This window comes from Anastrepha obliqua, chromosome 5 (assembly GCF_027943255.1).
Source record: "Anastrepha obliqua isolate idAnaObli1 chromosome 5, idAnaObli1_1.0, whole genome shotgun sequence".
In the NCBI taxonomy this organism is placed as follows: domain Eukaryota; kingdom Metazoa; phylum Arthropoda; class Insecta; order Diptera; family Tephritidae; genus Anastrepha; species Anastrepha obliqua.
In genome coordinates this window covers 37101827-37173915 of record NC_072896.1, presented here as the reverse complement: position 1 = coordinate 37173915, position 72089 = coordinate 37101827, and the positions used below count along the sequence as shown (strand labels likewise).

The following is a 72089-nucleotide window of genomic DNA, read 5'->3' as shown; positions in this document are numbered from 1 at the left end:
AAATAAGAGGGAGAAAAACTGGAACAAATTCAACGCGCCACAGTTAGCCTATCTCCAAAAACACTCTTCTCTCGATACGAGCAGCTTACGTACGTTAAAAACTGATAACGTACACTCTTTTGGGACAAAGACTGTTTTTCTCGGTAATCTTGACTTATCGTATGAAATAGATGAGAAAGTCAACTTTTGTTGCCAAACTTTTGTACTTAAATCCGTCCTAAGGGCAAGAGAACACTCTGGTGGAGTCCGGATATTGGTGCTTTCAAGAGATATACCAGAAAGATGTTCAATTTACCAAAAAGCACCGATAAGTATTCCCTCAAAATCTTCAAAAAATCCGTCAAAAGGGATTAATGATAATCGTGGAAAGACTTCTATGAAATCGATTACGGAAAATAAAAAAATGTCCGGCTTTCTCAAATTGCATCCGAAAGCCAACGGCGACTGGACCTCTTGATGCTGCGAAATACTAGACGTCCTAATGAGTGCCCATTTTCCCGGAAGGCTCAAACACTCTTAACTTAAGGACCCGAAATGTCTCGGGACATTATAAGGAATGAAAGGTTGAATGAGCAATAACATTCTTCCTAAAATGCAAATCTTGAGGACTAGATGGTAACTTTCTCGCTGAATTTGAAGCGATCTGTGAACATCTAATCCCCCTTCTCAAAAACATCAAGATTCAACCTTTGCCACATGCTGAAAAGATGGCCCATGGCAAGAGTACTTTTCTTCACCAAAAGAGGCAGGGCCTCGTATGTGAAGCAAATGATTTTACACCAATAAGCCTCACCTCCTTTCTCCTCAAAATCTTGGAGACGTTTTTAAATGTCCATATCAGTGACCATTTATAAATACGCAGTGAGGGGCGCTCCTCACTGACAGCTAAAGACTAAATAATAGTGTCATGAGTGGCATCCGCTCAGAAGTGCTGCAGCTGAACTTAAGCATAAACTCTAAAGGTTCTTGGAAACGGAGATATTCATGCAAATAGCAGCGCGAATGAGCTGACTAGGAGGGTAACTAATCTTAAATCAATCACTTCTTCCCAATATGTGGGCATCTCATTATTCTCAAACATGATCTTCATCAAGTCGGCCAACATTGCGGAACCCACGGGCCACGGAACCCCCCTGTGAGATAACTAGACAGGTTTGGCTAGAAGGAATGCGCACAGAACTAGGTCCCTCATTTTTCTAGACCAGCCTCCCTTTTGTAAGGTGGTTGGTCTCATTATCGGGTGCGGCCTAATGGAAACACATGTGAAACGAATGGAGTTTTCCTCAAATAACTTCTGTCGCAGATGTAGCAATGAGGAGAAGGTAGAGAGCGTTTAACACTTATTCTCCCACTACCCGGCTCTTGCTAGAACGCGATATCGCTCTCTAAACTCTTACTTCTTTGATCATCTAACAAACTTAGAATCGGCAACCATCCACAGTATTTAATTGTTTATCCGAAAGACGAAGTGGTTTCTCCGCATTGGTAATCAGACGCGGAATTTGAGTCGAAATTAGGGCTGTCACAATAGATCTCCAGTTCAAGTCCATAACCATACCTACCCTTTACCCGCGCACTTGTGCCCAGGCTATTGTAATATTGTTCACTTAACGGTTGTATGTAACAGCATAAGGGAATCAAGATAAATATAGACATATGTATTTATATATACCAAAATACTCAGAATGATGAGAGAAGTCAATCCGTCGACAACCACGCCCATCTGCCATATAGCGGTAATTTTCAAAACGGCTTTAAACGTTACACAGCATATAGGTATATCTGCTAAAAAAGCAGCAAAATTAGTCGAATGGGGTACGAATGATGAACTCAAGGAAATAAACTCGACGGTATTGTTGAAAATGCATGCCGTTCAAAAATGGAGTAGGGTTTTCGGTCGACAATAAAGTGCATGTAGCACACAAATTATCTAATTACTTCCAAGGAATTCTTGAAAGCACCATTGTATATCGAAGCTTTGCCTCGTAATATTGGTGCACATACTGCAATACTTAAACTTTGAGACCCATCAATAGACATATTATCACAAAAAAGAATCAGTCCTCTAGACGTTGTTTGAACCACAAATATCCCCTTATAGTCGCTCCTGCTTTTTTATACATGTTACGTTACGTACATATGCATATACCATACATGGTCATTTCACTATATGAGCATTCATACGTGTGTACGAGTATATATACTTGAATATGCATACATATGTATATAGGAACAATAAGAGGCAAAATAACTTCAATAGCACGAACAACACCAACCTGATTTAAAAACTCTATCGGTTATACGCTGCTCTGTAAATTTAACTTCATTGAAATCAGTAAAAAATTAAAAGAACAAAACGATGGACGGTTGAGAAGCAAGCATATTCACGAGGGTGACTAAAGCATTTATTTTGCAGCAATGAGCAGGTGTTGCTCCCCGTCCTTACACTCGTATATTGGCCTTCAATTACTGGTGATATTTGGCAAGGGCGACATTGGTGGTGGTAACAGCATGGGGCTGCTGAACTTCCTAACTGCTGAGTGGTACTGCTCCTTTTCGTACCCAGCCGTGAATGAGCATTCTGCGGTGAAGTGATTTAAATGCGTCCTTAATGGGATAAAATGTTGTCTGATTTGTGGTTTCGTAAACGTTTTAATATCTGATTCTGCCGCTATTCCTTTGTGTGACAAAGTGTATTCATTTGCACCAAATCTGTTACGTAAAGTTAGACGGAAGCGCGTGTGCTCTGCATTGAATTGTGCATTCACAAGGGTGGAGCATACGAAAATGAGTTTATCTACAAATTTGAAGAATATGTATTGCAGATGTGAAAAGTGATTTTAAATTTATTAAGTGTTGCCCTCACGTTCGATTTGCTGAATGAAGTGGCGGAAATACTTTTTGCACGTGTATGTATACATACATATTAACATTTCGTTGACCACTCTGTGAAACTCAGTAGAAGTACTTCCTTCCTTTTCCAATTAGTTATTCATATCTCAATATAGTAAATGTAATTTCAAAAAGACTGTAAATGTGATTTATTTGGTTTTATTTAGTATGATATAATAATAGTAGTGTGATATAACTTCCAATAAAGACAAATAATAATTCATTCCCATGGCAGCCGGTCCTACGTTACCGAAATGGCTCGGGTTTATCCCGACCAAGGGCTGCCACCCCAGTAAACCAGCCCTGTCTAGTGTACCGTTACTTGTGGGATAATAATTGCGCAAAATGTACTGATCAGGCTAAATACACCTATTCGGAAATGCATCCGGACATATTTGTATGTATAGTACTCTTCTTCTTCATAGGAATTGCAACCGCCTAGGTGATATTGGCCGAGATCAGCAAAACGTACGGTTATTTCTTCTAGCTACCAGCTAGACGTCAAACAGGCAATATAAAAGCTATTACGCTATTCAAAAAAGTGCCCAAAACTTTGACGCGATGCTGCTGACTTCCGCTATGTTGTTGGTGAATACCGGCGTCTGTGGGATGTAGTGGAATTGGAATATTGTAGTGAATATCCAGGAGCAAAGCTTGCCGTTTTGGCAATAATTGCATGAGAGAGTTATGATTTGCAATTATGTGGAAAAATTCCGGATAACATATTTTTTCTATAAACTTTGTTCGATGTCGAGTTAAGAGTTTCTTCCACTTTGTACAACTTAAGAAGTAAAAAAATGTCCTTTAGAAACTGGTTCTCTATAGATAGTGAGGAAATCGTCTCTCCCTGATAGTGAGGAAATCGTCTATTTGAGACCAAGAGGAAGTCCCCGTTTGTCGATTGCAGAGCAAACGTACCTCATAAGGGGATCCAAAGCATCTTTTAAAACATTTAAGAAGTTTAAAATTGAGAAGTAGTTATTTACTTAACTGTTATAATAAGACGGCGTTTAACTGGTTATTATTCAATCAATGTGCAAGGAATACGTAAAATGGCACAGAAGTAAGAAATAATGTTAGACCTTTCACTATTTTGGTTTTTGATAGATATGTGGCCCAATACTCAAAATTTGAATGTGAACGCTAAGTACCCAGGGAGTTCTCTCTCGACTGTGACGAGTGATAGATGTTCTACGGTTCACGACAGGATATTGTATTTGTGTTCATTTAAGACGCCACAGAATCAATTAATAAAATTATTACATAAACATTTAAAACACAGTTTATAAGGAAAAAAAACAGTAATTGGTCAAAAGTTACTAATAAGATGAATGAGCATTATGCTTAAAACTCAAGTAACTTAATGGTCACTGACCACATGTTTTCTGTAAAAGTGCAAAATAGAAATAAAAGAAAAAGCAACAGTATGGAAGGACCATCAGCTGCCAAACAAATCAATAAGAATAGCGACGGATGGGCAATAAATTTCAAAAAATATGTTAAAGAAATGCAAAGTAAATGAACTGACTAGCAAAAAAGCTCCAACAACAAAGCCCCACTGATCTAAAATAGAAGTGTAAATGACAAGTGCACAGAAACAAACAAGCCATTGAACAACACCAAAAATGGCAAAAAGTCTAAAAAAACCACCTTTTATAATTTACAATATTAAGCCAGACAAACTAATTGAGGTGTTAACTAAAGGCATAAAAATGAAAAACTTTAAAAGCAAAGAACAAAAACCAACTCTGTACTTAAAGATTTAAGAACCTTTATACTGGTTAAAGATTTCCTCACATAATCTAAAGTTCAATTTTTCACATATTCCCCAAAGTCCTTGAAAAATAAAACATATTTATTAAAGGGGCTAAATGCAAATGTAGGTCCCAAGGAAATTCTAAAAGAATTAGAAGAACACCAAACTGACAATTTAAAATTCATTAGAGTTTGACACAGTTTTCTACAAAAAAAACCAGGCAAAACGCAACTGCATTGCGAGTCTTCATGGTAAAAATAATACCTGAAAGTAGCATAAAGGCACTGAAAACAATAAAAACTATTTTCTGAAGATGCATAAATTGGGAACCCCTGAAAAAAGAAATTATTGCACAATGCCGCAATTGTAAAGGTTTTTTTCATAGCGCAGCCAAAATGTGTTAAATGTGATCAACCTCACAACAGCAAAGATTGCAAAATGGATAAGTGGAAAAATCTAGCGATAACGATCAAACCAAACTATATTGTGTTTTATGTAAAAAGTAGAGCATTCTGCTTCATACAAGGGATGTGAAAACCTTAAATTGAAGCTTATTGAAAAGAAAAAGAACATCACAAAAAAACCTATTAATCAACGGAACTTTATTAACCCAAATATAAAATATACGGATCTCTTTGCTAAGTCTACACCCACTCTAAATATTAATAATAATAAATATAATATACTAGCGAAAACCCGCCCGTTCCGCTGGTCGTCTTTAAAAAAATCTAGATTAATTACAATAATTAAATTAAGCCGAAAAATACTGTGTGTTTTTATAAAAACTCTCTCGCATGAATATTAATGAAAGAAGTTTTGAATAGTAGTAGCAATTAAAAAACGTTTACTTTATTAATTACTTTTTTTATTGTAATGCTCTTTGGTATACAATATTCTTCGTTTTTCCATGCGTTGTTGAATAAATGAACAATACCGATGGCTTACCAACTCTTGAGCATGAAACATAAAGTTGGCCATGAGAAAAACATGATAAAGTTTGGCCTTGTGACTTATTAATAGTAATCGCGAATGCAAGGCGAACAGGAAATTGAAGACGTTTGAATTCAAACGGCATATCCGATGTTATCATTGGTATCATTGGTATTCGCGTTATTAAAACGTATTCACCAGAGTATTTTCCATTCAAAATTGTTGCTTCAATGACGTTATTCATCAATCTCTTAACTGTTAATCGAGTGCCATTACATAGTCGTGGTTGATTTATGTTTCTCAACATAATAATCGGTGCTCCAATTTTCAAGTTTAGCATGTGTGACGGTAATCCAGGTAAATCAAGGGACTTCAAAAGTTCAGTGGGATAATTTACAATATCATCTTGATTTGTAACAGTGTCAACGGATCGATATGTTTGTTCTGCACTTGGTATGTTAGCCAAAATAGCCGCATTCATTTCATTCACATCTTTATTTTTGCCAGCAATGATGGCTCGTTCACTAAGCCAATCATTATTTTTGTAATTTTGAGGCAAATTTGGGAAAATACTTTGAATGAACTGTTTTTTCGTTTGATTTATTTGACAAAATTTTGGTTGTAAAGTTATCAAGCCAGTTAAATTATCGACAGGAACTTTGCCATTTCCAATATCCAATAATTGCTGTGAAAATTCAGCAGCTGATGGATCATTTTGCATTAGAACACGTACATTTGTAGTTAGTCTGACTGTTTGAACATGTCCGTGTGCGAAAAAGCGGAGAAGGAGAAGAGAACTGTTCTATTCCCCCCGCTTTAACCCAGCTATGTGTTCAGGTGCAAATGACTTTTTTGCGTGAAGTCTGATATAAAATAAGTTCTATTTACTCTTCTTAAATTTATATAAACTTTTCCAGGCGAAGTAAAAAAACTGACATATATTTGCTTCAACCGTATATTTGTGAGTACACAGGTAATACGTAAATATATGAATGATATAGGTAATATCTCATATTAGCATAACCTTTCTGCAAAAAATTAAGGAAACGATCACCAATCACGACGGCAATGATACAATGAATTTTTCACTATAACTGACTTCAGATTAACGTTTATATAATAAGCGTATATGTAACATTTTAAAATTTTTTTAGAATTTTTTTTTTTTAATTTTTAATAATAAGTGGTCTTCCTCTTCCTCTTTATCTTTCTATTTCTCTTTCCCTTCCTCTTCCTGTAGCTATTCCTTTTCCTCTTCCATCTCCATCTCCTTTCTTTATCCCGGAAACGGGAAGTAAAAATTACTTCACTTAAAAGCTTTCATCAACAGCTTCCATCTGATACCCATATTGTACAAACACATCCAAGGGTACCTTGGTCCACCTTTTCGGCTATATCTCGAGACCCTGGTAACTCAGAGATCTAAAAAATACTCTGTATTAAAGCACTCAATAGTAGCTTTGATTTGATACCCACAATGTAAAAACACATCCTAGGGTTACCCGGGTCCTCGTTTTGGCCTTCGGCAGCGCCACCTGGTGGTGAGTCGAATCAATAAACATATTACACTAACCTTCCCCGTGGAAAAATATATATATATACCAAATTTCATAATAATCGGCCCAGACACACACGACCAAAATGTATTCAATTCTAATGAATGCTATGTGCGGTACAAAAAATACGTGCGGCAAATAGCAAAAACACACTATTCTCACACATGCACACCTTCTACAACGTACGCTGCCAGCCGATTGCCCCTTCTGTGACGAAACCGTAACCTTAGATCATATTCTACAATCTTGTCGAAATCTACACACCTCCAGACAACAATTCTTTGGATCCTCTCCTGCACTGGATTTTCTTAAAGAGCCATCTGCAAGTAATATACTGACTGTCTACAAATTTCTAAAAGCCAACGACTTGTTAAGACGGATCTAACATTTTCCTTTGTTTATTTTATTTAGTTATAAGCATTTAAATATTATATGATAATTACTTAACGTTAGACCTAATTTAAAGTACATTTACATTTTTTGTTATCTGACAGCCGATGGCCTATGCTGCTAGTGCTGCTGCTTTCTTATATTTGTATAACTTGTTATTATACAAATTTAATAATAATAATAATAATAATAATAAAAACACACTCACTTAACTGGCGCACCCCACACACACGCGTTATCGGATTTCAACCAAACTTCACAGAAACCTTTGCCAAAGCAACACCAACAATGTGTGAAACTTTCATTGTTTTTCTTACACGCGTTGCTGAGATTACCGGAGACAAATGCACACTTTTTTTCGGCTTAATTTTTATATATATAGATTAGTAATAATGAAAAACTAACTAATAACTTATTATTAGAGCTTAAAAAGGCGATGGATAATCTAAGAGACCAATTGTTAAACCCCTAAAAACAATAGCAAGATCAAGCTTCTCGCATAAATACTCTTCTTTCTTTACTCGAGGTTCAACATGAATAATACAACTGAAAACACACTTAATATTACATTCATTAATGTTAACTCTTTTATCACAAAGCCTAGAAGGTATAATCTTGATAAGTTCTTAATAAAGCATAAACTAGACATCGTTCTGTTGAACGAAACTAAACTAAATAATAGACACAAACTTTGGTTCAGTAACTATGTTCTAAAATGCAAGGACAGAGCTAACTTAAAAACAAGGAGGCGGTACAGGTGTACTCAGTGGAGACAACATTATATATATAAACGTTACAAGCATCGCAAAAATGTGATGTTTAGAATCTTGTATTATAAAAATATCTACTGCAGAAAAAAATCATTATATGTCGTAGCTGCTTGCTACTCAAGTGATAATAACAATGACCCTTTCGAGATGGATTTTAATATTTTATTTCAAAACTTGAAGCTAGAAAACCCAGACAATTTCTTTCTAATCGCGGGAGACCTAAATAGTAAACATGGTAACTGGGGGAATGCAACTAGCAACCAAAAAGGAAAAGTTCTTCATAAATGGATTGAAAAACACCAATTTAAGTATCGCTGTGAACTTTACGCTTCAGTAACGCCTTATTTTCCCAGAACCAACTCTTTTCTTGACGTATGTATAATGGATTCCAGACTATTTTTTAAAAAAGTAAATAATACTACGAACTGCATAAATGACCTCGATTCTGACAGCGATCATAGCGATCCAAATGGAAATCTCAAGTGATTCAACCCTAAACCCTTTTCAGATATTTATAGTTAATTCTCTCAGAAACCATGATTATAGGAGAACAAATTGGGATAAATTCAAACGCAAAATCATACAGAAATTGTCATATGAGTCTCCGGTACCCAAAGAAAGAAATCTAGAAAATACAGAAATATACATTCATTTAAACGCACTATCTAGCATAATTTTACATACTATTGAAGAGAATGTTCCTGAATTTCCGAAAATTGACGCATATAAAATATACCGCAATGCTATCATCACAAAATTGCATAAAGAAAAAATTAATATTCTCTCTGTAATAAAAAAACACAAGAAGGGAAATAATATTCCGGGACGAAAGACTACCACAGCTTAAAAGCAGGCTTAAATTTACTAAGATTTTACTTAAAGAAAATATCACTAAATTATCGAATGACTATTATAAAAGAAATCTGATTGCAATAGACTCTCAAGACTCATTGGACTTATTTAAAAAAATAAAAAAAAAAAACTTCAGGCTACTAAACTCGAGTTGAATAAAATTAAAATACCTATTAACTCTAAACATATAAAGGGTTTTCCAATAACAGGTGTTATTGGTGAATGGATTGCGCTATCGAGAGATGATTAACGATTTTTTATGGTCGGAATTAGTTGGCATTGATGGCATGGACAACGTTTATTTTCAACAAGACGGCGCTACGTCTTGTCACACAAGCAACGAAACCATTGATCTTTTACGGGAGAAGTTTCCGGACTGTGTTATCTCTCGAAGAGGTGATCACAATTGGGCACCGTGATCTTATGATTTAACACCTTGTAACTTTTTTCTTTGGGGCCACGTGAAAGAGAAGGTCTACGCCAACAGCCCAGGGTCGATTCAGGACCTCAAAGATGGAATCCGTGAGGCTATCGAGGACATAGGGCAGCCACTTTGCAATTCGGTTATGGAAAATTTCATGAAAAGGATATTGTCCTGTAAGCGTGGTCGTGGTGGTAATTTGCCTGATGTTATTTTCCACTATTAAAAGCATACCTTCCTATCTATAATGAAATAAACATCCGATCATTTAGATTTAAAAATAGCATTATTCTTTGAATATCAAAATAACACCTCTTATTGGAGAACCCTTTACTTAAAGAGGCTAACATAGACGAAACTAAAATCGAAACTACATCCGACTATCTTATAGTAAGAGATCAAGACCCCATACTTAACTCCATAGGTTCATATATGCAATCTGTTCACTCCGCAAAGCAGAATTATCCTGATAATTATACTCACAACATAGTAATAAAGGGTTTCAACCTTTGCATTACAGAAAAACTACATTTAACGAAAATAAGAAATCAAATGTGCTAGAAGACTATCAGACAGATAATCACTTCGCCACACCAGGCACAATAATCGATGTTTTCTCGAACCTTCCAGCAAAACTGTCATCTGGCTTGTAGAACATACCTTATATTGTTCTAAAAAATTTAGCATACACAATGATGTTAAGAAATTGCTCATTGTTTAATAATATATAGAATAACGCTTACTTTCCCCAAAATTGGAAAAAGGGGCAAAACATCGTTATACCCAAAAAAAAACAAAGTTCCTACTGTTATAAATAACTTACGCCCCATAAGCTTTCTCCCTAATATCAGCAAGGTATATGAAGCTCTCATAAATAATAATATAAACAAATTTTGTGTAGAAAATAAACTTGTAAGCGAAAAATAGTTTGGTTTTAAATACAAGCATTCTACCACTCAAGCAATTCACGGGCTCGTCTCATACATAAACTGAAACTAGCATAAAAAATGTTGCACAACTGTTGCGTGTCTGATTGATTTAGAAACTGGCTTTGATGGACTATGGACAAAAGGTTTAACATTTAAACTAACTAAATGCAAATCTCGTCTGCATCTATTGATGTTAATTTACAATATGATCTACAATAAATTAATAATATAATTTATAGTGTCTAATGGTAAAGCTGAAAGCTCTCAAAGCTTCATAATGAAAAACGGTTTACAGCAAGGAACAGTCAACTCACCAATACTTTTTAATATATTTATTCAGGACATAGTAGATAATTTTAAAAATATCATCTCATATGCTGACGAACTCGTCATCTATTACGCAGGCAACAATATATAGCGTTTTTCAATAGGTGCGCTTCAACTTTTTTTCCGATAGGGAGGGCGAACGACGCAATATTTTTTATTTTTCGCTTGTCATTTGTAAACTTCATTAGTATACATTTCATCATGGAACGCTACACACTTGAGCAACGATTGCAAATCGTGCAAATTTTTTATGAAAATTCATAAATTTTCCAAAAAATCATCTTCAGTGATGAACCTCACTTTTGGCTCAATGGCTTTGTCAACAAGCAAAATATGCGTTACTGGGCAGAAAGCAATCCACACGTGATTCATGAAGCACCGTTGCATACCGAAAAAATCACTGTTTGGTGCGGTTTACATGCCGGCGGCGTAATTGGCCCATATTTTTTCGTTGACGAGAACGATCGCCACGTTACTGTGAATGGAAATCGATACCGCGACATGATAAACGATTATTTTTGGCCGCAATTGAATGGTATGGACTTAGACGACATGTGGTTTCAACAGGACGGGGCCACAAGCCACACAGCACACGCTACAATTGATTTGTTGAAGAGTAAGTTCGATGAGCGCATTATTTCCAGAAATGGACCGGTCGAATGACCGCCGCGCTCGTGTGATTTGACGCCTCTAGACTATTTTCTTTGGGGTTATGTGAAGTCATTGGTCTACAGTAACAAGCCGGCGACGATTTGTGAGCTCAGAGCCAATATTGAATGCGAAATTGCTGGAATTTCGGCCGATTTATGCAAAAGAGTGGTCGAAAATTGGGTTCAACGATTGGACTTCGTAAAACGTGCACGCGGTGGTCATGCAAAAGAAATCGAATTTCATACTTAAACGTATATGTTCAAACTCGATAATAAAAAAAAAATTAGTTAAAAAAGTCAAACCGTTTGTGTTTTATTCAAAAAGCACTCTTACTGAAAAACGCTTAATTGGCACCTAAAAATAAACCCAAAAAAGTGCGAAACAATCTTGTTTAGAAACCCATTTAATTTAGTCTACTGTAATTTAGTTTAGCCAACTGTAGCACTAACAACTTCAAGAAAATTAACCACCTAATATTTAATATTAGTTCTAACATCAAATTAAAGTCAAACCATAGCAATATTCACAAATTGAAAGTGTCCCATTTACCTTTTATTTTTTTCTCATCTCACGCTAAAATAAAATTAAACGAGAATTGTGTTAATTCCATAAAATTGTCAGATTAAAGCATTTGCATTGGCGGAAGGTTCACCGCCAAGTGGACGACACACCACTAGAGTATAAGCATAGCAACAAATTTTAATTTAAAGTGACGCGAAATGCATGCGTACATTAAATGCCTAAGCGCTCATAAAGTCATAAAAAATAATGTTGGTCGTCCAACCCTCCCATTCTTATCTATCATCGACAACGAAAAGTTTCAAGTCAATTATTCGTAGCTATTTATCCTATTAACAAAATAATTAATTAAGCTCAGAAAATGAGGCATACACTATTTTACTAAATTAAATTAAATATGTATGCTTTAATTATTTCTATTTAGAAAAAAGGAAAAAATTTAAACGAACTTCACTACCTTCTGCTTCACCAGAGAATGTTAATGCAATGAGAAGGTGCAAATGTTACTGTAAGCTTTTTTTAGTACAATTGAGATCTGAAAGATTTGTAATAAGGTCATTTAGCACACCGAGTTTATAGACACCTCACTGACTTTTGCCCACACAAAAATTAGAAACACCACACATCTTTCACCTCAACACACAACACATTTCTCACCTCGACATTAAACCAATTAAATTTTTACTATTTTCGTATTTTTGAAATAATAAGCGAATACGTAAAATTTATTACATAATTTTTTTTTCAATTACATTAAAAAAAAAACGATTTTAAAAAATAAAATTTATAAAAAAAAGTTTGCTCCGGGAATTGAACTCGAGTCTAACATGTGGCGAGGAAAAATAGGCGGTGCGTTTATTTCTTCGACTGCTAATTTTTTGACCATTTTGTTACTTTTGAAATGATAAGCGGATACATAAAATTTATTACAAATTTTTTTACGATTACATTAAAAAAAAAAATTTAAAAACGAAAAAAAAAAAATTTACACCGAGAATTGATGGCGAGTCACGTGGGGAGGATAAATACATTAAACTAATTAAATTTTTACTAATATATTTTCGTATTTTTTGAAATAATAAGCGAATACGTAAAATTTATTACATAATTTTTTTTAATTACATAAAAAAAAAACGAATTTAAAAAAAAAAAAATTATATTAATAAAAAAAGGTTTGCACTGGGAATTGAAATCGAGTCTAACATGTGGCGAGGAAAAATAGGCGGTGCATTTATTTCTTCGACTGCTAATTTTTTTACCATTTTGTTACTTTTGAAAGCGGATACATAAAATTTATTAAAAATTTTTTACGGTTACATTAAAAAAAACACATTAAAAAAAAAAAAAAAATTGGCGCCGAGAATTGATGCCGAGTCACATGGGGAGGATAAATACGCAGTGCGTTTATTTCTGCGCCTGCGTTGTGAACCAAGGTTTTGTGCATGCGCGCGACGCGAATTAATTTTAATAAAGTTCTGAAAGTAATTCATGAAGTTTTTCATTAAATACATTCATAAATGAACGTATACTCTATATGTACATAAATGATGGTATATGACAATATACATACATAATATGTATGTACATGTCAATAGAAGGTATTTGCATTAAGAAAAAAAAACGGTTTAAGATAAATCAACACTTATTTTATATTGTATGTCAATTTATAGTTTATGTATTCGACAGCATTTACATACATATGTAGGTATGTACATTTGTATATGAAAAACAATAATGCACAAGCGCAAGAACATCATCTTCCTTTCATACATATGTACATATGCATGTATGCCCAAATAACCTTGACTTATGTATGTACACAAGTCACAGCACATCACATTCTTACAAGACAAATACACATACGCACTAGCGAGTTTCTTCCTAACAAGTGCAAAAGCAATTCTGCTCTATGTATGTATTATGTCCTAGCATATATACATACATACATATATACCTACTTGCCTTCTAAACTTCCTACAAAATAATTGTATTCATATGTTACTACATCCATGCACGTTCATACATTCATGCATATGTATATGCGCGAGCACAGCGCTCCCTTCTTGCTTCCGTGTACTTTTGTCTTTCACCAGTCGATATTCCTTATATGTATTGTACTTACAAAAACACGATATGTACTTTGATAGACGCAAAAGCAACAGCAAGCGCAACGCCATGGCCGCTTTGCCACCGCACTTTCTAAAATGTTCTAGAACACAACAAAAACACATACCTCACATGCGCATGTCGCCCAAAGCTAAAATCTAAGCCTGGCGACTACAAAAATAAAATACATTCGTAGACGCAGTCGCAGCGGCCATGATTCTATCAGCGACTGCGCTGAACAATTTAGAAGAAAAACAAAAAGTTCATTCATAAGTTAGAGCTCATATTTCAATTTCATTCATAAAACGAGCCGCCCATATGCCAATTTTCGCGACCGTTCGAAAATAGTCAATATTGGAATATTTCGCGTCGAATTATTTGCCAATATTTGATAAATTTTGAATTTTTGTCATGTCGAGTGGCCGCGGCTCCGTATGTATGTATGCACCCTTATATGTATGTAAATATGTCTTCTAACTGTGCGACAGTCGCGAGTTAATGCGACTTCCAGCGAATCACACATTGCTGTCCGCAAAGCCGCAAGTATGTACCTTATGATCAGAAAGTACCGGGAATGTTTAAATTAAACAAAACAGAGTTAAATTTAAGGCAAATTTATATTATCTTCTTCAAAATATGACCCGTCTGAAGCAACACACATGTGCCAACGTTTAACCCAGTCCTCCAAACACCCCCGGCAGGCCGATTTGTATTCTCTTTGATCAGTGCGATGGCGCGTTATCATCATACAAGATCTGAGAATTGTTTGCTCACATTTCCGGCGGTTTGCAACACACAGCATCTCTCTAAGGTTTCAAAACGGATAAATAATATTCTCTATTGACTGTCTGGCCCGATGGAAGGTACTCATGGTGGACTATGCCTTGGCAATCGAAGGAAGCAGTCAACATCACCTTCCCGGTTCTTTTTGCTCATAGGGTATACATATCCCATGTGTCAAGTGTGCGCAGAAGCTTGTGTTCTGGGTTTTGTTAGAATGGTGGTGGTTTGTGCATATATTTAAACACATATGTGAGTATGCGCGTTAGGCTTCCTGGATGGATATTAGAATATTTTCTCATCAATATGTGTATGTAAGTAGTTCAGATTTGACTGAAGAAATTAAATATAGGAATGCATATTCATATGATTGACTTTATGGCTGTTTTACATATAAATCAATTCAAATGAATAATGTTATGTAGAAAATAAATTTCTAAATAACTGGTATTAGAAAAACCTGAATACACTATTTTAAATCAATTTCAATTAAACCAAATATAAAAAATGAAATAAAAATATCGAATAAAAAACTGTGCACAGGATTTGAACCTGAGTCAAATATGAGACGATGTACTGCATATACGACACGTCTTTCACGATTGCGCTAATCTACAATTATTAATGATCTTTTCTAAATCACTCATTTATTCGATTCGCAGTTTTATATGTACATATTCTGCGTTAGTTGAAAGTTTGTATGCGTAATTATATGAATATGCATCTGTGTATGCGCGTTTGGCTTTCTGGACGGATATTAGAATGATATTTTCTCATCAATATAATTTGGATTTGATGAAATAGATTATAGACATATGTACATATTTTCTGTTTTGATTGATTTATATAAAAATCAGGTCATATCCAGTATGAACTATTTTATACCGAAAAGAAATTTCCATTTATAAAATACAAAAAACAGTATTTTAAAGAAATTTTAATTAAAATAAACTCAAAAATTTTACCAAACTTTCCTGGTTTGAATTGTAAAAAAAAAAAATCTGCAAGAAAAAAAATATGACTTCAGGATTTGAACCTGAATTATATACGTGCCAAAAAACAAAACGAATAATTCCGTCGACTTTAGCTTCTGCACCACAAACTAACTACCGCGCGGCCTTCTTAATCGCAATTTTATTCGCTTCGATTTCCTTAGTAGTGTGCCGAAAAATCTTATGAACGTCCTCAATAGTATGGTAAACGCAGAAAATATCTGAATTCTTGGCCTAGCGTGGTAAGTAAATATAGAAACCCTCCACTCGCGTCACTCGCGTGGTAAATATCTGCAATTCCGACCTCTTCAGGAAAGTTGAATTTGAAATGACCTTATTATGAATCTATAAATTAGAACTCGAAAAAAGCTCATTTAACATTTGTTCCTTCTCATTGCATTAACATTCTCTGGCTTCACCGAAGGCTAAGGCTATTTAAATGTATGTTTGCTTAAGAATTAAAAGTTAATGTTATAAGAGTATAATAATTTAGGTTTACAATAATTTTTACACTCATTGATTAAAATTTCATATTTTAGCAGTTTAATCTGGTTTGGTAAATAAATAATAACTTTTTCATTAAATGTGATATGATTTCTTTTGGAAGAAACACTAATTTCAGCAACGTCTTTCTTCGTGATAAAAAAAAAGAGGTTGTCTGTAAAGTCGGTTTACTGACGATAGTTTAACGTGATAACGTCATAAGAAAATACTGATTGAATGGTTGCATTTTTCAAAAGAAAATTTTAATTTTATTTGTTTGATAGATATTTTGTATGGATATAGAGAACGAGTTAACATTAACATAACATAACATAACATAACATAACATAACATAACATAACATAACATAACATAACATAACATAACATAACATAACATAACATAACATAACATAACATAACATAACGTAACGTAACATAACATAACATAACATAACATAACATAACATAACATAACATAACATAACATAACATAACATAACATAACATAACATAACATAACATAACATAACATAACATAACATAACATAACATAACATAACATAACATAACATAACATAACATAACATAACATAACATAACATAACATAACATAACATAACATAACATAACATAACATAACATAACATAACATAACATAACATAACATAACATAACATAACATAACATAACATAACATAACATAACATAACATAACATAACATAACATAACATAACATAACATAGCATAACATAACATAACATAACATAACATAACATGCTGTTCAAGCAAGGTAACGACGCATGAGCAAGATAACGACTTCAAGTAAATCAAATTAATAATAATCAATAAGAAGGCATATGCAAATACATACACATATACGCTCACTTAAGTAGGAGAGAGCAAGATGTCGAACGTTGCCGTTCGTTTGCTTTGTCGTTCGTTCCGCGCTTTCGCTTGCAGTTCATTCAAGGTAACGGCAGTGAGCAAGGTAACACTAATGAGCAAGGTAACGGCAATGAGCAAGGTAACACTAATGAGCAAGGTAACGACACATTTTTTCGTGCGTGCAGCCTGTTAAATCGAATTATAAGACGTTATCACGTCAAAAGTTTTCACATTCTATGCAAAATGCCTACTATATAAATTCACGCATACCAGCAAAAATTCTGCTTTTTGATCAGCTCCCTGTACCAAATTTTCACCCTGTACCCCGATTTCATGTGCATCAACTACGTTGCAGATCATCTCCTTTTTGAACAAAAATTCTTTATTATCTACAGATCCAATAGAAGTTGTATAACTGCACCATTAAAAGTTACTGATGATGTTAGGCATAAGATGGATAAAAAGATCTTTTGAATTCTAACCCTTCTTGACCATTCAAAAGTATATGGTAATCTTAACAATGTTTTAATATCTATATTTAAAGCTGATAAATTTTGAATTCCTCGTCTTCAAATGTTTGCAAGATTCTGTGCTTATGTTGACTCTGTAAGAACGCGCGTAAATGTTGTTTTAAAATAAAACATTAGATTCTTTCAGTTTTTAATATTTTTGTTCAAAATATGGCTGTTAAGAATTATAATATATGTGAAAAGTGGCATCATTTGATTGCCCACCATGCGCGCGTCTACAGGTAAAATCCGCCAAACCGTCGATTCATGAGTGCCAAATTGTTGAAAATGTCGAGATATCGATGTTGAAGGTTGTTCAACAAACTTTGCTCTGCATCAGCAATATTCCGAACAGAACGTTATTGGTCTGTCAGTCATTTTTCTATGTTCTACCGAACCAGGTTTTTCACCAACCTTTGAATTGTCGACTCATTCGGACGATTATTTCCACCAAAAAAATCACGAATTTTGCAATTTGTTGTTCTTTGTACAATTTCAAAAATGACATAAAATACAGATACCATCTAGGAATTATTCGCTACTGATATCTAGGCGTCACTATTGAAAGACCCTATATTTAATCGCACTCTTACATGGAACAATCACATGGTATGCTTCGATCCCTTTGGTATATTCTATATTTTACCCCAGTGGGAATTAGATTATTCCTAGTCAGAGCGTACTTCATTCCGATTCCGACTTTATTATGCGGTTATGAATTATGCGCTAGCTGAGATAGTGCTGACAATTAAAAACTTAATGTACGAGGTGTGTTAAAAAAGTTAGGTAAATTTTCAATTTTCTCAAAAAATATTTATTTATTCATCAATTTCTATTTTATCTTGTTCAAAGTAGTCCCCCTCAGATATAATACACTTGTGCCAGCGTTTTTTCCAATCCTCGAAGCAGTTCTGATATGCACTTTTTGGTATGTCTTTGAGCTGTCCCAGCGATTCGGTTTTTATCTTAATCGTCGCAAAACGCTATCCCTTCTTGGGGCTCTTCAATCTTAAGAACAGGAAAAAGTCGCAGGGGGTCAAATCTGGTGAATACGGTGGCTGAGGCATGATAACGGTGTTGTTTTGGCCAAATAATCTCTCACAAGCAAAGATGAATGATTAGGTGAATTTTTATGATGCAAAAGGCGCATAACTTCAAGGTAATACTCCTTTTTTAACGTACAACCTTTTGATAAGAACTCCTGTTGCACTACGCCTACGGTAATCGAAGAATACAGTGAGCAAAACCTTGACATTTGACCGAACATGGCGTGCTTGTTTTGGTCTTGACTCTCCTGCACTCTTGCCCTGCGATGATTGGGCTTTGATCATAACCATATAAGCATGATTCGTCACCAGTTATGACCCTTTTAAGCAAATCTGGATCATCGTTGACGTCATTCAACAATTTCTGAGCGATGCCACGATTCTCCATAACAACTTTCTTCACTTTCTCAACATTTTCATCGGTTGTTAATGTGCTGGGGCGTCCAGAGCGAGCGTCGTCAATCACATCTTCTTGACCTTCTGTGAAAAGCGTGTACCACTTGTAAACATTGTTTTGACTCAGAGTGCTCTCACGGTATGCCACTGTCAACAGTCAACATTTCAAGTGTTTTTGAGCATTTAATTCCATTGTTTCACAAAATTTGATACAAATTCGCCGAACACGCAAAACACCTTTTTTATTTATACCTCTCACAAACAAGCTAAACATGATATATTGCTAAAACCGTCAACATATCTTCGAGACGAGTGTACCAACATAAAAAATAATAATTATCGAAAGTAGAATGTACGTAGGAGATTCGAAAGCAGGTGCTGGTCTATCCGCAAGGCAAATCAAACGAGGAAAACAGAAGGCGAAGAAAGCCGAAGCATTAGCCAAGGCAAGTACTCAAGCTCCGTCAACTTCGACACCTGTAATGGGAACGGGAAAGCGCGGCAGAACAGAGGATTCCCCTGTACCGCTGCACTCTTCCAGAAACGAAACGGGGTCTGTGCCAACGACCGGGAAGAGGAGAAAGGCAAAAAAGAGGAAAGAGGAAGAGAGACGGAATTCGGAAATGCCTGTATCCTCGACCTAATCCAAAGCAGATAAACCTTTACCTGACAAGGCAAAGGCTAAGAGACCTCAAATGTCGAATGACACTCTTCCGTCAACGTTTGGCGAATCACACGCGAGAAAGGCAGCAAAGGCAATGACGGTAGATACGTTTCCACGACAGTCGTTTCTAGGTTACCGAAACGACCCGGATTTATATCCCGCCAAGGTCTGTCACTACAGCAGCATTCCCCGTATGTAAGTATGGTTTAGAAGGTAGTTTAAACAATTGCTTTGAAGAGCTGTGCCCACTCAGGCAAAGTAGACAGGGGAAAACGGTTCCTTGGTGTAACCCTTAACCGTCGAAGCGTCATGGACGGTCCAGAAAACTTCTTAATAAGGCCTTAAAAACCGAAACAGAAGAGGACTGCACCAACCATCGACTTACACAGAGAAAACATAAGAAAAAAGTACGGAAAGCCAAACTTGATTCCTATAGAATTTCTGCAGTAACATCGAAGAAATGAGGGAAACAGCTAAACTTTGTAAGGTCCTTCATCTAGACCGCTCAGTAAGGCTGGATGCCATTCGAAAACCTGATGGTTTATACACCATTTCCAAATCGGGAACGTTTAATGCTCTACTCGAAACCCATTTTCCGAGTAGAGTAGTAGAACACTCTCTGAAGTAGAGAGTGGCATGAACAATAACGGTAACGAGGGTGGAACCTCTAGGTACAGCTAATCGGATAGTAACAAAAGAATCGATAAGCTTTTCCTTGTCTTCCTTTGAAAACTTTAAGTCCCCTGGACCTGACGGAATATATCCAGCAATGCTTAAGAAGGAGGAGACAAACTGATTGAGGCCCTGAAAAGGATCTTCACAGCCTGTCTTGCACTTGGTCATATACCAACCCAACGGCGAAGCGCAAGAGTAGTATTTATTCCGAAACCAGGAAAAGATAACTATTCCCTAGCAAAAAGTTTTAGACCAATCAGTTTGATATCGTTCGTGTTGAAAAGTCTAGTACGAGTGGTGGAGAAACATATTCGAGTGGGGGTATTGCCAAGAAATTCACTTAGTAGAAATCAACACGCTTACCAGAGTGGAAAATCATGTGAATCAGCCTTACACGATCTTGTTAGCAAGATTGAAGCCCTGCTGAAGCGGGCGTGTTCGTGGACATTGAGGGGGCTTTTGATAATGCCAATTTCGACTCAATACGTTCTTCTGCTGAACGAGATGGAGTTAATCAAACCATTGTAAAGTGGATATATCCCATGCTTTCTAAGAGGCTGTTAACCGCTGGTGAGAACAGTGACGAACTAATCACGGTCAGGGCCCAGCAAGGATGTCCCCAAGAAGTTGTTCTTCCTCTGTGGTGCTTGCTCGTAGACTCTCTACTGACGGAGATGCAGAAACTCGGTTTTCATGTTCAAGCATATGCGAACGATGTCTGTGCGCTAACATCGGATAAATCTGGATTCTGGACAAAATCGATGACTGGTGTATGAGACAAGGTCTTTCCGTTATTCTGAACAAAACCACCATAGTCTTGTTTACGAGAAAACGAAAATTGGATGGACTTAGTCTTCCAACACTGAAAGGTGTGACACTTGGTCTTTCCGATGAAGTTAAATATCTAGGAGTAATCTTGGATAAGAAGCTGACTTGGGAGACACACGTTTTACTGAAGGTAAATCGCGCATTAAGGATTTTTCAGCAATGCCGCAGAGCCTTTGGTAAAACCCTGGGTCTGAAACCTGCTGTGTTCCTGGGGATATATACAACACTTATCAGACCAATCGTCACTTACGCCTCTATGGTCTGGTGGCGACGGAGCATGGTTAAGTCCACACTCCGGGAACTATACAGGCTACAAAGAAGTGTATGTTTATGCATCCAACCTCTGGTGATGCCCTAAGATTGATTTGCTATGCTTGATTTGCTCCCCCTGGATCTTAAGATACAACAGGAAGCAATAAAAGCAATGTGTAGACTCCATAAATATGGTTTCTGGCACGAAGACGGAACTTCGAGATACAGAGAAATCTTTAAGTTGCTATCTGAGCAGTATTCACTGTTTTTGACACCTTAAGACGACCTGATACCCATTGTTTCATTTGGAAGGAAATTTGATGTCAGATTTCCGTTGCGTGAACAATGGCGCAATCCAGAATGCACTCAGTGAGGTTTGACGGATATTTTTTACTTGTACTTATATGGGTTCCAGGACACTCCGGTGTTCAAGGAAACGAAATTGCCGATGAATTGGCCAACCGTGGATCAGCGGTTCCCCCTCAAGGGCCCCAGAGCCAATTCATCGTAATCGGAATCAGTTGCACAGGAATCATGAATTGGATCAGTATACCATTTACATAAAGAGTGATGATTCGGTCTAGAACGCTGTAGAACTGCAAAGTGTTTTGCGACAAGTCCGATCAGAAAACTGTCAATCTTTCTACTAAAACTAGGAAGGAAACACGTTCGGTTGATGGTCGGTATTATTACAAGACACAACCCATGGGGTCAGCATATGACCACCATTGGAATCATTGAGGACCCAATGTGCCTATCTTGCTTGAAGGAGGTGGATAGCACTGAACACTTTCTCTGTGAGTGGCCTGCCTTTGCTAGAGCAAGGCTAAGAGTTTTGGGTTCCGATGTCGTGAAAATTAGTAATATTCGTTCTCTAAAACTAGAGGATATTTACAGATTCGCCAAAGAATCTGGAAAATTCTCACAGGACTAACTACCTTTATCTCTGTCTCTATTCTTTCCTATCTTTTTCTCTGATACTTCCCTCCTTGACTATCTGCCCTCTTTCCAGCGCTCTAAATACAATGGGCTTTTTAAACTGAGTATTTTAGGAGCCACCAAATCTCTTGGGGCTCCTTGGCTCGACTTGTTCTAAAAAGTTCTAAAAGTAAAAGTATGTTTGACTCGAAAACGATCTCGTAAACTTACGAAGCAAGGAATAAAACCTTGCCAAGTGTAAATTGTTATTGTTAAACAGCTGATAAACAAAGTTTACATAAATATTTCACAGGTGGCTTGTATAACTTCGCGCGTAAACATGTAAATATACGCGATTCATAAACTTAAATATTTAAGCGAATACTCCTAATATTAATCGGACGGAAAAAAAGACCCTTAAAAAAAACAAATTAAATTGTATACCAAACCATCACATATATTATATATTTCTTCAAAAAATGGTCTTACATCTGCATCTTATACAACATAAATATATAACAATAGCACCTTTCTTTTTTTTCAATTTCCAGCAATGTAATTAAATCAAAAATTTCATAATTCATTGTTTTATGTTGACAGGTGGTAAATGGCCATCAGCAAGGGAACAATTCAATTGTATGATTACTTTATTGTTATTGAAGAACTCCATGCGGTGCAGATTCTTGGCCATTTCTCTATATTGCTTTATTGAGATATTGATAGGTTCAACTGAGCTTGAATCCTGTGTAGGATCACTAGGATAAAGATCATCACCCGGCATCAAATTCACTCTGCCGTCAATACACTGCTGTACAACAGGTAACATAAGTGTAATGCCTTTTTGGGAGCGTACTTGCGCAAACTCAAGTAATTCATTCAATCGAGTGAAATGGCATAGTCGCGATAGTTCATACAATTGTGGTGGAGGAAGAAACAAATATTTGCTGAAGTATAAAGTAACGAATTCCACAGGAGTCTTCCACTGTAAAACGAAAAAAATATTAGTTGTATTAAGATTTTAACCGAGAAAGCAAATGCCCACCATAAAACTCGCAGCTTCATTACTTTCCAAAAGTACTTCGGGCATATGTTCCATCGCCACGACATAAAAAGCGGTTTCGAACCTTAAAAATATAATAATTTGCGTTTTTAAGATGTGCCTTTTTTTAATTTCGGTGGCTTTACTTTTAAAAATCGTATTACGTTAAATGTCATATTACATAATCGTTTACTTCTTAAGTTCATCTACATAGATAGGTATTATTTGATTATAAAATAAATAAATGTCTCCTTAGTGAAGAACTTGCCTTCACGTGATGTGTCTAATTGGCGCTGGTTAACACGAGCAAGATCGCTTAAACAGTTATCGCACTAATCAGAAACACAAAAATAATTAAAAGTCTAAGTACTAAGAGCACGTATTTTTATGCTCGCGTACTTGTGCCCTAAGGTATTAAGAGCGTTGCTATTTATATTTCTGGTCCTGGGCACTTCTAGAGTTATTAGACGCCATCTGATATTTCTATTGGAAATTTGGATATATTTTACCACAAACTCTCTCAGAATGTTTTGAAGTGTGATCCAGACTAGTATTGTTTAAAGTGTCTTTAAAAATTCATGTCGGCAAAAAAATGGAATTAAAGCGCGAACTGCGATAGTTTTTCACTATTTTCGACGGCGATTAACGAGACAAGAATGCATCGATGAACTAAAATCATTATACGAGAGTAAGCACCATCCTTTAGCACGATGAGTTTCTTTCTGTTTCTGTTCGCTCACCGGCGGATCCGGGAAGATCGTCCAAAATCAGTTGTTATGCCAGAATACAAGGAGAAGTCCAAAATAAACAAGGCTGAGCTAAAATAGAAACGACAGGAGCTTTGTTCTGATAACTTCGAGTTTATTTATTCAAAATAGTCCTCTCTGGCCTCGATACGCGATCTAAAAGCTTTTCGAAAGAGTGTTTCAGGTCATTGACCGGAATGTCTTTCAGGATGTCGGTACAAGCCTTTTAATGCAAAACGTTTTCCTTTCATGACCAAACGCAATTTTCCCAATAGGTTGTATTCGCGTTGAATGTCACTCAATTTGAAAAATATCTGGAAACACGACTCGAAAAAGTGCTTCGAAAATTGATTCAAATGAATGCAAAGTGTATTGATCATCACGGAGCATATTTTGAAAAACAATTGTTCACATAACGATTTTATAATCGAGATATATATAGACATATACTTATTTATAGGTCTGTTTGACGGACAAAAACAGACGCACAGTAACTCAAGCAAAAATTAAAATGTTTCTATGAAACTGGCTGCACTATTACCCTTTATCCAACGTAGAGTGGTATTGAAAATGAGGGAAACCGCTAAATAACTACGCCCACATATCGGTAATTTCCAAAAAGGCAAAAGTAATAAAGGGGTTTTTAATAAGAGCTGTTATTTTGATATTCAAAAAAATGCTATTTCTTAATATAAATGATTGAATGTTTATTTCATTATAAAGAGGAAGGTATGTCGTTAATAGTGAAAAATATTATAGCATCAGGCAAATAACCACCACGACACGCTTACAGGACGATATCCTTTTCATGAAATTTCCCATAATCAAATTGGAAAGTGGCTACCCTATGTCCTCGATAGCCTCACGAATTCCATCTTTGAGGTCTTGAATCGACCCTGGGCTGTTGGCGTAGACCTTCTCTTTCACGTGGCCGCAAACAAAAAAGTCACAAGGTGTTAAATCACAAGATCTCGGTGGCCGGTGGTCCGGAAACTTTTCCCGTAAAAGATCAATGGTTTCGTTGCTTGTGTCGCACGTAGCGCCGTCTTGTTGAAAATAAACGTTGTCCAGATCAATAACATCCAATTCGGGCCATAAAAAATCGTTAATCATCTCTCGATAGCGCAATCCATTTACCTGTAACACCTAATATTGGAAAACCCTTTATATCTCCGTTATAAATGTATATTAGTAAAATTATTCAAATTTGGAAAAGTGAGGAGCCCATGAAAAAGGAATTTCACGAAAGAAAAATTTTTTAAAATGGGAAGTATAATTTTTTGGTAAATGCGAGTATCTTGACAACGACTAAAGTTTGCCCAAACTTGTTCCTTGCCTCATTTAAATTATACTAAAATATTTTTGAGATCGAATAAAAACCATGCCCACTTTTGTTCAGAATAAATTTCCGTTCGACTGATGTTATGAATTTGTTTGATTCCAAAAATTAACAGCCTACCGAAATTTCCTCGTCCAAAAAAGTCGTCAAGGTTTTTAACTTCGGGGTGTGGAAAATTTTTTTAGCAGAAACCCTAAGTTTAAATTTTGCCGGTCACGCTTCTATTAGATAGACTGTATTTGCTCTGATATTCGTAATTTGCTGTTTCAAACCGGCTGCTTTTTAGAGGGCGGAATGAAAAGTAAAGTTTATAAAGCTTGGATTCATATTTATTTATTTCCATACTATTTTGAAATAACACTGTAATAATTAAATTTAAAATTTATTTTAATTTCATTTGTATACCCGCAAAATTGAGGACAAGGGTATTATAATTGTGTTCATATAATGGTTATATGCCACAGTATAAATGAATCGAGATAGATGTCGAAATATGTGGCAAAAGGCTCATAATGATGAGTAGAATCGGTTTAGCCATGCCTGTCCGTCCAACCGTCCGCCCGTGCGAGCTATACTCGATTAAAAATTAATATATTTTAATGATCCTCTTTTTCCATGATATAATGGCATCGAAAGTGAGCAAAGTCGGTTAGTAGCCACGCCCACCTCCAATACAACGGTAATGGTCAAAACAGAAAAGAAGTTATATCTCCGTTAAAAATAAAGCCAAATTACTAGAGAACGACCAAGCTTCGACTTCGACCATGTTCGGCTACAAAAGTTCTGTTCGGTTTCGGTTCTACTTCGGCAATTATTTTGTTTAATTTTTATTCCTTCAGAACAAATTCAAAAAAGGTTTTGGGGTTTGCCGATATGATAGTGATATCATTTGCAAAATGGTATAGAAGAAATAATTTTTCATTAACCAACGACTTGGGCACTTATCTTAATGAATAACTACGGCCAAGAAATTTTAAAATTTTTTAATACCGGTATCAAAGCCTATATTTCTGTTGCCTTAAGGGGGCCTCTAATCAATGGCTTCAAAAAAAGGTGTTTCTTCTCAATTTTTTTTTCAAGGCGAAAAAAGCGACACAAAGGAATAATCTTTTGCATTTATTTGAAGGCATGATTGAAGAGTAATAAACAATTTTTTGACATAAATAAAAAAACAAAATGGCGGACATATGAGGGATCTCATACAGCTTCTCGTTGCGCGCTAGTAAAACGGCGTGTAAGATTGCGGTCGTAGTTTTCACCTGAAACACAAAAGAAAAATATTGTCTTATTCAGAAGGCTTTCCCGCATATGATAGACTGCTCTTGTATAAAAATATGAAAAAATGAACACATAATTAAGTATTGAAAAAAAGTGCTTTTTTCGCTTTTTCAAAAAAGGTGTTAAATAACATTAAAAAATTAATTTTTATTTTTTTTTATTTTGTTAGTTAATTAGTTGCGCATTTTAATTATCTTAATATAGATTATCGGTTTGAAACGAAAACTTTCGTCGTTTTTTTTTAATCTTACACGCCATTTTCAAAAACATGGTTTTAAGAAAACGTGTTTCAAAGTTTTCAGAATGTAGACAGTATACTCACACGAGGGACGGTACAAAGGCCTGTAACTCCGAAATCTCTTTGAATTCCGCTATACAATTTTGAGGGCATATTCTCCTATAATATATCTATCGATTGCAGTAAAAAAATCGATTTTTTGAAGCCGACTGATAAAGGCCTCCTTAAGATATCTATCTGCTTCTCCATCGAGTGTGGCTAGCGACCAATTGGTTAATGCTTCAGGTCAGTTAAAGTCTCGATAAGCAAATGTTTTTACATCACAGTATACATTTATTAACCTATGAGTATTAAACAATTACTACATAACATATAGTATTTACAGCATACAGATAAAATTTTCTTTGTAAATAACGTAAATATATGTTATGGGTTTATATTATATTTAATGTGATTGACTGTTATATAACTTTTTGTTTTTTTTTTTAACTATGGGATTTTCAAAAAGTCAAATGCTTGTTTACTATAAAACCCTTAAAAATGTTCGGTTCGGTTTCGTTTCGCCTTCGCCTGAAATTGCCAGAAGTACGGTTCGACCTTAAAAATCGTCGTTCGGTCGTTCTCTACAAATTACTCATATTTGGTACAAACGATTACCCCAAAAAGGGAAATGCGAAGCAAGTAAATTAAAAAAATGGCCGGAGCGGTCCATTGTCCACTTTAAATCTTTAATAGAACGCGCTCAAACTTAGCTAACGTATTGCTCTCGACCGAAAGCATTCAGATCCGACATAAATAATATTGAGATCAGATAAAAACCACGCTTACTTTTTAAGTATATGTTAAAACTAGATTTCCATTCATCTGATATTACAAGCTATCACTCACATTGTCTAAGAGCTATGAGCTTATCTAATTTGAAACCCAACCCAAAATAAAAATAAAATATGCAAGACTAACAAATACATTTACAACTACTGGACCGAACAGTATACAGGTATACAGACAAACACTAACTGACATTCATCGGGAGACCCTTACTACTTTCCTAAACTCCCGACCTCCTAATGCCATTATCCCAGTCCAATCACCACCTATTGCAGACGATAACTTCAGCTCCCTCGCGAGACGCGCGTAACTTTGGCCTAATTGCGTTCTGGATATTGTAACCGGTTAAACTCCTACCTATCCAGAATCGACCCCGACATACCTAACATATGTCCAGCATGTGAAGGCCCACCGCACGATGCTAACCATCTCTTCACATGCCACATTAAACCTATTCACCTAACACACCTCTCCCTCTGGACCCAACCTGTCGAAACAACACGCTTTCTGGGTCTAACGTTAAATAAGTTAGACGAAGACAACCGGTGACTACATCGCACAGGCACGATTTAGTAATCTGCTACAAAAACAACAATAAAACGAAATTATGCACGGGTATATAAAGTTCGTGCCTAATTTAACACTTCCTTACTAGTTTGAATAAATATTTGGTGACCAAACCTCAAACTTTACTGTAAAAAACGTACAATTCGCCATTTGGATAGGCCGATAAATCGATTGGCTAATGTCAAGGTTGCCGTAATAACTAGTTTCACGAAAAATTAATCTTAAAAATCTTTTTAAATTAACGCTGCGCTAGGGCTGTCAAATTTTCCTGAACTTTTCTTAACATATCCTTACGGTTGCGTGTTATTTTCTCAAAATGTTGCACTCTGACAAGGCAAATGTGTGGCATTTTCTACAAAAAATGAAGGTGAGCGTTGTACGGGTGATTTTAGTTCATCTATGTACGCCCGTTCGTCGAAATAGTGGTGCCAAACTTTGAATTGTTACAAAAAAAATTAAAGTGAATCATTATTTTATTATATGTATGTAGTATATATTTTTTATTATATGCAATACTAGCAAACCCGGCCCCCTTCGTTGGACACACTAAAATAGAATAGATATGGTTTAGAACAGAAAATATATGGTTTTCATATTATTTATTTCTTTATTCTTTATTAAAACGCTTTGGCATAAACAATATTTTTTGTTTTTCTATTTGTTTTTGAGTAAATATAAAATAGAAATTGAAAATCAGGAAAAAGGAAGATTGTTTTTAAATTTCAAATCAACGCATATGAATAAACAATCGTCTTTTTTCCTGATCATCCATGAATTTTTCGTTTCGATTTATATGTTTTATTAAGCATTGGAGCTTTTATAACCATTATCCATTTATATTTTTCAAAAAAAAAAAACGAAAAAAATTGTTTTTTCCACGAACACATAATTTCATTCGGATTTCACATTAAATTCTCAAATTTCGTAAGAAATTATTCACTGTTCCAAAATCCACTCCAAAAAAATTCACAAACAACTTTTACATGTTGCACTTACGTTTTTTCCTTATGGCATCCAAATCAGAAAGAAATATTGACACATTGTAACTCACACTGTCAATTTGACAGTTCAGTTCCGCCCCAAGCGTTAAAAAAGTAAGCGACATTATGGCTGGCTCAAAAGAACGCTGTACCCGTTGCCACTGCTCCGAATTACAACCAAACTTTACGAAACCCATTTTCAATACTTACTTAACAATGTGCATAAGTTTGGTTTAATTCGGTGCAAAGACACGGCGGGTCCACGTTTTGGCATATATTTCGAGACCCTAGTCATCAATAGGTATGAAAATTACCCCGTATTAAAGCACTTATCAACAGCTTTCATTTGATACCCATATTGTACATACACAACCAAAGGTTACCTGGGTCCACGTTTTGACCTATATCTCGAGACCCCAGTCACGGAGCGGCATGAAAAATACCCTGTACTAAAGCATTCACCAACAGCTTCAATTTGATACCCATATTGTACATACACATCCGAAGGTTACCCGGGTCCACGTTTTGACCTATATCTCGAGCCCTATCTACCAATAGGTATCCAAACTATACGGAAACCATCTTCAATACCTTCTTAACAATGTGTGTAAGTTTGGTTTAATTCGGTGCAGACACGGCCGGTTAGCGAGCACACACAAAAAGTTGACTTTATTTTATATATAAGATTTTTTTCAGTTTGTGTCCGAAAAATCCAAATATCTTACGGAACCCTATTTTCCAAAATAAAATGTAATCCATGTTACTCGTGGATAATGTAGTTTTCGAATGGTGAAAGAATTTTTAAAATCGGTCCAGTAGTTTTGAGCCTATTCGTTACAAACAAACAAACAAACAAACAAACAAAGTTTTCCTCTTTATAATATTAGTATAGATAAGGCGGCCGCCGTAGCCGAATTGCGTTAACTACCATTGGTGCCGTTGGTGCGTGACTACCAGTTGGAATTCAGAGAGAACGTAGGTTCGAATCTTGGTGAAACATCAAAATTAAGAAGTTTTTTCTTATAGCGGTCGCCCTTCGGCAGTCAATGGCAAAAAACTCCTCATAAAAAATATCTGCCGTTCGGAGTCGGCTTGAAACTGTAGGTCCCTCCATTTTTGGAACAACATCAAGACGCACGCCACAAATAGGAAGAGGAGCTCGGCCAAACACCCAAAAAAGGGTGTACGTGCCAATTATGCAAAATTATAATAGTGTGTTATGTAAATAGTGTGAACAGTAGAGACACATTGAAGAATTTACCTTTCAATATATCATAGTTAAATTCAATTTAATTTCTTGTTTAGATTTTGAGTTTTCTTTTTTATTAGAATTAGCGCAAAAAGTTAAATTAAAATGTATCAATCTTTTAATTTCAAATTAAATGAAAATTTACTTTTAAGTATAGCTTGAAATTATATTAAAAAATTCATTTTTAAGACAATTAAACTCAAATTGTTGTATTTTACATATTCTATTAACGGCGGCCGCCGTAGCCGAATGGGTCGGTACGCGGCTACCATTCGCAATTCACAGAGAGAACGTTGGTTCGAATCTCGGTGAAACATCAAAATTAAGAAAAACATTTTTCTAATAGCGGTCGCCCCTCGGCAGGCAATGGCAAACCTCTGAGTGTATTTCTGCCATGAAAAAGCTCCTCATAAAAATATCTGCCGTTCTAAATCGACTTAAAATTGTAGGTCCCTCCATTTGTGGAACAACATCAAGACAGCTCCGAGGCGGCCAATTGATATCGGAATTCAAAAACGGTAGCCAAAAGTTCGAGTGTAACTTTGGCAGTGTGACAAGTTGCACCATCCTGTTGTTTGTTCAAGCGTATAGCGTCCCATTTCGTAAATGTCAAACCTTTAAGTAAATTATGAACACATTTGACATGTCATTTGTGTTACCATTCTCAAAAAAATAGGTGGTTCAAAAAGCAAACGCTATATGGCCCACCCTGTACATATATTAAAATAATATTTGTTACAAAACCAAGCAAGGGAAATAAAATGTTATAATTTTCTAATTATTAATTAGTTCTTCATGTTCATAACTACTAATTCTTAAGAGATGTATGCACCCGTCCGCCAGACTGTTGCTGCGACTTGATTGCCTGAAAGTGGCGTATCGATTTTGCAAATTAAACGATGGCAAATTAAAAGACAATAAGGGCCGATTTATCCGATAAACTCAAGCCTCAAGTCAGATTCAATTGATTAGAGCCAATAATTCTTATGGAAGAAAATGGTTCTTAAAGCAACTGTATTTGATCTAGTAATCCAAGATTTTCTGAAAAATCGTATTCCATTTAACGATATTTCGCAGCAGTAAAACTTTAGGCAGATGTAATACTGTGCTCGATTTATTGGTTCACTTGAATAGAGGCACTAACAAAATAGGAAAAAATAAGTAAATAGAAGAAATTTTGTTTTTTTACATGTTTTACGTTTTAATGATTCGAATTGAACTATTTTTGTCTTCAAAATGTTGCTCATTCTCATAAACCTTACCAGCAAGCCATCCCAAAGAATACGGTGCTATGCTAAAGTTTTAACGTTTTGGGACGCAATCCAAGTTTTGACCACATTTGAAGTATGTACAGGTACATTAATTAATAGGTCTAAATGTTTCACGAATCTTGGAAAAAAATTATTCCAACAGAGCTTTATAGCTGTTTTCCATACCATAAAACCACCTTCACGGCAGTGATATGGACTCAAGTACCTTTTCTACTTTCTTAAGTCATGGAAATACATAGTAATTGTACTACTCCGGCCCATCCAAATTGAATTTCCTTTCGTCACTAAAACACAATGAATGCTTAAAAAACGATCCCGAACCAGTGATGGTAAATGGTTTTTTGAAAAATCCCTACACAGCCCAAAAAAATTCCCTACTTTTCCCTACGCTTACAACAAACTTTCCCTACGAAATTCCCTACATTTTTTTCTCCTGTGTTTACACTATAATGAGGCAACTGCAACGTCAAAATTGAATTGTTTGCTCAAGATTTTTTAAAAATTCCGTACAGAGCTTCTGTAGTGCAATCAGTTCTTATTGGAATTAGATGCAGCAGCTTAACCACAAGCCGCTCGCTTTCCTCGTCGTAAAATCTCACTATAAGACACATATGCGTATTGAGTCCGATGTCTCTCATCGATCATTATGGAAAATTTGTTTACTTTTAATTCTTTTAACTAAATTGTCTTTTCCTCTTTTGCCAATTCATTTTTTATTATGCTGGTGCACTTCTTTCTTCCGAGCTCAGAGTTTTTTATTATTTCAGAATCGGGCACGATTTCTTTTAAGAGTGGGATTAAATGGTCCACCACTTGCAGCGCATTTCTTATTTCGAAATTTCTGAAACCATTTGGTTTACTCGCTTTATTTTAGATGTCTTTTTAATTGCCTTCATATTTTTTGGTGCATTTTTGTTTCGGCGTGCTTCAGACTTGCCACTTGAATGGATCGTTAGCCACAGCTTCAAACTAGCCACTAAAATTTCGTCGTCAAGCCACTTGTTATTGAACTTTTGTTTCCGATACTTGCATTGTTTTCCCTGGTGTTCCTCCGAAGAGTCAGTCGAAGAGGAGGAGCTCATTTCTGTAAAATATATGCATTTTAAATATAAAAAAGCTAAAACTAAAATAATTGCAAACTTACTTCAAAACTGAAAAGCACCACAAAACGTGGGACAACTAGCAATTTTCGCGCAAAGTAAAAATCGTGCTAGCGTGAACGAAGAAAAAAACAGCCAATGTTGCCATATTAACGCTTTTAAAAGTATGCTGCCATAAGGAAAAGAAGTCTGGCATGAAATCTTACCGCAGATTTTTATTTTAAATGCACTTTTTTAATTTTACCCCACTATTTTAAAATTTTTTTTTGTCCTTCTTGAAAATTCCCTACATTTACAGAATTTAAAAAAATCTGTCCACCTTTTCCCTACATCCACATTTTTCGACAAAAATCCCTACATGTAGGGAATTTTCCCTACATTTACCATCACTGTCCCGAACAGCTTTAATGCGGAAACAATATATGCTTACTGAGTGCCTCTATTCAAGTGAACCAATAAATCAAGCACAATATTACAACTGTTTTACGACGCAAAATTCATTGTAGATAAAATAATATTTTGATGCATTTTTATTTTCGAGCAAACTACAGTCTTCACTTGAATTATGAGAAACCCTTATGTTACTAGATCAAATACGGTTGCTTTAATAACCATTTTAATCAAGTGAACCGGACTGTAGCTTAAGTTAACAGAGATTTTGTACTAATTTAATAATATAAAATATTCAGTTATGATTCGTTGAACTCGTACATTGTAATATTAAAACTTTTGAAATACGTAGCGAAAATCTAAGTTTAATGCGTCCGAGACAAAGAACTTGTTTGAAATTTGTGCTAAATACAGCAGCATAATTAAATTCAAAAAACCAACGTCAGTGTAAAGGAAAAGGAATTTACTTATGAGAAGATTGCAAAAGAGTTCAACGCCATAAAGGATATCTTATGCGAATCCAAAGAGTTGAAAAAAGTATAAAAACGTTGAATATATAATAAGGGCAAACACAGTTGAAGAACGGTGAGGCATATATGCCACTGGTGGTGATCCTGCAATACCTTAGAGATGTTGTCAATGTTAAATGACAGCGAGATGAAGGGTATTGCGATTCAGATACTGTGAAGGCGAATGTTGATTGTAAGTTGGACGTTGGACAACGTTAGAGTTGAATAAAAAAATTAAGCAATTCTTTTTAGTTTTCAATTTGGAATTATAAAATATGGTTTTAATCTTTCATTGGTTTTACCGAATCCCGCAAACCATCTGCACAGGTTTAGCATATCGTCCATCGACTCCTGTCGTTTCTACGACCAATTCCCAGAAACTCCAACACAGCTTCTTTTCGAATGTGATATGTAGCAAGAAATATTAGATATCTCGGCCGGATACGGCCGGAAAAAGGCACATACACAGGGGCCAACCCAACTTGGGTTTATTAAGGGATCTGGGTTTGGATAAGGTATTAATTTTATAAGTAGAGTCACAAAAAAAATTAAATCGAAGTGTCAACCGCATTTCCATTCATTCATTCTTTCAACAAGACCCGAGCGCAATTTTCATATTTTTCATTGACTTTCAGCGATCATTGTTAGGACAAAAACCATTTCGAGAAAAATATGAAAGCCTTCGAAGTAGTAGACTTATTCAATATATAAATATAAATATCATAGTACCTTTTTGTAAGTGTTGTGGGTGTAAGCCATGCAGTCCATTCGTGTAGAGACCATAAGTCCGGAACCACATTCAATTCTTTACAAAGTGCCAAGAACTGTTTATGATCGTTGTGAACACGATACTGCCAGTAACGTCGATCAAAGTTTTCATAAATCTGACCATAACTGTTAGTTATTTTATTATTACGTTCAAGACATAGGAGGATTCCTGTCTCTTCAAATGTTTCTCGTATGGCAGTAATGCGCAGCGATATGTCCCTGAGTTAAAACCAAAATTAAAGACAAACAACTTTGAGCACAAATACTAACATACCTTGGAATCTCCTGATCAATATTATTTGTAAAAATATTTGGCCGTGGTTTTTTACAATGGAATAGATTTAAATCTTTTGTGTTTCTGAAACTATTTATATGGTCCAGCCACAGGGGCGAAGCATCGCTACTCTCATGGACACCTCCAGGAAAGACCGCCGAGTTTGGATAGAATGATGCCTTTTGAGCTCGATTGAATAACAACACCTTTAATGGTAAACTGACAATAAAAGCCGAAAAATCGTACTCAGATAAAACTTACTTTATAATCGCACAGAAAATCTTGATTGGTTTTATCTTTTGCTAAAATAATTAAGCTTGCTGACTCTCGCCATTTGGAAGTAAACCGCTTAGCCATTGTTGAATGACATATGTAAACAAAGGTGACCTTCAAGGCGAATTCATAAAAGGTGACTTCGCTAAAGCAACTACAATGCATTTGCTTTGTTTTTGCACTTTAATGGTTTTATTGTCAAAATTTCAATGAGATTATCAAGGAATGTAATATACAAGATTGCCTATTCTCAACTAGCTGTGACGTCATTGATGCATGAGAAAGAGAAATTACTTTCTATTTAAACAAAACAATGGAAACTGCCAAACACAAGGAAATACATACACACACATACCCCTTCTTACCACGGCACCTTCGGCAAAAAACCTGCATCCAGAGATATTATTATTATTTTTTTTTTTATAATTTGATACACGGATTTTTATCTTTTATTATTTTGGTTTATTTAAAATAGCATTAAATTTAAATTAAATTTACAAATTATCAAGTCATTTATTGAATATTCACAAACACATAACTTCTCTTCCTTTGACTTGTTTATGAAAAGCTAAAGTAGCCATTTTCGGAAGGCGCCAAATTCTATATTCCGTACACCGTGTAATGATGCTCACAGTCATCAACGTAAACGCAGGCCCGTGGCAGCTGACATTATGAAATTAATGAGAGCCCCATGTAAATGAATCTTACAACCCTTCCGTTCCGTATATCGTAGATTTTATCGTAGGAATTGGGATAGTTTCCGAAGAATCGTGTCAGCTGATTGCTCTCTCAGCACACAGTGTTGCCAAACAGTGCATTTCAAAATCATTTACAAAATAAACTTAGAAAAGTTTTAAGGTTTCGAATAATGTTAATTATAGATAAATGAACTATTTGCATTTTTTGGTTTTTGGCTTTGGTTTATTATACAATTAAAAATTGTAACTGATAACGCGGATGTGTTTAAAAGTGCGTCGATACAACCAAACACAAACCGATGTATTGTGTATATATGTAACTTATAGAACGCAGTTGTTTTCTATGCCATAAGCTCTGCTCAATTTTGTGTGTCCCACGGGCAGCGGAAACCAGCTACGATAGGTTAGTGAGTGTGAGAACCATAATAGTCAGTTACAATTTTTCATTTTTTAATTAACCAAATCCAAAAACCAATAAATGCAAATAGTTTACTCATCTATAATCAACATTATTCAACTTCTGTTTTAAGTTATTCAAAAAAAAATTAAAATTTCTCTAAGTTTATTTTGTAAATGATTTCGAAATATACTGTTTGGCAACACTGTGTGCCGAACTCAACGAGAGCAATTAGCTGACACGTTTCTACAGAACAACCCAACATTTTTCATTTACAAACGTCAACCATCTACAATACCACCGAACAGAAGGGTGGTGATTTGTCATTTACATGGGGCTCTCAAAAGGTTTTCATGTCAGCTGACACAAAGCGTAAACGTGACGACACAGCGAATCCGGAAGGTGCAATATTGTATTTTATCTAAAATGATAGAGAAACAGAGTAGGAAACAACCAAGAATATATTTATAGCATGAATCAATGTTTCCGTTGTATCGACATGTGTTTTACATACGTACAAACACAATATTATTGCATTTACTCGAAATGTGTTTTGTTTAATTTTTGACTCCAATTTTATATAGTAGGAAATGAAAATAAACTGAATTGTTTTAATTTATTGGATTGGGGAATAAGTTCATGGGATGCCTCACGAACTCAACGAAAAAATCAAAGAAATTGGTTGATTCCATTGCTCGAACAGACCTAATGATTCCGATATATCGCTTTATTAGATATATTATAGCAGGAATCGATAATTCCATTGTATCGACGTGTTTTTTACATCCGTACAAACAAAATATAATTGCATTTACCTTAAATGTGTTTTGTTTAGTTTTTGAAACACAATTTTAAATAGTCGGAAGTGAAAAATAAACTGTATTTAATAATAATTTAGTTTGTTTGAATATATGTTAAGCATGTCTACATGTCTTCTGTTGGAACTCTGAATAAAAGTGTAGGGTATGGAGGAAGATTGCCCGCAGTATAAATATCGACCTTCGGCCACTGTAATACTTGCGATTGATAAAAACGATTTGCTTTCCAAACACAACTATGAGGTAACAAAGGGAGATGTTATTTATATACACTTACATTTGTATATAATGAAATTATTCAAAGATGGTAGAAAATGTTTAATTAATGTTCCACGTTTTAAAAAAAATGTCTTAACTACAAATGAAAACCCCCATCTGTAGAGCAGCACTCACTGCCTCACTTTATCGGCCATCTATTTACACACACCTTATGAAAAATTCAGAAAATGTCCAAGACCACCTTAAAAAGTTAGCAGTGCGGCTTACTGGTGCTGAAGTTGAATCTAGTCTCAACCACAGGCGATCCTTGTCTCTTTCTTATGGGCTTGTTTCTGGTTGTTATTGCTTGCCAGAAAAAAACATCAATTCATAAGATGTCCAAGACCAATTTGAAGTAGATTCCTGTGGCAGCTGGTTCTACGTTACCGAAATGGGTCGGGTTTTTCGTGACCAAGGGCTGCCGCCCTAGTAAACTAGCCCTGTCTAGTGTACCGTACCTCACCAACTTGAAGTACGAATTCTAATTTTTTTTTTTTAGTTTTTGCTTTTTGATTTGTTTAACATGTCATTGGAAAGTGAATGTGTGTATATACTATGTAGGTGAATTTTTTATTTTTATTTTAACATACTAATGTGCAGTTTATGATTTTCTAATTTGGCTGAGCTTTCCTTTTCTACCAGGATATATTTGCTTATAATGTCTAAGTGCGTGGACCGAATTTAAAAATTATAACACGCAAATGTAGCCACTATATCAGCCTTTTGATTTATATTACTTTTTATAAATTAAAATTAAGAATTAATAGCAATATTTAACGTTAAAAATGCACCTTTTTTGCATAAGCTTGAAAAAATGCCCTATTACAGACGCTTATTTCACTTAAATACAAACACAGAAAAGTAACGAATTCACTTATAAACACTCTTTATTAATTGAAGAATTGATTTAAAGCTATTTACACTAAATAATACTACAAATTCTATTAGAATTTTATTATTACAAATGTTCTTCTAAACGTTTGTAATGCCGTGCGGAATAAATGTGAGGAGCGAACTGTCAAACGAACGATGAGAGAGAGAAGAACAAAGCGAAATGAGAAAAAGCCAGTCAACATAAAGGGAATAACTCTTATATTATTATCGCGCGATTTTTAGTCCAAATTTTCGCCTGCGGCGCTTTTTTGCTTTCAAATATACATGCATATTACAAAAACAAATATTTTTACAAATACTGAAAATTTGGAATAAAAATCGCGCGATTTTTAGTCCAAATTTTCGCCTGCGGCGCATTTTTGCTTTCAAATATACATATATATTACAAAAACAAATATTTTTACAAAAGCTGAAAATTTGAAATAAAAATCGCCTAAATTTTCGCCATCGGCACTCATAACTTTTAAGATAAAACAACATTTTCGTAAGTGCTATGAATTATAAAACCTAAGTTAAATGCTTGCTGGGTTGTCGACTGCTGTATTCTCTTCTCTTCAACTGTATTTCAGTACAAACTGCAAATGTGGTCGGAAAAAACCTAATTTTTAAACTTCTCCCGGGGGTTCTATAGGGACCCTAGGAGGTTGGGACTTTCACAGTTATAATGGTGTGACCTTGCTCTTTCTAATGGGCGTGGTGGGTGGTGCCACGCCCCCTCCCCCTCCGCCCCCCATTCAAATATATCGTGGTAGTAAAGGAAAGTTTTTCCTCTAATTTTTTCCGTCCTTCTTCGAACTGGGTGGAATACAACATATGCCGCTCATTCATCTCTTAATAGAAACAGTATCGAGAAGCATTTTTTAATGGTGATTACTTTGGTCTTTGTAAAGGGGTCATTATTTCGTAAATGAGGGAAGAAACGTTTGTTCCGTAATATGATATCGGTGGTCTAAAATCTCATACGAACCGGGATAAGGTTTAACGTTGTAATTGTTTCAATGGGAAGACAGAATCCCAAACGAAATAGTGTGGGAAACTGTTATTTGGGCCGGGAAGCACTTCGTTCTTCGGAAGATTCTGCTGTCCATTGCATAAGCGCTGCTCGAAACTCGAGTTCTACCATCGTTTTGGGAACTATAAGCATTAATGTCAACATGCATAATTCACATCGCAGGCTGCCGGAAGCACAGTAGAGTACTCCCATATAGTTGTACAGTGAGACAGCGTGCTGGAATTGTTCAGACAAAATATATTCACATGCTGGGCAATACTCATTTTTTTGTTAGTGAAATATTGAACTAATTAACAAGATTTAGCAAAATATCTGGCTAAAAATCTATCTAATGTACTATTGTTAATCGTTGTACGGGTTATAATACGTTCACATATAAGTAGATGATCTACTTTTTCGTCCTTAACTGCCAATCCGTAAATAAAAAGCAAGATTTCCCATACAAATCTGAGATTATAAAATAATGAATATTATCTTAAAAGTATGGTTATTATCTTTTTTACATACAACCCTGTTTTTTCTGTGTTATAGGTCATAATTTTTGCGCGTGTAAAGAAAACCGTCAAAGTAAAAACTAAATAAAATGGATGCCGGCAAAGAAAACAGGTTTGTAGACATAATTCTAATAAAATCTTTGTTAGGTATTATTAACAATGCATTCATATAACAGAAATAAATCATATGTTCATACTTATTATAAAATGTAATATCGAATTTCGAATGCGTATTGCTGCCATAATTTTTTTAAAACTCAATAAACGTCGCTTACGGATTTCCTCCAACTGTTTATTATTAGCAGCCAGGTAGATTAATTTTGTGGATTTATTGGTAATTAATGCATATGTGAACGTACTTTTAGGCAACTTTGTTCAATAGCAAAATGTTAGTATGAACTTCTAAAACTAGTGTTCTTGTTTTACAGAGATGCGAGAAAGATTGTTGGGCCTGCAGGCGGTATCCTATCTGCGGGAATGTTCTAAAGTAAAGCACACCATAAATCTTTCAATTTAGAAAAATTAAAAAATATGTACATGTAATAAATGAATAATTTTTATTTAAAATTTGCAGATAAATTGAATTAAAACTTTTAATTTAAAACTAGTCAAACAAAGAGTGTCCATGTATTTGTTGTTAGTACTTTAATTAAGTTCAATTAATTTAATAATAAAAAATAGAATTGAAATGAAGAATATGAAATAAATTAAATTTCAAACGAACATAAAAACGAAGCGATTGATTTTCTTATATGTCGGTTCTCGTTGATTTGCGTATTCGAAATTTGTGTGGTTTTACCAATTTTTTCTTAACCTTACTTTCAAGTGACTGAAAGCGTTGTCTCCTACTCTCTTGGAAAGTTGGTAATTAAAAACATTTTCGCTGCGTCTGGTCATTGGGTTGTAATGGTGAGGCTTCATTAGAAACTGTGTAACGCGAAATGCTGAGCCTCTCAGCACAACGACTGGAAAACGCTGAAAAAAGGGCTTTGAGGAATTTGGTTTAAAAACGACTGCTCGAAAAATTGAGAATAATTGCAGCGGCCGGGTGCTCCAACATTTATATACATAAACCTATATATACATATAATTTGCGCGTATACCTCTTGGGTGTTTGGCCGAACTCCTCCTATTTGTGGCGTGCGTCTAGATGTTGTTCCACAAATGGAAGGACCTACAGTTTCAAGCCGACTCCGAACGGCAAATATATTTATGAGGAGCTTTTTCATAGCAGAAATACAATCGGTGGTTTGCCATTGCCTGCCGAGGGGCGACCGCTATTAGAAAAATGTTTTTCTTAATTTTGGTGTTTCATCGAGATTCGAACCCACTATACCTATGAAAATTTGTGGTAAGTATTTTCATCCTACTTTTATACAATATAAACACCTGTTGGCAACGAGGGCTAGTAAAACCGTTCCCACGACAGTCGGTTCTACGTAACCGGAACGACCCGGATTTATATCCGGCCGAGGACTGTCACTTCAACAGCATTCCTCGTATATGCACGGGGAATGTTCTGCTGCTACAACAACAACAACAGGGCTAATAAAACCATTGAGTACCAATAATTATAATAGTCTATAGCATCACTGGCTAAGGGTCTTATTTCAGTATGGCATCCATCTGCAGTTAATTAAACTTATTTTAGATCTTTGAACATAAGTCAAAAGTATGTCATCGTCCGATCGTCCTGTTTTCAGCTTAGGAATCAAGGGCATATAAAGCGTGACCTTTGTCTAAAGGGATGAACTTTTCCTATATAGTGTATGAGTTTTTGCAATGGACGTGACTTCGTTACATAAAAAGGCAAAGGAATCCCGGCTCATACTAAAGCACTTCTTAAAAAACTGGTCGATGCTGGTAGGAATGTCCAGCTAACAGAACTTTCCGTGCCTCACCTACAATACACAGACACGCGTTGATTATTATACTCACTAATAAAAAAAAACTGGTATACTCTCCGTAGACGCTTTCACCTGTTGCTTCTTATTATAAAATGTAATATCGAATTTCGCATGCGCATTGCTGCCATATCAGCCAATTGCACAATTAAATTAGTTACTATTTCTCCTTATCTTTAATCCCTATCATTAATAATAATTAAACAAACCAAAATATTCCACGAAATCAATTTCAATGAAGAAATACCTTATAAAACAGCTGATTGTCAATTTTGCATGTAATCTCTCATATGTGAACGGGTACATTAATTTTGTGGATTTATTGCTAATTACTGCATATGTGAACATATCTTTAAGCTAAGGCCTTTCTGCACTGCGAACGTATTAACGACAATACGTGTAACTATGGCGTGCATCAAATAAACTAAAACTGTTACACCAGTCCAAAAACAGTGCTTGGAAAGGGTTATTTATGTATATACGCAGCCTCGGTTTAGCTGAAACGACAATCTGTCTCCATCTCACGTGGCTGCACACCCACTAATAATTAAAGATTTTTCACCCTTCTCCAGCAGCGAGTTTTCAGAACAAGAACATTCGATTCAGCTACAGAAATCACTACGAGGTCCAACGACAGAAGCCGTGCGCGGAAACCTACCTAATGGTTGCCTCTACGATCCACTTAGCCATTTAGATAGATCAGGGTAGTTGGACGAATAAGTGAATACGGCGTGGTTAGAAAATAACCAGAGGGGGACAAACTACCACCTAACTCAATCCTTTTCAGGATACAGAGTATTTCGGAAATACCTACATAGATTTGACCATGACACCGTGGTGCCCAATCTACACGGAAAGGGATGAAGATGTTAAATACGTCTTGCTCCAATTCCCAGGCTATGCTCCCAAAAACTTTAAAATCTTAGACGGGGATAATATTGTAGATTTTATGGTGGGAGGAAATTCGCGCGCATGTAAAACATATTCATAACGATCTAAGACGCGCGGAGTCTCGTAGGCGTCAACAATAACTAGAATCCTTTAAGCTAACCAACCTCAAGAGGTTTTACCTTTTCGGCAGCTCCACGCGGAGACTGGTAGATTATGAATAGGCTGCAAATCGTCCATGCTGATATGCCCATATGACAGTACTCATGAGAGTTTCCTCTTCACAGGCGTCATCCCGAAAAAAAAATACCAGTCTAACGGTTAGACGCGATAGAAGTGAAACCTTCCGTAAAACAAACTGAGAGAGAATAAGACGAAAGCAGCATTAGGAGCGGGATAATTATAGGTTCATTATAATATTGCTATAAAGTTCATATTTTATTTTCTTCATTTTATTATTATTCATCCTCAATGTTTTCAATTTCAACAAATGATACGAGTGGCTTATGATAGCTAAAATATGATACAAATGCTTTGGTTTCGATGTTGTCAACATATCTTTGAAACACCGCGTCAATTGTTGTTTTTGATCGTGTTGTCGATTCAGTGCGATTGTTACACATTTTTAAATTGAATGTTGTATTGAGAACGTCAATTGAACGAACCGCTGTGTCCAATGCAACATTTACGTTAAAATCGCCACTTAAAATCATTGGAACTTTATTGTAATCTTTTCTAAGTATCCGCGATACTTCTGGTGTATACTTTATTAAATTTTCGTGAATGAATTCCGTGATGCTATTTATTGATTTTTTTTTTCTGTCGATACTCACGACACTTTTCTGTATTATTTTTCGGCATAATTGCGGTAAATATTTAAAAATGAAAATATTTACGAATATAAAAATACACACGCGGTTGCTATTATGAGCGTCCCCAGCAAAACCTGCGTGACCGAAACTCTAACTCAATTACATTTTTTTGAATGTTACAAACACATATGCACGCAGGTTTTGCTGGGGCGTGACCGAAACTCTAACACAATTACACATATGCACTCGTATTTGTTTGAAAATCGACTTTTTTTTGGTTCTCCGTCACCTTTGGAAAATGTGTAAACAGTAAGAAAACTTTATTCATATATTTTTCCTCATTTTTGCATCAGTAAAATGAAACAAACGCCGTAGCCGAATGGGTTGGTGCGTGACTACTATTCAGAATTCACAGAGAGAACGTCAGTTCGAATCTCGGTGAAAACACCAAAATTAAGGAAAACTATTTTTCTAATAGCGCTCACCCCTCAGCAGGCAATGGCAAAACACCGAGTGTATTTCTGCCATGAAAAAAAGCTCCTCATAAACATATCATAAAATAAAATAAAATAACTGTATACAAAATTTTTTTTTCTTGTGATTCGAACCAAGAATTTTGGATCGGAAGCTCACATTGCTAGCCGCTCGGCTATCGCGCCATGCTGTCGGCGCTGGCCTAAAAGTTATTTAGTTCGTCGCTACGTTTATATGTAATATTCGTAGCCAAGAGTGTCGCTTTTTTTCGTTTCACTTTTTCTCAAATCACTCCCAACGATTCTAAAGAAGTTTTCACTTCAAAAAATGGATATAAGTAGAGGTGCATGCGCACAAATTAAAGTGATTTAATAAAGTGAGCAAGTTGTGCTGCCATTAGCCTGTAACTTTTATTTAGCAATCCAGTGGTCGAACTCAGAGGAAATATTGAGAGGCTTTGTAATGCACAACATCGTAACCAGTGGCGGATCCAGGATTTCATAAAGGGGGGGCTCCGGGGTATTTTAGAAGGGTGTTTTTATTAAAAATCAATTTCGTGAATAAAATATGGCATTATTCGCGCTGCATGTCATGACTAGCCGATGAAAAAACTAATAGCTCTAGATATCTTGTAAAAAAAATTCTAAAAATAGTAAAGGACTTTGATTCAAAATTACAAGAATAATTGGCGGTTTTTATACATCGTGGGACACCTTCATAAATAATTACGCCTATTTAAGATACAATATATTATAACATGTGTTGGAGCCAACTTGCAATTCAACCATGTATAGTTTAAGTAGGAAAAAAATATCAACTCTGTTTGTAACTTCTTTACTTCTTCTTCTTGTATTAATGCTTACTGTGACTCAATTCACTCCAATAAAGTTCTTCAAACGAAACGGTCGTGTTTATATATAATATTATATATTTAATTGCGCTTTTCTCTAACAACATGTGTTGCTATATAACGGCAAGAAAGTTACCATGAAAGAGCCGTTGCAGCTTTTCCTTATCGTAACGGCGACACCCTGTGTACTGTTAACTCGAAATTTTAAATAGCGCGCCAACGAAATCGCGATGACGGCGCCGAGTGATTTTTCCCTAAGTTTTTTTGGTGAATAACTAGGCTATCTTTAAACATGCATGAACATGCTTCTATTCTTTTGTTTCTTTCAACGAGCAGAATGCATTGTGTCGAGCATTTGTTGACAAGTAGTTAATGTGATTGTTAATACGCCTCCTAACATGAAGAGAACATTATTTTCTTATTTCGAGCGCCTTGATCCAGAATCAGAACCAAAAATAAAAAAGAAGGAAAATCAGGTAAAGTTAAAAATTTGTATCCAAGAACAGTCAGTGTACAGTTGGTGCTCAAATTAATAGAATCACTATGAAAAATTCAAGTTTCAGCCATTTAACTGATAATAATCAAAGGATAGTCTATTTTTAATATGTTGTTTATTAAATTTCTATAATACGAAAAAACAATATTCAAACCAGTCTTTTAATAAAAAAATATCAAAAAAAAATCAAAAAATCAATATTTTGCGTGAGCACCTCGTGCAGCAATTAAAACCGGAATCCTTTTGGGTATGCTTTCAACGCATTTTAAGCAGTTTGTTTTTATTTGGTCGTCATTTTTCCAAATATTTTGCAGTCTTTCGCTCAGTTGTTCTTTATTTGTAATATTATCTTTCGATATTTCTGTCTTTGTTGACTCTTAAAGGTTCTCAATTGGATTGAGGTCTGGTGAGTTTCCTGGCCAATTAAGAACCTGAATTTTTTTTGAGTAAGGTAAATATTTTTTTTATTTTCCACAACGGAATCGCAAAGTAATACTCTGTAGCTTTAAAATCCATTTTTTAAAAGACTTCTAGTATGAATGAAAAAAAAGTTATACTATTTTGAATTTAAGACTTTTAGACATGCAAATTCATTTTCTTAACGCCCTCTTTAATGGCGCAACAGATGCTTAAAAAACTATGTATGTTCGACATTGGTGTCGCTGATTACGAATCTGATGTTAGTTTTTTAAAATTCAAAATGGCTGATCCAATATGGCGGACGATCTTTCGAAAATTTAATGTAATTCGCTTGAAACTTGTTATTGGATCTGCCATTTTGAATTTTAAAAAACTAACATCAGATTCGTAATCAGCGACACCAATGTCGAACATAAATAGTTTTTTAAGCATCTGTTGCGCCATTAAAGAGGGCGTTAAGAATATGAATTTGCATGTCTAAAAGCCTTAAATTCAAAATAGTATAACTTTTTTTTCATTCATCCTAGAAGTCTTTTAAAAAATGGATTTTAAAGCTACAGACTATTACTTTGCGATTCCGTTGTGGAAAATAAAAAAAAAAATTTACCTTACTCAAAAAAATTCATAAAGATGTCCAAAATCGGCATTTCTTGACTATTTAACCACAAATTGCCAAAAGTCCTGACGTGCTGGAGCATTTTCAAGATCAAATTCGTTTTCAGCACAAAAAAAACTTCAAGAGACACTCGTAGCCGTTTTAGAAATTGGACAAAAATGAAATTACGCAGGCCTGTGTAATTATTCAAAATTTTGAATTGCGTCCGTCGTATTATATTTGTTTTTATTATAAAATAAATTAAAACTGGAAGAAAAATCTAATAAACTGCTAATGCATATAAAAAAATATTGTTTTTTTTTTAAATTGACTCATACAGAATTGAAACATAAAATTTTAGAGCATGATTCCAATGGGGGGGGGTCCGGACCCGAAAACCCCCCCCGTGGATCCGCCACTGATCGTAACAATATAATTATATATGGATATATTCTTCTCAACATTTGCTCTTTGGAATATAACAATTGAGAATGTAGGATCTGTAAATAAACGGATCATAATTTGAACCAGATTTCTAGCAGGATCAAATAGCCACTTTCTAACGCTGGGCGAAAAGAAAAGGCCTTATACCACATCAAACAGGCCTTATACCACAGTCCAACTCTCGTTTCTAATATTAAGTTAATTTAGTTAGACCACATTCATACAAGACAACTCTTGTTGCTTCAACTTGGCGAATTCTATTTTAGCGTCGCCCGTCGTGTTCACAACTAAACTCTGTTGCGTGCAATTGTTTTAGTTTCAACACCTTTCAACACCGTAGCTATACCTTTCATTTTGTCTGCGCCGCATTCTGCAAATGACTGGTGGTTATGTGTCCGATTTCGCCTTTGCTGAAACTAGTTTAATCGGGCGGAACGCATTTTTGCTGTAAGAAGAGGCTTTTTAGCGGATCTGTCATTGTTGTTGTTGTTGTAGCAGCATAACATTCCCCGTGCATATACGAGGAATGTTGTTGAAGTGACAGTCCTTGGCCGGATATAAATCCGGGTCGTTCCGGTTACGTAGAACCGACTGTCATTCATTGAATTTGCTTCTCTCAAGATACGCTGCACAACCGAGGTTTTGATTTCCATGTTATGGCTATGCTTTAATCCTTCAGCAATGTTGGAACAATTCTGAATCGATCTTTATCATCACGATCAGTTTTTCGTGGACGCCCACTTTTTAAAGGGCTTGATAAACTTTCCCTTTCCGAATATTTTACCCAGAATTTGCACTATTCGCGAAATTTCGACATTTGATAGGTTTTGCTGCTTATAGGCAATAATATAAATTTTTTGCTTCTCGAATAAAAACATTTTTTTTTAAACTTCGTTGTTTTCACACCAATTACCAACACTTAGTATACTTACTGGCTCCAAATTTCACCAAATAAGGTCAAATTAAAACAACACTATTAAGAAAATGAAAAGGTACGCGTTACGAATTTAAAATAACAGGAAAAGCACTCTAAGAGGAAACGCCGTTGGCGTTTTTTTACCGAAAGTGTGCAAATGTACATACATATATACTCGTCTATGTAAAACTGTAAACTATCTAATTCAAAATTTTTTTTTTTAAGATTCTACTTTTTGAACGCACTACGCATACGGCTTTTACGCCTGGGCACTGCGTCTTTCCTGGAGGCACTTTCGAAGAAGCGGCAGATGAAAGCCAAGAATGGTTGGATTATTTTAAAAATTATGGCATAAACCCAAATCTACTGGATAGTTTAATTGTTCAATATTCCTGCATTAAAAGATCAAATCCTCTTCTAACGAGCGGAAAAAATTTGTCACGCGATATTTCATTGCGAATAACCGCCTTGCGCGAGACATTTGAAGAAGTTGGAATTTTATTATTTCGAGATCATGAAACTCTCAAGAAGCTTACTTCGACGCCTACTTTTGGTGAAGATTACAATAGTCTGAACTTTGATCGTGCTAAGTGGCAGAATGCAGTCCATAATGATGCAAAACAGTTCCTGTACTTATGTCAGACTCTTCAAATAGTTCCCGACTTATGGTGCCTGTACGAATGGTCATTATGGCGCTCACCACTGGAAGCAACAAAAAGGTTGGTTTGGATTGTACTTCATATGTATAATATAATATGTAAATATTTTCAAATTTTAAGTGATGTGAAATTTTTGTTTGTTGATTAAAAGTGATAGTGAATCAATCCTATGAAAGCAGAAGAAATCTTTGGTCAAGAAATTTTTTATTTGATTGAATTGCCGATTGTCCACATATAACTCGCACTCTCTTCGCTTCAACGCAACGCGAGAAACCCGAGTGTTGACTACAATGAACGCTTTGCCAGCGAAAACTTCAAGGTGAAAAATAGGTAAATCATGCACAAGAAAGTTAGTAAAATTTATTTCTTGCAATAATAACAGCATTTTGTATGCATCTGATGATTGCCAGCGTACGCGAAAAGCTGAAAATTATCCAACTTTACCCAACTTAAAGTTGGTGTTAGCTCAACTTTTCAAGTTGAATTACCCAACTTGGTTTGAAATGAGTAATTAATAATCCAAATACCACATTTGTGGAAATGTTTCTTGTTAATAACTTTTGGACGGTTGAACATAGTGGTGCTTCGTTTCTGGAACAGTAATATTGGTACCGAATCTCATCGATTGGTACCTATATTAAATATTTTTAAATTTTGGAATCCAGGCTGTAAACTAAATATTTCCTAATCTTATTTGATTACAAAGTGTTAGGCCATGAGAAATTTTTTAACGGTGTAGCCATCGAAATTTTTCTTATTTCAAGGCTCAGCACGATTGAATGAAGTCACTCCCTCAAAACGTCTGTAGAGGCATTGTTTCTAAGGTAAATAGAAGAAGCACGTAAGCCTGGATATCAGAATGCAATTGTATGCCGTATTTTAATGGCAAATAGTTTTTGTAAGCAGCTTTTTGTTGATATAAATGCATCGGAGAATGCCCTGCAAAGGGCTGACAGCAGTTAGAAACAAAAATTTCTATAATTTGATTTTTCAAGTTGCAGTAGTTTTCCAACCCATACCAACCGAACGATAGTCACGCACAAATCCACGCGGCTCCAGTGGAATTTTACCTAATTATAACTAACTCAGCTTTTACATTCCAACAACAAGCATTAGGCCATAGCATATCCACTACTAATCAATAATAATCGAAATCCAGTCGATCGCAGAAAAATAAATCTAATTATTTAAAAATTATATGTATGTGTATGTATGTTCTTCCATTTATGCTTACTTTTATACTTGCAGATATGATACCGTATTTTACTTCGCCAGTCTTGCACAGAGACCAAAATTATTACCGGAACGCACTGAAGTCAAAGTGGCTATGGTCAGTATCTATCAAAATTTGTAATTATTTTGCTATTATTTCTTGTTCAATGATATTAAATACATAATTAGTGTCGAGGAATATGTAAAGACAAGAAGATGCTGTTGCCGGACTGCTCCGCTAATTCAAAAGAATTACAATCAATTTAGATTGTAATAAAGCTTGTCGTATCATAGGCTCGCGAGTTTCGTCAGTCGACGATTCCACTCCAAAGGAAACAGAATTGAGGTGGACTGGTCAGCGTAACATAAAACAGAACCGAATATATGTCATGGCACCAATTTATTCATAAGCAATACGCATTAAAACGAACTAGTTTTAAAGGACGAGAACTGGTTCCCACAACTGAATGGCCCACGGTCTCCGTCTCGCAAATAACCAAAATGCCGACCCATAATATCTCGTCAGACTTGGTAAACGGTTATGTGGAACCAGTGGTTTGCTACAAGCTTCAGACAACTACAGGGGAGAGAGCGGCGTTTCAAGAAAGGTCGTTTGTTCCTGTAAGAACAAAGACGGCGAACTGGTGACTGACATCCAAAGCAATCTTAAATTATGGAGGGAACACTTCTCGAACCTGTTAAACAGTGATAGCTGCGCATGTCACAGAGAATGTGAAGATCCCGATATCCCAATCGTCGACGACGGAATTGGCGTTCCGCTACCCGACCATGACGAGGTGAGGATAACGATAATGCGGCTAAAGAACAACAAAGCCGCGGGCGCCGACGGACTGCCGGCTGAGCTATTCAAACATGGCGGCGAGGAGCTGGTAAGGTGCATGCATCAGCCCCTATGCAAAATAAGGTCGAATGAAAGCATGCTTGCCGATTGGAATTTAAGTGTGCTCTGCCCAATCCATAAGAAGGGCGATCCTGCAATCTGTGCCAATTACGGCGGGATTAGTCTTCTAAATATCGCCTATAAGATTCTAGCGAGCGTATTGTGTGAAAGACTGAAGCCCACCGTCAACCAACTGATTGGACCTTATCAGTGCGGCTTTAAACCTGGAAAGTCTACCATCGACCAAATATACACAATACGCCAAATCCTGGAAAAGACCCATGAAAGGAGAATCGACACACACCGTCTTTTCGTCGATTTCAAAGCTACATTCGACAGTACGGAAAGAAGTTACTTGTATGCCGCGATGTCTGAATTTGGTATCCCCGCAAAACTAATACGGCTATGCAAGATGGCGTTGCTCAACACCAGCAGCGCCGACAGAATTGGAAAGGACCTCTCCGAGCCGAGTTTGATACCAAACGAGGTTTCAGACAGGGTGACTCACTGTCGTGTGACTTCTTTAACCTGATGTTGAAGACCATCGTACAAGTCGCAGAACTTAATCGCTCAGGCACAATATTTTATAAGAGCGTACAATTGCTGGCGTATGCCATGGCGCTTGGACGATGACAACATCCGATGAAGCGACGCTTGGAGTGTTCGAGAGAAAGATTCTCCGTAAGATTTTTGGACTTTTGCACGTTGGCAACGGCGAATATCGCAGGTGATGGAACGATGATCTGTATGAGCTTTACGACGACATAGACATAGCGCAGCGAATAGAGATCCAGCGGCTACGTTGGCTGGGTCATGTCGTCCGAATGGATGCAAACGCTCCGGCTTTGAAAGTATTTGATGCGGTACCAGCTGGTGGTGGCAGAGGAAGGCCTCCTCTGCGTTCGAAAGATCAGGTGGAGAAGGACTTGGTTTCACTTGGTGTGTCCGATTGGCGCCGGTTAGCACGAGAAAGAAACGACTGGCGCGCTTTGTTAAACTCGGACAAAATCGCGTAAGCGGTTATCGCGCCAATTAAGAAGAAGTTTACGGGGTTGTTTTTGGAGCTTTGTCAGTTGTCACATATTTGTACTGGCTCAAATCATGCAAAAATAAATAATTGGTGTGGATTTTACTTCGCTGTACGGACTTACTTCGGATTTGTGAAACAGGGCTCCGACGCGGCAAAGTATGGAGATACCTCTAAATCACCGTCAACAGATCCCGCCAAAATCTACAGTAGTCTATGGGCTAATACGGAAGGAAACTTAGTTCCATGAAGTAAGAGGGCGAAAGCTGAGAGATAACAGGAGTAATACCGTTTCATGCTTAAGGCTGATTGTGGAAAGTTTAGAAGAAATGCCATCGTGAAGCATCGAGTCACAGGAGATGCAAAGGCGAAGGAGCAAATCAGATAATCCAACATATGCAGCGAAGTGGAGTAATTGTGTCTTCGAGTGGTAACCAGTTATGTTGGTTATAGAGAAAGATTTTAGCAACCACGAAAAAGGGCAGCTACCCTTTATCATGAAATGAATTTCCACACTTGTTTTAAAGAGGTTACTTCAAGGTGAAAATTGAGGATTGCAATCGTAAGAGCCTTCGGCATAGGAGATGGAACATCAAATTACATACCAAGTTGCCTTTCGCCTAATCCTTTGGAGGTCACTGCACGACAAATTTATCCTTCATCTTATTGCTTATTAATTAACTGGGCATGTTGCATCACAAAATGGTGCAATTCATCTACATATGTTACCCTACAGTTTTTCCCAATGAGTACCTTCGTCCATTGCAGAAATTACACCTCTTCCGAACGATAAATCATTCAGAAGTCTTAAATTACTTGTAAAGAGTTTTTGTTTGTCCCAATTTCGTTGGCACTTTTCAACTACCTTTCGCAAGTGCTCCTCCAGAGTGCGATTGAATATTTCGACCATTCCATCCGATTTCGAGTGCAAGGGTGTTGTACGTGTTTTTTAAATCCCCATCCAGCAACGCTTCTCTTTAAATACTGCCGATTCGAAGTTTCTTCCTTGGTCTGAATGCAACTCAATAGATACTCGAGTCACTCAGTTCTGCACAAAAACCTCAGCCCTCTTGGTTTAGTAGAGTTTACACTTTTGGCCATTTAGGCTTGAATCTCTGTGAAAAACGAAAATGAAGAGCAAGTTTTTCTAATAGCGGTCACCTCTCGGCAGGCAATGGCGTACCGCCGCCGAGTGTATTTCTGCCATGAAAAAGCTCCTCATAAAAAATATCTGCGTCGGCTTAAAACTGCAGGTCCTCCCATTTATGGAAAAAGCACGCCACAAATAGGAGGAGCTCGGCCAAACCCCCAAAAAGGATGTAAGCGCCAATTATATATATGTAAAGAAAATGTTGGAGTATAATTTTTGTGTTTGGCAGTTTCGTTGTTGTTGTAGTAGCATAAACATTCACCACACTTACATACGGGGAATGCTGCTGGAGTGACAGTCCTTGGCCGAATATAAATCCGGGTCGTTTCGGTAATGTAGAATCGACTGTCGTGGAAACGTGTTTGGCAGCTTCAATTGCGTTCGCTTACTCTTCCCCTTCACAAACAAGTGATTTCGATTCCTTTTTTTTATGATTCTCGTCGTTGACAGCGAATTAGGAAGGTGCAGTCTTGTCTTCTATCATTATTGATTGTGTATGGGAACTACTTGGAAAAGTCTAGGTAAACGTCAAACTGTTGGATACACGAATAAACCTAAGACGTATCTATACAAGGTGATAGCAGTAGAATGGGTAATTTTTTTTCTTACGCTACTGTGTTTCTTACGGTGTTTTCAATGTCAAAGTGAACAAAGTCTCAAAACCTCATATGGCAATTATATTTATGGTTGAACTATATTCCTTTTTTTATTTTATTTGTAGTGGCAAACGGCATCAGAATTCTTGGAACTCTATAAACAGCGCAAAATATGGTTACCCCCTCCTCAAGTATATGAACTTTTGCGACTTTCAAATATTAAAAGTTTACAAAACTTGACAAATTTTGCTTGCGTAAGAAGTAAACAAGGTACAAATCTACTTACACCGGTTTATTACAAGTGCTTGGACGCTGTAATTTTGGTTTTGCCTGGTAAGACATTTTTAATTTAAATTCTTTACTTAGTACAATCTGCTTGTTTTTTTACTTTAAGGTGACGAAATGTACCCCACCAATACCAATAAACCAATGAAAGTAATTGATTGTACCAGTAAACAGCTATTAAATATGACAAAACAGCTCCATCGATTAGTTCTTTTCGACGTATATAACACAATAGTTCAAAAAAATATTTTCGCAACAGATGGTCATTTAAGTTTTTTTACAAAAAATAAACTTTAGTAGATATAGATATTTTATAAAAAATTAACTTATTGGTGTGGGTATCAAGTTAATCGCGTTGTGGTGAATATAGGAAACTGAATATTACTATAAAATTAATACTAACATGTTTATAAATAAGAATATTAATGAAAAAAGTTAGTTATACGTTTTTGGAACAAAATAAATAAAAGATTCGAAAAAAATTAATTATGCATTTTTGGAACAAAACTGATTTTTAATTAGAAAAAGAAAATAATAGAATATTACAAATATTTATAACTTCTAAAACCAAAAATAGACCTTTATTTTCTCTGAATCCGTTAAAAAATGTTATTTCTCAAATGAGCACAATTTTCACCTATCATATATATGGACAACAGAAAAAAAAACTTCCATGAAAATAGCAAGACAAGCAGCTGTTATTGAAGCTTGAAAATCATTTCAAATTTATCGGTCTTACACTATTAAGCATATTGTCGCGAGAAAGTACGTGAAGCTACTGGCAACAATAGCAAGCGAATGAGATATAAAAAAAGAAACATGAATTTGCCTTGATGCCAGATGGCGAGACAGAACTCGCCAGAAGATACGAGCTGCCAAGTATAAAAGTTACGATAATAATTAAGCACATGCATTTAGTCTTGGCATAAATTCTGTGACAAATTTTACAATGCATAAGGCGAGAACAAATTCGCAGAAAAAAGTTCCGTTATTTTTGCTTTTGTTCGTATGCATTGTCTACTCATAAATTATACTAAATTTCGTGGCAAATTTCGCTAGTTAACAATGGAGTAGGAAGCAAAGGACAATCGCTTTGCAGTGTTTGCATTACATAAATATGGTAAATGTGCAAGCGAGATTTACGAATTTACGTTTCCACGACAGTCGGTTCTACGTTACCGAAACGACCCGGATTTATATCCGGTCAAGGACTGTCACTCCAGCAGCATTCCCCGTATGTAGGTAGGGGGAATGTTTATGCTGCTACAAAAACAATTGCTGAAAAAACTTAATATTTCGAGAACGTTTCTTCCCAAACGGCTGCAGCGACAGACAGAAAAGTAAGTGGTCGCCCTCGCGTGGTTCGAACCAGTGCAGCCATAAAAGCCGGTCGAGAAAGAAATCGCAGAAATCCCCTCAGAAAGCAGAAAATGATGTCCAGGGAAATGAATGTATCGATCAAATTCATGTCAAGACTAATTCGAGATGATCTCCACACAAAGCCTTCCGGCGCTCAACTGGTCATCTTTTGAAAACGCGCTTGAAGAAAATTATACCTGACAGATGCAAGCTGCTTCTTCAATGGCACACGGCAGCAAGCAGCTTCCCAAATATTTCCCCTCAGGGCTGGTATCGAATCCAACCCTGGACCAGAAGTATTCTATTGCTGTGTATGACCTAAACGCCTCCACCCGAACTCCACCTCGGTTAGGTGCTACAAGTGGAACCACCTTAAGATCTGTTCTGGTCTTAAGTCTCATAGGGAGTGTTCCACACGGTATGTGGCCACGTGTTGCTCCCGCCAGCAGGCGTCTCTTGCCTCAACGGCTACTACCCCCCCTGATAGGTCGGCACCTCCAACCGCCACCACAACCCATTCCTCCATGGGAAGGAGCCTATCGGAGCATCACAACTCCCCCAAAACACCCGATCCTCTTCCCTCCATCTCCAACCCCAGTGCGGAGACAAACCAGTAGCTCTTGGTCCCCTGCACAGTCTGCTCCGTGTGTCAAACCAGAATACCTCGGAACCTGGCATCAGTCAAATGCAATTCTTGCAATGGCTGGACTCAAATTGAGTGAGTGAACAACTGACTACGTTGCCCCCAGCTGCAGAGCTCCGCAACCGCCCCCCGTGGCGCGGCCGCCCACCACCATCAGGCCGCAAGAACTACAACGGAATGCACAGCAGGTCCAACGTAGGCATCCACACAAGTTTCTCACCCCCCGTCCTACAACAGCCTTATCTAGAAGCTTTAAGCTTCTACAATACAACTGCCACGGACTCACGAATAAGGTCGGCGAGATAGTTGACTTTAAGAGCCGGCACAGTACCCTAATAGCTGCTGTCCAAAAAACCAAGCTGCATTCATCAGACAACGTCACTCCACCCGGATTCTTCGTAATCGGGACCATTGCCAAGTCACAGTGTACTTTATTTTTAAGAACCGCTTGAAGTTGTCACTTGAATTAAGCAAAACCATCAAAAGGAAGAGAAATGCTGTTGTTGTAAATCGATAACCTTTCTAGTTGGGATGATGGAACATCAAATAAAACAAAATACAAACATTTCGGTTGTACATCAATTATTTATATCTAAATCTATAGTGCATGTTCGTAGATATATAAAATATTTGTAAATTCTGTAGCATTGCTATATTAAATTAACTTCGCAGTCACGTTGCATATTTTCACAGCGGTGACAAAGACTTTTTCCTTGTTTACTCTTGCAATTCAAATATTCCTTGTGATCGGGAAATGACTCAATTAATGATACGACTTCTTTAGATACATAACGAGAGTACTCAACTGCCAATAGAGTTTTAGATTCTGCTAAAAATAGAGAATTACAGATTGTGCAAAGATCATATCTAGTACTCTGATTTTCCGAATTTTGAATGATGCACTCTTTTCCCTCTGGATTTGGGTAATTATTTGGTGCTATTTTACTTCCAGTACGAAATATTGTTGAAACAGTTGATTTATAGTTTTTTTGTAGATCTTGTATAAATAATTCCGTTATGTCTTGCAAACTGTTTCCGCAACCGGATAATAGATCAGGCGATGTTTTTAATGTTTTCAAATTTCTTGCGCGTACATAAAGTATGACCTCTGATTGACTTAGATCCTTAAGCGGACGCATTAATTTTATACCATTACCCAAACGGTCATCGAGGAACGCAACGTCCAAAGCAGCGTTATTCCCGTGACCAAGTACAATGCTTGAAAGCAGGTCAGCTGCAACATTTATGTTAATTGAAGGTATAAAAACATATCTACAATTTAGATACTGTGACACTGAAGCTATTAATTTATTACGATGCATTCTTAGGAATTCTTTACGACTTGTAGTTGTCTGGATTCTATAAAAATTACTTGCAAATATTTTCTCCTTATCCGTTTCCCGTGCCAAGTACGAGTCTATGTTATCAATATCGAATGGTTCCTGATCCTTACCACATCTTAAATTAATAACATAACTTTTAACACCCTCTTGTTTGAAAAGAAATTCTTGCACAGTTTTTATATAGCTGCTATAATCAATAGCATTTAAATTTCTGTTCGTCAGTTCGTAATCATCAATAAATAGTATTTTAAATTCACAGCACAGTCTCTTAAAATTCGTTTCTATTTGTGCCTTCTGCAACATATCCAAGAGGACTATGGCCTCTGCACTGCCATCGAACACTAAAAGTATGACCGCATTTCGAGGTAGCAATTTAGAAGATCCCACTGTAGCTCGAAACTTGTGATTCACGTATTGGATGAAGCAGATTTTGCATTCCGCTTCTCTGAAATGTAATTTATAAATTTCACCATCTTGCCCACATTTATGACAAATGCCTTTCGGTTCCGATAAAACTTTTTCCGTTTGCGGTGTCATATAATCAGCATCCCCATCATCACCAAAATTTTCATCATTTAAGCTGCACATTTCCAAACTGCTTCCGTCTATGATACTATTGGAACAATTATCACATTATTATCGATAGAAGGTCTTGCACTCCAATATCATAATCGAATTTTAAGCTATGTTCCCACGTCAAGTAATTCTCTCTCTAACCTTACGTTTACACAAGGAAATGATAATAACGATACTAATAGCCACTATTGAATTTAGAAGTCTTGGATTTCAATGATACTTTTAATTTTTACTGAATAAGTAAGAAAATGTGAAATAATTAAAAAAAAAAGCTGAAAGCCTCTGCTGCTAGCACTGCGTTTGCTTAATTCTACTAATAATTTGATTATCATGTAGGACAAAAATACATAAAAAATGAAAAAAGGAAGATGTATAAATAAAATTAAAAGTAAATAGAAAAAACTCAAATATATAAAAATGAAATAAAAAGTAAATAGAACAAATGCAATTATACTAAAATGAAATGAAAAGGAAATAGAAAAATTTAAATATATTATTAATGATCACATTAAAAAGTACTTTTTTGCCTACAGCAAAACCATTCTTTGTTCCTTACTACAAACGAATTCTACTCAACTGCTAAATTTAAGCAATTCAGTCTCTTGCTGTTAACTTTTGGTCAAAAATGTGAGCTAAATGAGTACCCCTCAAAATCCCATTGAGACTTCTCTATCAAAAAGTAACGACAAACCAGAACCGCTAGAAAAAGTAACAGCTTGGACTTCCCACAATGACCTCACCAGAGTTCGTTTCTTTTACAGTATACAACGCATAATCAAAACTGTGTCGTATACGAGTATATATGTACGTAAAGCACTTGCTGTTATCAAAATCGTGAAGTTCGGATTAGAGTATGACTTTATTTTTCTATTTAATTAAGGCAAATGAGTTACAATGAAGAAAGGATGCAAGTGATAGTGTACTCTCGAATTCCGGATCCAAGCCTGACGCGATGTGGAGTGGGATGTTGAATCTCGATATCCAACTTCTAATTCGCTACAGTCGGGATGGAGCTATCTGGGAGCGGAAAGCACAAGCCATCTGCCAAAGTAATCAATCACTGCAGCCATTAGAATGCTTTCCGCCCCCAGATAGCTCCATCCCGACTGTAGCGAATTAGAAGTTGGATATCGAGATTCAACATCCCTTATTCTGTTTGTACTTCTTCTTCTTCTTATTGATTGGCACGATTATTAGTTACGCGATTTTGGTCGAGTTTAACAAAGAGTACCAATCGTTTCTTTGTCTATGCCAGTCGTGTTAATCGGTGCCAGTTGGACGCACCAAGTGAAGCCAAGTTCTTCTCCACCTGATCTTTCCAACGTAGGGGAGGCCTTCCTTTTCCCCTGCTACCATTAGCAGTCGCGTTCAAAGGTTCAAAACCCTTCCGCAGAATGTTTCTCTCAAATACTCCTCATCGGATATTGTCATCGTCCCAGGTACTTGGCTTTGTCTTCGTTCACCGTCAAACCCATTCGCTTTGGTTCTTTCAATTTAAGCTACAAAAGCAAATATTACTTTGACTTTTTACATTTGATATTTTTCGCCTCGCTTTCTCACATTCGCTGTCTGTAAAAAATCCTTAAAATTTACACTTCTGAAAGAAACGGCTGATTAAATTCGCACAATGGGCGGACTTATAGCTGCGTCTGGCTATTAGATCTGAACCAAAGCATGCTTATCGTTTTTAAAGCTGATGAAAAAGCTAAAACGGTATGTGTAAGCTTAAAGTCAAAAGTTGGTTTCGAAATTTGGTTTTAGATCCTAATTTGAGGTTGGGATTAGCAATAATGTAACTTGGGCAATTTTTGGCAAACTATAATATCTTAATTAATGAAACTTGGTGAAGATATTAGGGAGGTTGTAAGGAACATTCTGTATAACTCTCAATTATTCGGAAAATAATAGTTTCGTAATTTTTTGCCTTCAAAATGCCCTCGGGAATTTCACTATAGTTTGGCACATTACACAATATACTTACTTACTACTTTTTACTTATTTTTATACTTGTACTCGAATTCTTAATGCCGGATGCCTGCAAATGAAAACAAAAATATGAACAAAAGTGAAGTATTCCAGTTTAGTGTTAATGATGGGGATGGGAGTTACTGTGTCTCCTTACTCACACACGCATATGACGTTTTAATTTTGGGTTAAATAGTTTTAACACGGAAAGGAGTTGTACGCAAAAATTATGTGGATTGCGTAGCCGGAGTTGCACTGATGAGGAGTTTTTTTTTGTTTTTGAAGGGAAACGAGTTTTTTAATAAAGACAACTACAACTACCCTATTTGTTTTGCAGACATGACTATCGAATTTTTGTGGAGAAAATCTGTTTATAAAACACATGAGGATCCGTTTGTAAAACTGATCGAAGCAATACCATATACTTATAAAACGTAATTTTTGGTTTTTAATTACTTTATCACTTTTGCGATACCTTTAATAGCATTGTTTTTAAGTTTGAGTTAAATACGTACATAACATAATCCAGACAATCGCACTGTTTTTATTTTAAATTTCCCCCTACAACGCTTTTTTTGTATGTTTATATTTTCAAAAATGTGTCTCAATTTCAAATTACAGCAAAAAATAATGCAGATTTACAATCAACCCTCCACTCAACATCTCTGCATACGAAATTCGTTTTATTTCAACGCCAACTTAAAAACCTCCGGAGGGTGCAGTTTTAAGTTTTAAGATGTGAATACACCCCTCTAACCCGCCTCTTTAAACCTTTTTTTCAAAACAGGTTACATTATACTAAATGTTTCCCTAATTTGACCATGAACTGACATTAACGTGTATTTAATGCTCATGTACACGTCCCACGAAGTGGACCTACGTAATCTACTTTAGTAATTTTTACATGTAAACATATTATAAGAGACGATAATGTTGAACGAAGTTAAAAGCATCGAGCATTTTGCTCTGCATGCTGGTATCGACTCATATCTATTCGTTGTTATATTCGTTCGTGTAGTCGGTGTACAACGAGGAGATTACTATTTGGTAGGAGAATTATTAATGATAAACTGCAGTCTAATTGAATTGTGTTATCAGATGCATGATTATAGAGTTATTAAAAAAACCAGTTATTTTCAACAAAATAACGTTTCCTTTCGGACTGAGCTCTGATTCTGTTTTCCGTATTCTACCATAACGTAGTAGCGAGTAGTAAAATCCAGAAAATTTTCACTCGCTGATCTCCGTGCCTAAAATTTGTACTAGCTACGAATATAGCGACTGGCAGTTGAAGTGAAACATACACCCCACAGAGATATCTTGTGTTGAGACTTATATTATATTATTAAAAAAAATTATCTGTCAAGTGTGCTTATTTCTATTATATTAAATTTCAGAATATATATCGAGTTTTTAATACCCAGAAGGGTTCACAAGTTGCAGGAGCCAACGTTAACAAGGAGTACTGTAATAATTAATCTACAAAAATAGTAAGGAAAAACTTATTTAAAAAAAGTACTTCATTGGCGAAATACCTTAAGCTACAGATAACTAAGGATTTCATTAATATTACGGATTGTGGATATTCAAGAAAGATGCTAATAAAAAACCAGGAGGCACTTAAAAGTTGGCTGGTTGTAGTTCTGGAGCCTCTGTTAGTATTAGAGCGTATTTAATATACAAGTATGAAATAATATTTAACTATTTTACAGATGCGATGCGGACTCTTCGGCTCTAGCTCGTTACGTTCTAGCATTGTTGAAGAAGGATAAACCCGAAAAGGAACTTAAAAAACTAATGATAGAGCAACTTGACGTATTCTTAGGAGAGGAAACAAAGCCTTTCGTTGAGAGGCTATTTGATGCTATAAACACGGAGGAATACTTTACGAACATTTTACTTCCTACCACAAAAATGGTTGAGGACACTTGTGTTGAAAAATTTGGTGTATCGGAAGTCCTTGAAACAAAAGGCTTATCCCAAGAAACAACAAATGGTAATGAACCGCCAGTGAAAAATTCAGACAACCTGCCGAATGCCATTTGTGCTGCCGAAAAAGTCCAAACGCCACCAATAGATGACGTAAGTTATATAAATCATTAAACTTTAAACAGATGTGATATATTTTTTCCCAAAATATTCAGAATAAAACCAAAGATGTGGTTAACACTTGTGATCCCGATAATCAAACACCAGATGCTACAGGTCGCCTAGCCCATTATACTGCGACAATTAAGAGTGAGACTCCTTCAGTCACTTTGCAAACACAACATTCATACACAGGCACCAACAGTCATCATGTTCGAAGTGCAAGTCCCCCACTAAGAGCGAATGCTGATAAGGAGAACCAACCACGTGAGAGCCGACGACGTCGTGCTTCGCTTCGGTCTCGTTCACGGTCACGTTCCCGATCACGATCAAATGAAAGGATATCGCGGCGATCTCGTTCTCGTGACCGTCGAATAAATGAACGTGAAAAAATGCAACGTCAATTCCGTAATAAATCTCCCCCTACGACTGATATACGGCATGTAGGATCCCATGACAGACGTCGTTGTGGGGGTGGTAGTGGTAATGATCGCAGACGAATTGGGAATAGTGGTAGCATGACGGGCACAGACGACCGATCACCTCGGTTTGGTGGTAGTGGTGGAGAGGGTGGTGGTCGTAAAAATCGACAAAATCGTTCGAATTCCAGAAGTCGCTCGCCATCTTTGGACCGTGGAAGTAGAATTAAAGGATCTCCAAATATATCGCGAAGTCTTCGGGTATCCCCTGATCGTCATAATCTTCATTCACAAGGTCAACATGAACCCGAAAAGCGGCAACGATGTCGTGACTTCGATGAAAAAGGATACTGTGTTAGAGGAGAGACGTGCCCTTGGGATCACGGTATTAATCCAGTGGTGTTTGAAGATATCAATAATTCGGCGTTAATAGGCATGTCACTTCCGGAATACAATCCGGATGCACCCGATTTATGGATGAGATCTACCTCTGGAGCAATGGTTGGTGTTTCGCCAGGCTCACTCATGACAAGTGGTTCTGGTGTAGGAGGTGGAGTTAATGCCCCAGGCATAAATCCGTTTACCGGTGTTGCGAGGGGAGCTGGAATATTGCCCGTACCTGGAGTTTCTGCCACGGTGGGTTTTCCGCAGGTTGGCTCTGGTGCAGATAAGCAAAGCAATAACGCCGGACAAATTACCGCAGACTACACCCGCAATTCTAATTCAGGCTCTGGTTTCAGAGTGGGTACGCCAATGCTCCCTTTTCCTTTCAACACATCTGCAGTTACAGCTCCACTTCAGCGGGAACTAATTCCAATACCAGTAGTTGATGCAGGCAATAACGCACCAGGTGGTGATATAAGTCAAATACAACAGGGTAAGCGTCGTTTTGATTTGGAAGACTCAGTAGCAATAGCCGATGGCCCAACGAAACGTAAACTGCCGCTTAACAGCCGTCTTGGACCGCGTTTACCTAGTATTCAAAATAACTGTTCTTTGGAACTGCGAAAGATACCGCGAGGTCTAAACACAATCGCTCATCTTAATAATCATTTTGCAAAATTTGGAAAAATCGTTAATATACAGATATCTTATGATGGGGATCCGGAGGCAGCCATTGTGACGTTTTCTACGCATGCGGAAGCAAACGTTGCTTATCGCAGTACTGAGGCTGTGCTTAATAACCGCTTCATAAAAGTATTTTGGCACAGTCAAGATGTAGGTGCATTAATTAACGATGCCTCCCCTATATCCTTAGGCAATGCCAGAAAAAATAGTCAATACCATTTAAATAATGTACCGGCTGTTCCGACACCGACAGCTGATTCAGCTAAAACTGCGAATGATAATGTTTCAAATCAGGGTACAAGTTCGTCTGGAAACGGAGTGAACCCTTCACCTGTTAGTGATACAGCAAACTTAACAAGCGTTAACGCGCCAATAGCAGCTGCACATGTACCACCAACATCTTTGCGGTTAAAAAATAATGTGACACGTGGTCACTCTACGGGTGCTTCAAATGCCATTATACGTAAAAAGCAAGAAGAGCAAGCCAAAGCTGTTGTTCAACTTGCCAACGGTCTTCGCAAAAGAAAACAAGAACTGTTGCAGAGTTACGTAAAACAAATGAAATCGGCGTTGGAGTTGGTGGAACGCTGCGAACAAAATGATCCTCAACGTACTAAGACTCTTGAAACAATTAAAGTGTTGCAAGAGACTATCGATAAATTACGGAAAGAGATTGCCGCTGAACAAGAACAAATGCAAGCACAAATACAAAATCAACATCCACCTCCAACAAAGAAGACTAAAGAGCAGCAAAAGAAAGAATTGCTTGACATTGAATTGGAGTTGATTGCTCAACAACAAGAGGGAAATGACACAACAGTCATTCAGAAACGCCTTGAAGAACTGCAGCGTAGTCTTGGAATAGTTCCTGGAAGTGGAGCAGTTGGTGCATTACCTGCTCATCCACAACCAGTCGGTGGTAAAGTGCCGCACTTTCCGCCTAGCCGAACAAATCCCCGAACTCGCCCATCATTTCCTGAAGTATCCACACGTGTTGATCGCCGACCAAAAGCTATAGTGGTTACAGGGTTTACAAGTGAAGAGTCTGACCTTGTGCTAGGTCATTTTAAGGTAAGTTTACTTTTATTCCACTCCTTCACTTGCAGGAAAACTTAATTTCTAGACTAGCGCAGAATTAGCCCAAGAACAGCGGGAATGCAGTACTTTGAAACTTGTCGCCTCGAATTATGTGACACAAAATAGAACTATGTTTCTTTGAGTATCTCGCAGATTTCGCATTCTTTAAAGCAGTTATTTTTTCTGTCCAGTTTATTTTCACAATTCTTCGCTGAACTTGTTTTCAGAATCTCCAGTTTTCAATCCATTTAGTAATAGATTATTTGCCAATAGTAGATTATGGCCATGATTTCATTCGCCATTCCGTGATATCCCTAGATAGTTAATATTTGTTTTATTCTTTCAACAGCTACATTATTAATGGTGAGAATCGCATTTGAATAGTCTTCCAGTCTCATAAGTTTTGTTTCAACAATGTTCATGTTAAGTCTGCTATTGCGATGTGTTTTTACTTTGTGTGCTATATTTTGGAGATATCGTAGATTATTTGTCAAAGTTGTATTATCTGCATGTTAGATGTAATTTTTTGATACCCATAAGTTTTGATGTCAGTATCTTAGCATGCACTTAATATCAAATTTATTTATATCAAACTTTTCACTTTGTCAAACGCTTTTTCGTAGTCGTATATACATACATACGTATACACACCCATGCGGCGCAATAATAGCACATCAACATTTTGACCATTTATAACAGTTTTGTTTAATCATTACTTTTGTGTAAGAGTATTTTGCGCATACCTTAGGCACCGTAACATTACGTTTGGTTCATCCCACAGCGCCAGTTCTGCTTATTAAAAGTTGCCCACTGGGCACATTATATCATAACCTCAACCTTCATATCGCTATTCTGAAATATAATGAATTATAAAACTGCGTCCTAAAAAATCTTTCTAAAACCGATAGTTAAAACCCGTGAAATTAACATGAAAAGTGGATGGTGGGATTTTTTTAATTTTTGTATTGGCTTTATATATGTGGTTTTTGTTATACAATGGATAAAAAAATTACGACTGGTCAATATGTTGATGTGCTATAGTTTGTCACCGGCTACGGCTTACATTAATTTACATTAATGATTTCAGCTTTAACTTCGGAAGTTGTGGTTGAATATCCTCATTAGCACTGATATCAAGCAGTCTCAAGATTTTACTAAAATTTGGTTGTGGTTGTTGTAACAGCATAAACAATTCCCCTAAATTTTCGGCCTTAAGCCCGAATAGTTCCAATAACGTAGAACCGACTGTCGGCGGAATGGCGGAAATTTGATCACATCCAGTTGCTTTCTGGATTTCAAACATTTCGTTACATTTATTTCGTCTTTAATTAGTACTTTGCCACATTGTATCTATACCTCCTGCTTGCCCTTATTTTTGGCTGTTATTATCATGTTATTTAAGTCACTCAGGGCGTTAGCATTGGTGTGCCTTTTTAGATTGATTATTTTTTTTAATTCCGTAGCTGCCATGCTATTTCCCTAAGTGTTTAATGTGTTCGCGTCATCATCTATATTTGCGCATGTTTATGTTCCAGTATTTTTTTGTTTTGCCGATCAAATTCATTAATCAATTTACCATTTTGGCATTTTATTATTACACCTAGTTCTTGGCAGTTATTGTTCTTACACTGTTGTTGTTGTAACAGCTTGCAGGTCCCAACTGAGTACGGTGAAGTCCTCAATAGTGGTCGAGTATCTCATCTAACTGTTTTCCCAAGAAATCAGCTCGAGTGGTATTGTTCCCACGGCAGTCGGTTCTACGTTACCGGAACGACCCAGATTTATATCCGGCCAAGGGCTGTCGCTTGAGCAGCATTTCCCGTACATGTCAGGGGGAATTTTATGCTGTTAGAACAATAACAACAGTGGTAATGCTTTAAGAGTTTTCGCCACTGGGGAAACAGAGATATAGGGCGATATGGCAATGGTGTTTAGCGGGTTCTTGGCAGTACGGCGTTTGGTTACAGGTTGTTGTTGCAGTCTGTCGTATCTAATGGTAGGCTACTTCGACTAGGTGGGGTCAAAATGAGAGGGCTTTCAGATGAGTGGGCTTAAGAGGGCTTGCAAAAGTGCCATACAGAGCACTTTCAAATGTCGGGCATATGTTGGAGTATGTCTGGGTCAAATCTGGCTATGAAGAAGTTGAACCGAATCATTGCAGAGCGTAAAGGGGCCAGGGTAACGCGGGTCCCCGAGGCAACTGAAGCTCTTCGTCTACTATTGGTAGTGATTGTACACCAATAAAATTGTTCGGGTTGCAATAGTTCAAAAAGCTGGCGAATGACTCTCGTTGAATTTTGTGTAAGTCCAGGAATCATGATGTTTTGACAGGGTGGGACCAGAAGGGAAGTGGAGTTAAGTGGACAAGTGAAGACTTGCTTAATGCCATGCGGGATGTCTTTAAATGCCGAGCATTTCTTAAGTATGTTGGGCCAATTCTAGATAATTAGCAGTGTAACCTGTCCCAATATCTAGAACGTACTATGGGATCCAGTGGTTTTTATGTATGGTATACGTATGTCTGGATCTCGTCAGAAAGTTAACCTTCTGACGAGCATAGGAGATAACTTAGCCTCCAGCAAGTGCCTATTGTTGTTCGTTCGGTAGCACCCCAGCAGGAACAGCGAGCTGAGCATAGATAATGAATTGATGGCACCAGGAGTTATCTTATCGCAGAAATCCCTCTAATTTGCCGACTAATTAAATTTTTTCAGGGAACTTAAAAGGCATGTTTAAAAGAAAGGCTGGAATGCTGAAAATGCGAAGGAGTTGACATGTCATATTTGAAAATGAAATAAATTAACAGAAAAGGCTTGCTTCCGACTTACTACGACAGGTTGCCGACAAGGGCCATTGTTTGAAGTTCATTGATTTAAAATCATTGTTATAAGCAAGAACTAAAAGTAACAGTTTCTCTGAATTTACAATTAAATTAATAACAGTTATTAGGTAAAAAAAACTTTTTTTCCGTTGTCAATAAGAGTTTCTTTTTTCGTTTGTGGTTGACTCGAGTTCGAAACCAACAGTAGGCGTGAAACTCCAAATGGTAGACCTTTTTTTTCTAACAGCGATCGCCTCTGCAAGCAATGTCAAACCTGCGAGTGTATTTCTGTTTTGACTTACATGTTTCTGGTGTTTAAATTGGTGTTTTCAGAGTTGAAGTTTCCCATGCCGATTTACCATAAGAATATGCAAAACGGAAGAAACTGTGTATATTTTTATTCATAGAATTTTGAGAGAATAATTATTGAATGGATTTTATATAATAATATACTATTTGTTTTTTAGAATTTCGGAGAGATAATTAAACACGATATGGACAAAGAAATACCCCAACTCATATTGTCTTATGCTACTCGGATAAATGCAGAGCAAGCCGTATTGCGAGGAAAAGTTTTTAAAGATAAACGTTTACAAGTAAGCAAGTATTTAAATACATATTTGCATGAATTTTATACATGCACATACATATATATGTATATATACATATGCACATGTAAATAAAAGTAAAGGGTCTTTCAAAAGTGACGCCTATATGTCGGTAGTAAATAAATCCTAGACGGTACTTTTTTTAATGTCATCTTTGACATTTGTCGAATGGCCAAATGTACAATTTTAAACGATAGAACAACGCGTTAAAATTATTCGAACTTATTATGAAAATGGTCGATCTTTAAGACCAATACATCGCAAAATTCGTGATTTTTTTTAGGAAAATAATCGTCCGAATGAGTCGAGAATTCTAAGGCTGGTGAAACAATTTTAAGAAACTGAATTGGTAAAACAAAAACTGGACGTTCTATTGAGAATATTGCTGCTGTAGCGCAAAGTGTTGCTGAACAACTCTCAATATCGCTCATTTAAATTATGTCATTTTTCGACAATTATTAAGAGCCGCATGATCAATAAAAATAGTGCAACATGGAAGAATCTAAGTTCTTATGTTTTGTTTTTAAACAACATTTAGACGCGTCTTGAAAGATCCTTTAACTAAATTAGAATTCCCACACAGCCACAGTAGAAGCCGAAGTTATTCAAGCATTATTTTAGTGAGATGAGATTTACTTATTTTTATTGGTTATCAGTAAAAACTGTGTATTTGCTAAATGAACGAAATTTAATGGACTTTACTATGGACTTAACACACGATGAGGCAAATGATATTTTGTACCCTTATTTCTGGGATTGAAAACAAACTTTCTGCAAGCCTGTCAAAACGATTAAAAAACATTGTGGATGTTTTTGGCTCTATAATCCAACCGAGCCCTGAATAAAAAATGAATTCTAAAATTTTCGTTGACTGGCTCGGTGCAAGATAAAAATACTTTACGTTCGCCTCGGCCTGGTGATCTAGCGATGTCATTTGGCACCTGGAAATGCGCTTACCTTCGAACGGATTACAATTTCGAGATATGTTAACAAAATCGTTTGGTTGTTAATGGTATGCCAATATGTAACATACCATACAACGAAAAATTCGGCTCGAAATTGTCGAGATAGAACCCCAATTACACATGTCTGAATGTCATAGGAAATCCCACTGGAATAATCGATATATGTAAAAGGGGGAGGCATTTGGGAAACATCATCGTTCATAAATTTAAGACCGTGATATGTGTGTGATTTGAATTCAAAACTTGTAATATAATGTATAAATATTTTTTTATAACTATGTTTACTGAAATTAATTCTTCAATAGAAACATCTATTTTAGAAAAATATACATGACTACGATCTAAGCGAACTAATTTGAACAAATTATATTCATTAAACAGATATCCTGGGCTCCGATTGTATACACAACATCAGGTACTTCTGGTGGCTTGATGACTGACAAGTCCTCTAAGAAAGATGGAAAGTCGAATGCTCCGGATACTACAAAATTGGCCACAACTCTCAATACTAGTGACAAACAAAGTAACGATTTGGAGATCACTGGAGAAACATTACCCGAACTCCGGCTGGAAGATGAAGAGGAGGATGAGGAATCTGAGGATCGCTCGTGGCGACGCTGATCGCGAAACAGTGCGAAAACCATAGTTCGCTATTGCTTTAGTGTATATTTTAGTTAAGTATGTGACGCAAACACATCCTAACCAAAATAAGTAAAATTTGGCACTTGATAAATTAATTGCCTGATTTATGGTTACAACTAACATACTTACATTGCAACACCTTTACTCATATGTTTCGGTGGCGCATATCGTAGCGCAGCGTAAAAAATATTGTAATGAAATATCACTGATCATTACAGGGCTTTTGTATTTGGAAGATTGCAAAAATGTATGCGCTTCGCTATGATGCGCGTTAACAAACTACTAGAGCATTAATTTAAAACCAAAATGGGAAGAAAATTTAAATTAAAATCAAATTTAAAGTAAAAATAGCAACGGGCATATGTATAATATAAAGTTTATAAATACCACTGTTGCTTATTAGATTTATCTACCATATAAAAAATAAAATATGTAATATATATTAAAGTTATAGGCAAGGAGTCACACTTTTACATACATATAAATAAATATATATTTACAGACTTGAGTATGCGGTAGTGATAAAAATACAAAAGATCTGAAATATAAGTGGAAATACACTAAATTTCTTTTAATTTACTATTTTTCATGCTACTTGATTAGTTAAGGATCTTATGTTGAATTATTCTAAAATAAAAAATCTTAAAGAATTAAAACTTTGAAATAAATATAAAAAGGTGATTACATCTTTGATATGTTTATTAAATAGCTAATAGTGGTACAACATTCGCTAATAGTTTCACAAATCCCTAAACTTTATTAGCGGTAAGCGTTAACGACCGTCCTTTTTGAAATACAAAATATGCGCAAGAACATCTTTCCGCAAATCAGTGACCTTAATTTTGATAAGAGCGCTTGGCTTATAAGCAAGAAGCAGCCACGATTGTTGATAATGGTGTTTTTGATTTTATATAAGGAATTGTGCATTGTAATACTATGTATTCCTGGCAGTTTAGTTGCATCAACTCGTTATTCAACTAATGGAATTAGTTGATGAATTTCACTCTATGCATGCATGGATTCAGCGCGCTAGCTGCGCTTTTTGTTCATTGCTGTCAAATGCAAATGAAGATTAGGTAAAATGAAATTTTTGCGGACTTGGGATAAGAAGTACATTTTATGTTGTATTCGTATCTTGCAGATACAATCCGTTCATGTCAACCATCGTCAACAGCAATTTACGAAAATACGCACTTCTATTCTCATTCAAACAATATTTCTTCTATGTGCAGCGTGAAGATAAAATAAATAGGCTACGACAAACGAAGGCCAATTAAGACTACCGGAAACTGGTGAACAAAGCGATGTTCAAGGATGCTATCAAATTGTTCCACATTGCTTGCGTAAGCTTCAAACTAATGTAGGAGAAAGATATAAAAGCAGGTTTTGTAATTTACTTCCGAGTGAATATCAAGCAAATTCACTTAAAACCCGACATTTGGTTTTGCTTAACTGCTTCATATCCAATTTTTTTCTAAAAGCAATACAGAATGTATTTGAATGTTCCAGAAAGCAAATGCACAGCAAAAGTGTCGGATTTGGTGCTATATGTCGCAGAATTAGCCAACTCTAAAATTAAACCTATTTCAATCGTATAATTATTGAAATTAATAAATATTAGTATCAATTATAGCTGCAAAGTTTGTTTAATTATTTTATTAAAACTTTTTGTTAGGAATAAGCTCCATGAATTTTATTTAAAATTTTAAGTTTGTTACTTAAATTAAATTTCTGTATATAAAGAAAAAAAAGTTATACAATATTTTTCAATTTAACAGTCTATAGCCGTATTATTGGGTTGGGGAATAAGTTCATAGCGTTTTTATATTTTCTTGGCCTTTTGAATTCGATAAAGAACGTCTCAAATCACTTTTGAAGGAGAACTGTTACCAAACCAGTCGTGAATTGGAGGAAAAAATTAACTGCGATCATAAAACGTCTTTCAATCACCTTTATTTAATGGGATCGACCGAAAAATTGGGAGCCTGGGTGCCTCATGAGCTCAACGAAAAAAACAAAGAAAGTCACCTTCAAATTGCTTCTCAGCATCTCACCTGCGGTCATAAATAGCGCTTTTTGTACCGAATCGGTAAGGGAGATGAAAAGTGGTGCCTATACATCAATATGAAGCAAAGAAAGAAGTGGGTGACTCCAGGAGATACGCCAAAGTCGAGAATTAAGCCGGATCTTCATCCAAAGAAGATCATGAGATCAAGATCATTTGTTTGGTGGGAATGGGAGAGCATGGGCAGTGGAAAATGCTCGAAAAGAATGCCACGGTCGACAAGGAGCTCTACAATGCCTAACTATACCGCATGAATGAGGCTATTTGACTGAAAAGACCTTATCTACATGGACAAATCATACTTCTTCACGACAACGCCAGGCCCATGTTGCACAAGTCGTCAAAGCCGCACTCCAAGAGCTCGAATGTTTTGTCCTTCAGCATTCGACGTATTCTCCGGACCTTGCTCTGACCGATTACCATCTTTAACTGCTACCCGTCAAACCATATGAAGGGCGTTACCTTCGATAATAATGAGCCTTAAAAACTGGCTAACAACTTCTTTGACACCAGACTTTTGATTTCATATTAAAAGAATAAACATTATATCCCCCAGCGCAGCCTCCTTATAGCTATTAACTCAGCTTGAAAGACGTTGAAGCAGCCAAGTAGCCGCAGACTTAAGTTCAGCTGCAGCGCTTCGGAGTGAGTGACTCTTTCGATCTTATTATTTAGTCTTGGACCGAAAGTGAAGATAGCCACTGACGCTTACCTTTATCCCATTCAAATCTTTCTGAGGTTCGTGTGGAGAAATTACTTTCAAAATATAATTGTGGAGCAGTTCCGAGAATTTTCGATTGCCCGAATTTAAAAAAATTTCCAAGGTAGGTAATTTGCCACATATAGCTATAGGCATAAGGTCTAATAGGGC

The 72089-nt window shown here is 36.3% G+C and overlaps 4 protein-coding genes across 4 annotated transcripts; 2 read left to right on the top strand and 2 right to left on the bottom strand.

Moving 5' to 3' along the window:
• Window positions 1-22998: 22998 nt before the first annotated feature.
• On the bottom strand, window positions 22999-35499 carry LOC129249143 (acyl-coenzyme A diphosphatase NUDT19-like). Its single transcript, XM_054888797.1, has 5 exons — window positions 35368-35499; window positions 35107-35312; window positions 34794-35051; window positions 23573-23654; window positions 22999-23512 (listed from the first exon to the last, which is right to left on the bottom strand). The coding sequence occupies exons 1-5, from the start codon at window positions 35461-35463 to the stop codon at window positions 23111-23113; spliced, it is 1044 nt and encodes a 347-aa protein (XP_054744772.1). The 5' UTR covers window positions 35464-35499; the 3' UTR covers window positions 22999-23110.
• Window positions 35500-37256: 1757 nt separating this feature from the next.
• On the top strand, window positions 37257-54065 carry LOC129248046 (acyl-coenzyme A diphosphatase NUDT19). The gene is made up of 5 exons (XM_054887458.1): window positions 37257-37535; window positions 47975-48468; window positions 49657-49738; window positions 53420-53627; window positions 53689-54065. Exons 1-5 carry the CDS (start codon window positions 37440-37442, stop codon window positions 53874-53876), a joined length of 1068 nt encoding a protein of 355 aa, XP_054743433.1. The 5' UTR covers window positions 37257-37439; the 3' UTR covers window positions 53877-54065.
• A 2081-nt stretch (window positions 54066-56146) lies between these two features.
• On the bottom strand, window positions 56147-57582 carry LOC129249021 (cytoplasmic tRNA 2-thiolation protein 2). The gene has a single exon (XM_054888633.1). It carries the CDS (start codon window positions 57510-57512, stop codon window positions 56232-56234), a length of 1281 nt encoding a protein of 426 aa, XP_054744608.1. The 5' UTR covers window positions 57513-57582; the 3' UTR covers window positions 56147-56231.
• Window positions 57583-60448: 2866 nt separating this feature from the next.
• LOC129247137 (zinc finger protein swm) lies at window positions 60449-69718 on the top strand. Its single transcript, XM_054886088.1, has 6 exons — window positions 60449-60512; window positions 60863-61119; window positions 61178-61547; window positions 61610-64111; window positions 67406-67534; window positions 68893-69718. The coding sequence occupies exons 2-6, from the start codon at window positions 61061-61063 to the stop codon at window positions 69130-69132; spliced, it is 3300 nt and encodes a 1099-aa protein (XP_054742063.1). The 5' UTR covers window positions 60449-60512; window positions 60863-61060; the 3' UTR covers window positions 69133-69718.
• The last annotated feature ends 2371 nt before the right edge of the window (window positions 69719-72089 follow it).

Coding starts and splice junctions, on each gene's coding strand:
- LOC129247137 (XM_054886088.1), top strand. CDS start 61,061: ATGCTAATAAAAAACCAGGAGGCACTTAAAAGTTGGCTGGTTGTAGTT. Junction 61,120..61,177: donor GTTGTAGTTCTGGAGCCTCT/GTTAGTATTAGA, acceptor ACTATTTTACAG/ATGCGATGCGGACTCTTCGG. Junction 64,112..67,405: donor TTGTGCTAGGTCATTTTAAG/GTAAGTTTACTT, acceptor TTTGTTTTTTAG/AATTTCGGAGAGATAATTAA.
- LOC129249021 (XM_054888633.1), bottom strand. CDS start 57,512: ATGTGCAGCTTAAATGATGAAAATTTTGGTGATGATGGGGATGCTGAT.
- LOC129248046 (XM_054887458.1), top strand. CDS start 37,440: ATGGAGGAAGATTGCCCGCAGTATAAATATCGACCTTCGGCCACTGTA. Junction 37,536..47,974: donor TTTCCAAACACAACTATGAG/GTAACAAAGGGA, acceptor TTTTTTTTTAAG/ATTCTACTTTTTGAACGCAC. Junction 48,469..49,656: donor CCACTGGAAGCAACAAAAAG/GTTGGTTTGGAT, acceptor TTATACTTGCAG/ATATGATACCGTATTTTACT.
- LOC129249143 (XM_054888797.1), bottom strand. CDS start 35,463: ATGGCTAAGCGGTTTACTTCCAAATGGCGAGAGTCAGCAAGCTTAATT. Junction 35,052..35,106: donor ATTGATCAGGAGATTCCAAG/GTATGTTAGTAT, acceptor GTTTTAACTCAG/GGACATATCGCTGCGCATTA. Junction 23,655..34,793: donor CCCACAACACTTACAAAAAG/GTACTATGATAT, acceptor TATATTTTTAAG/GTTCGAAACCGCTTTTTATG.